Here is a 72,089-nt window from a genome sequence, read left to right on the forward strand (position 1 = left end):
AGTAGCAGACATAGACTAAGATCACAATTTTGTACTGATGAAGACTAGTCTGAAGTTTAAGAGATTAGTCAGGAAGAATCACTACACAAAGTTGTGGGATACGGAAATTCATAAGGAATGTTGAAATACGCTTCAAGTCCTCTGATGCTGTAGATACAGCAATAAAGAGTAGCTCAGTAGGTAGTAGAGTTGAAGAGGCGCTAGAAAGGGCAACCACAGAAGTTTGGAAGGAAAAACATAGATACAAAGAAGGTAAGTGCGAAGAAACTATGATTAACAGAAGAAATACATCATTTGATCGATGAAAGAAGGAAGCTCGAAAACGCTCAGGGAAATTCAACTATACAGAAATACAAATCGCCGAGGAATGAAATAAATAGGAAGTGCAGGGAGACTAAGACGAAGTGGCTGCATGAAAAATGTTAAGAAATCGGAAAAGAAATGATTGTTGGAAGAACTGACTCAGCATCTAGGGAAGTGTAACAACTTTCGGTGAAATTAAAAGCAAGGGTGGTAACATTAAAGCTTAACGGGAATTCCAATATTAAACACAGAGGAAAAGCGGATAGATGGAAAGTACACTGAAGGCTTCTATGAGATGGAATATTTGTCTAACGTGATAGAACAAGAAACAGTAATTGATTTAGGAGAGATAGGGATCTAGTACTAGAATCAAAGTTTAAGAATGGTGGGTGGGACCTACCGTTAAATAAGGCAGAAGAGATACATAACATTCCATCAGAATTGCTAAAATCATTGTGGGAAGTGCCAACAAAACGACTATTCACGTTGGTGTGTAGAACGTATGAGCCTGGCGATATACAATCTGACTTTCGAAAAAACATCATCCACATAAATACGAATACTTTAAGAGCTGACAAGTACGAGAATTATGCGACAATCAGCTTAACAGCTCATGCTACCAAATTGCTGGTAAGAATAATGTACAGAAGAACGGTAAAGGATATTGAGGATGTGTTAGATGACGATACGTTTAGCTTTAGGAAGAGTAAAGACAGCAGAGAGGCAATTCTGCTGTTCAGGTTGATAATGGAGCCAAGACAAAAGGAAAATCACAGCCATTCATAGGATTTGTCGACCAAGAAAAAGCATTCGAGAATGTAAAATATTTCAAGATGTTCGAAATTCAGAGAAAAATAGGGTTAAGCAATAGGGAGAGACGGGTCAAATACAATACGTACAAGATCCAAGACGGAATAATAAGAGTGCACGAGCAACAACGAAATGCTCGGATTAAAAAGGGTGTAAGAAAGGGATGTAGTCCCTCTTCCCTAGTGTTTAATCTGTACATCAAAGAAGCAATTATGGAAATAAATGACAGATTCAGTAGTGGAATTAAAATTCAAGGTGAAATGATATCAATGATACAATTCGCTGATAACATTGGTGTCCTGACAGTTTAATGCGTACAGAACCTGGTTTGAGAGTAAATCGATGAAAGACGAAAGTAATGAGAAGTAGCAGGAATGAGAACAGAGAGGAAGTTAACATCAGGATATATGGTCACGAAGTTAAAGATATACCTAGTAAGCAAGATAACCAATGACGGACGGGGCAAAGAGGACATCAAAAGCTGACTAGCATTGGCAAAAATTGTATTCCTGACCAAGAGAAGTCTATTAGTATCAACATAAACCTTCATTCGAGGAAGAAATTTCTGAGAATATACGTTTAGAGCACAGCATTGTATCGTAGTGAAACAGGGACTGTGGAAAACCGAAACAGAGGAGAACCGAAGCATTTGAGATGTGGTGTTACAGACGAATGTTGAAAATTAAGGTGGTCTGATAAGGTGAGGAGTGAGGCAATTCGGCGCAGCAATGGAGAGGAAAGGAATATGTGGAAAACACTGACAAGAAGGAAGGACAGGATGGTAGGACATCGGTTAAGACATCAGGGTACTAGATGGGGCTCTAAAGGGCAAAAGCTGTAGGGCAAGACAGAGATTGAAGTACATCATGCGTGCAATTGAGGACGTAGGTTGGAAGAGCTACGCTGAGATGAAGTTTGGCACAGGAGAGATATTGGCGCCCGACTGAATCAAACCAGTCAGAAGATTGCTGAAAAAATAAGAAGAAAAGATTAGAGCCTTGTGCCTGAGGTTGAAGTTTTATTGCAAGAGCAGCGAATATGTTGAAATAATGAGCAACCAGTCGAACAAATGAAACTTTATTTCTTTACAGGTTTGAGGCATCTAGTGCCGTTCTTCAGAAGGTTATACGCCTAACTATCGCATTATTTGCGAGCGTCAGAAGTACCAGCGTACAGCTGTTGTCAATTGCAGACATCATACCATAAATAGAGCTAATCAGGTGATGCCTGGAATCGTTATGCCACTTCAGTTAGTTATTATGAATTACATGACCACGGAAGTATGCTGCGTACATCTTACTTTTGACGCTCGTAAATAATATGATAGTTCGAGAATGAGATTTTCACTCTGCAGCGGAGTGTGCGCTGCTATGAAACTTCCTGGCAGATTAAAACTGAGTGCCGGACCGAGTCTCGAACTCGGGACATCCGCCTTGCGCGGGCAAGTTCTCTACCATCTGAGCTACCCAAGCACGACTCACGCCTCTTACTCACAGCTTTACTTCCGCCAGTACCTCGCCTCCTACTTTCCAAACTTCACAGAAGCTCTCCTGCGAACCTTGCTGAACTAGCACTCCTGGAAGGAAGGATATTGCGGAGACTTGTCAAAATCTGGCCCATCGGCATTAGACAAGGTAGATTTGGGGATAAGAGCAAGCCTCCTGTTCATTTCAGCTATGAATTAATTGAATATTCTCTGGACATTTTCTTAAAACAAACATCGTTGTTTTGCGTATTCCTATACTGTACGATTTATGGGATCTGCTTAACCAGGTCGAAGAAGACTTGACATCAGCTACGTTTATCTCAAATTGGTTTCATAGGGTCCAGTCTTATAAATATCCACCGGAAATCGTTCATTGCCTCTCAGGAACAGCTCTACACGGTTCATATCTCAAGAAAACTCCTCTAAATTACTGTTGTCCATGTTATTTATTGAAGTTTATGGGTTTACGTTGGTTATTAATTTGGGGCTTGCATGGGGAGGGGCAGGGGTAACGAGACTCCGTGGCCGTCCTGTACAGTAAATCTTTCGGATAGTTTTTCCTTCACAGTTTTGCAGGCTTCATTTTCTGCGTATTCATTACTTCGTGTAAGTCTTTCTTGCATTTATACAGTACACGGTCAGATTTTACGAAGAAATACCTGGTTTCCACACTGTCAACATTAAGTGTTAAATGCAATGAATATTAAGTCACTTTTACCTCCATTATTAACAGTTTTCTTACAGCAAAAACGACTTCTAATTCTTATGGATATTAAATGAATTGAAAATTTGAGTGAACAATAAATGCGGATAGCTGTTTCAGAGAAACTATCACCGAAAACTGGAAATCGCTTCACAAATTACGATCGCGCCGGTTGCGTTACCTGTTTACCTGCGTCGTCAAACGACGATATGAGCCTAGCATGTTGCGCATGCGCAATCCGCTACGGCTCTGGCAGCGGTGTACATATCTCCCGCGAGATACGAACTTCGTGATTTTCAATATCATTTGGTTCAAATGGCTCTGAGCACTATGCGACTTAACTTCTGAGGTCATCAGTCGCCTAGAACTTTGAACTAATTAAACCTAACTAACCTAAGGACATCACACACATCCACGCCCGAGGCAGGATTCGAACCTGCGACCGTAGCGGTCGCTCGGCTCCAGACTGTAGCGCCTAGAACCGCACGGCCACTCCGGCCAGCCAATATCATTTGCAAACATGATTGTAGTGAGTCTTAGCAGATAAAATATGACAGGGTGTTTCTTTCGGTGAATTGTTTCCATATAAAAAATTTCTGAACATGTTTCGACGTGTTGGCCTGGACCATTCCTTTGTCAGTTAGAAAAAGACGTTCTGTTGTGTTTAAATTCATACACTTTCTTGAATATAGCTTGCAAAAGTGCTTTTCTGGCCGTCACAGATTAGAATTTGACGTAAATGAAAGGAAATATTAGAGGGAGAGGTATTGTGATCTGTTTTTGTCCAAGCGCACAGCAAACACCGCTATCAAAGTTGAAAAGTGTGTTATTTTGTCATTTCCCTGGAGCACCTGTAATACATTTCCGCGCCAGCGGCTTTGTAACCTTTTCACCTGGTAGATTACGAATCTGCACCGCCAGAGGTCTCAATCCCGCATGTGATATTGCCACGATAATTACTTCACCTGGTGTGTTGTTACAGAATCACGGTACCGTTAAATGAAGGCATCACTCGTGTACGTACGTCAATTGGCATTAACAGTACATAAGCAGCAATACCTGGACATTTAGTTATTCAAACTGCCTACTACGTTATCCCAAAATTTAATTATTCCGTCTAGTCATTCATCTATCACCGATTATGAACTTCCTGACCAAAGGGAAATCCGAATAGCCATGTATGATAACTAAAGCAATCATGCTTGGGCTGCTTCGTATTTGCAGTGTTGCAGTGCATACCAATACGCCGCGTGCATGCCCATGAATTACGTGAACATGGCTCAGCGAGTAGAGGCCTGCAATCACGATCGGCTGTTTTTGTAGGAGAAAGTAGAATGCTTTGCCGGTTGACAGAAATACCTGCATTACTTGCAGAAAGTCAGTTTCGGCAAAATCATTAATGCTTAAAATGTACACGATGTTCCTTTCACATTTTCATGCCACCTGCGTCTGCTTCCTACAATGTTTGTAGTTAGTAGCGTGTTGCATTCTCTGTCTAGAAATTCGCTTAACAGACTCTGACCCGCCTACATATGCCACATGTAAACATACTCTTCCGTACACTTTGAAGCATATGACCCTTACTAACATTCAGTAACTCTAGAAATACTAGAAAGACTTAATGAACTCCATACATGGCATTTAGAACATTCTATGAAAAGGACGCTTGCTATGTTTTGTTTGAGCTATGTTTTCTAAATTCAGTCTCGTTTCCACGGAGAATATCATTTTGATAAGACATTGAGATTCAACTTAATATGTTTTCCAGAACCCTGTTAATATTCGAGGTAATGAAAGACTGGAATTGTGTGGATCGCAAGTGCTCTTATTTCTAGATGGCGTGCTTAGTACTAGTTTTTTCAGGGAGCTATGTTCGAGGCATTCGAAACAAAATATGAGTGTACAGCTATTTATTTTCACATTACTCATAGAACCTGATAGTGAATCAGCACAACCTGGTAGGATTTTGACGATTTTAGTAATTTTGAAATACGCTAGGGGTTGTAGGGGTAGCGTTTTTGACCAGTGATCTAGGTCCATTGTTTGAACTCATCTATCGCTTGAATTCTGAAAAATTATCGTCAGATATCGGGGCTGCAGAATTCCTGTATCAGGTTTCAAATTCGTTCAGAGATTCAGGGCAATCTCTTGCGTGTCGGAGCGTGTAGTATCATAAGCTTTAACTTCTCAACACAGCTAAAAAAATTTGAAAATAGCACGTAGAAAGATTAAATCTACATAGGCCCTCATTATGCGTCTGTAAAGTAAGACGGAAATCTTCCAATTCAGACAGAAACAGCACCAAAAAAGTGGTACAAAGGGGGTAAGATTCTTTATGAATGGGAAATTAGAGCAGAGAATAAGTTACTGTGAACCCTTCAGTGATAGTTTGTCCTCATAAGAATATACAGAGAAACAACATCAACAACAACAGTTCTTGTATGCATGGCTGTGTCACAAACGGAAGATGAAGAGAAATTATGTGAATGTACTCCATCATTTCAAGAGCGACGATAATTTAACAATGTTGGGGGTTGAAACGCTGTATTATGACACAGAACAGAAGACAGACGTAGTGAAAATATTGGGACTGGTAGTAGGAATGAAAGGGTATCAAGACTAATTGAGATCTGCAATAAATTTCATCCAGCAATAGCGAATATACAGTTCAGAAATCACATGAGGAATAGGTGTACTTGTAGACTGCGTGGAGACTGGGGACATTCCATCTAGGCTACATCATGTTCAGACAGAGATTCGAGGAAGTAAAGTATTGCATTTTAATGCATATCCAGGAGTATATAAGCACTGCGATCATAGTTAAATGATGATAAAAATGGACTTCAGTTTAAGAGTATCGTAAATGGTGATGACGAGATGCACTTAAATTTCTGAAGCTGTACATTTTGGGATAATAAATACCGCAGGAGACAGCTAAGTCAACTGGAACTCTAAAAAGGGCAACGATGAAACTATAAATGCAAGGAAAGAAGCAGCAGAGAAACCATGGGAAACAGTTGAAATAAAACAACTGATACAGGAAAGAAGAGGTAGAAAACTGTTCAGGGAAAGACAGAAATACAGAAACATTAACAAATTCGGAATGAAATAGATTGTCCCATGGGAGAGGAGAGAGAAGATACGAGGAAAGCATACAATTTCCGTGAGCTGGAGGACTTAGTTGATGTTATAAGAGAAGAACTGGTGGTTCAAATGTAAGACATCAACGATCCAGGGGTTTGGAAAGCTTACAATCGGATAAGGCAGAGGGGATAAATAACCGTCTTTTCGAATTTCTGCTTCTGTTGAAGTTGGCGTGTAGAATATGTGAGACTGGAGGCATGCATCAGACTTTTGGAAAAATCCTCACACTCCCGAAGATAGCAGGCGCGGATAAGTGAGTGTAATCATAGCGTTCCGGGTCGTCTCGGCACACGTATTAGGGTGGGAATCTCTTTTACGGGGGTAGAGGTGTTGTCAGTGATGAATCCCACTTCGAATTGATCCCCGATGACCAGTGAAGACGCCACAGACAGCGATTTTATACCAACTAGACTGTAGCCCGCCATGCTGCCGGACAACCGGAAATGAGGACCCGGAGTGCGATTTCATTTCATAGCCGCGTTCCTTTGTTTGTCACCGATGGCACCTTTACAACATAGTGACACTACGGCATTTTCCGCTTGATTCTCTAAATTTGTGGAGCTCTTTATCTTGAATAAATTATGCAGTTTTTCTGAAATTGTGATCATTTTATTGTCTGTACATGCACGTAACACCAACCGATTTTCGTCCCTTCGTCCCTTTCGTGGAGCGTCTCAGAGTATACCTGCAAAGAAACCTTTGGTAACAACAGAAATACAGAAATATGAATCATTCACGAATGACATAGATAGGAAGTGCATGGAAGCGAAAGGAAAATGTCTGCAGGGAAAATTTGAAGAACTCGAAAAAGAAATGATCGTTGGAAGGTCTGATTCAGCCTACAGAGAAGTCAAAACAAGCTTCGGTAAAATGAAAAGCATTAAGAGTGCAATGGGAATTCCACTCTCTAACGTACGGGAAAGAGTGAAGAAGTGGAAAATGTAGACTGAAGGCTTCTATAGCGAGGAAGAGTTGTCTGATTAAGAGACTGAGGAAGAAATGAGAAATGGAAGTCGATATCGAAGACAAAACGGCTGCAGTATTATAAGAATTTGACAGAGCTTTGAACACTTGGAATCACAAGTTGGTGTGCAGGCCTACATTTTATAAGTCTGGAGATATTCGGAAAAATGCCATCCTCACGATCCCAACGATTCGCTTGTCTATGTATGTATGTATGTATGTATTTATTAAACTTGGGACCTACAAACGACGGAGAGGCTTCGTCCCGCCGTAGCCCTCAGTGTTTTACTACCCCACAGCAGTCCACCCACCCCATCGCCCCCCCCCCCCCCCCTCCCCACATAGAACACAGGGGTATATCGCGGTTCAGCCCCAGCGTCCACTCCACCTGACCAATGTGGGTCAGATGGGTCCCGTGGCCGAGGTTACACATCCATCATGCGCGCATCAGAACGCTAAATGTGAGAGAATCTAACATTAAAATTATACCAAAGAGGGGCCAAATAAAATGGTTACGGCGTCGGAAAAGAACACTACCTCTAATTAAGCTACTGAAAGGGTTCTTCAAGTATAAAATCATTCAAGGTCCAGTTCACACATTTACTAACATAAAATTCATTGACAAGCGATCAAAGAAGATCTACAAGATGAGGAATGTATTATCAATAGTAACATTGAAAGTCACTCACAAAACACAAACAAGCAGTCGCGAAACTCTGTAGGGAAAGAAGTGCAACCTTTTGACAAATGAAGCGGTGCTAAGGTTCCAAGCAGCTAGCCTAGGATAACACGATAATAAAACGGAGATCTTGCTATTTTCAATGCTGTTAGTTCCATATTTCCTAGCCACTGTACATGTTAATGAATTTTCCAATACGACAGGTAAATATAATTTAAGCAATTACCTGCCTCCTGTTAATATCAGTCTACAATAATAGTGCAATGTCATATATACAGTTCACAGTAACTGAGTCGTAATCGATTAATCAAAAATCGTATAAGACGAGACATGAGGTGTAAATGGATATGTTTAACTTCAAGAGAGCCTGATTGTATCGGTATGCTGGGCGCGTACTTTCTTGTGCTTTGTGCTTATTGTAGATCATTTTACGAGATTATTTTGCAGTTTCGAACTCATTTTAGTACATTCAGAATTAGATAAGATTTTTACATTCATGGGGATTAGGTGCTACTTGTCCTTATAAACGCCCTCTTCGCCTTGTCTTTCCTTCTATGTCTAGCGTATACTTATCATGTTTATCTTTTCTACGTTCTGGATATCAGAATGTACACCTATGAGCCTTTCTTCATGTCTAAGTGCATACCTAAAATTACAGCTAGGTCATTTTCCATTACATTTGGCACAAAACTTAATTTCTGTTCACTTTCCGCTACCACTGTTGTATCATTATTTAACTCTGTTGTCTCAAGCTTCTGTCCTTGGTAAACAATGACAGTCCTTCATTTTCCTCGTAACAGTTTCAAACTACATAATATCAGCGGCGACAATGTACATCCTTGTGTTACACTTTTCATGGATTGGTTTTGACTTCTTATACTCATCGAGAGAGGTGGCGCGGTGTTAGCACACTGGACTCCCATACGGGAGAACGACGGTTCAAACCTGCGTCCGGCCATCCTGATTTATGTAGGTTTTCAGTGATTTCTCTGAATCGTTTCAGGCAAATTCTGCGTTGGTTCCTTTGAAAGGGCATTGCTGACTTCCTTCCCCATCTTTCCCTAATCCGATGGGGCTGATGACCTCGCTATTTGATCCCTTCCCCCAAATTGATCAGTCAACTTCCTACACAAATGTAATTAAATGTTAAAAAATCGCAATGAAACAACAGAGATAGTTACCCATCTGTCCTTGTTATCGACACCATATTGCCTAAAATGTGAAAAATATTGCGAAACAACTTTCAACATTTACGAAAATCATATATTTTTCTTTGATTTCCTTCTGTAACTTGACATTGTGCTAAAAGTATTCGTTTATGCCTATTGCAATCCAGAACATTTCCTTGCTTTCGCGAACTTCTTATGACAAACTAATTTTAACAATAAAATAGCATCAACACCTCAGAATTATTTTATGAGCGTAACATGATGTCGTAGGAGCAAAGTCTTATATGACATAATCTGCTACTAAAAAATCATCCATAACATACTTGAAATTGTATAATAGTAGAGTAAATAAAGAGTATGGCAGCTGAAGGTTTTTCCAAAATTTCTTGACTGTTTGTACACAACCATAGTAATTACTTGCAAACAAGCGTATCCATACTCAGTCTAACGCATAACCGCGAAATTATACATGTCTAGTTTTGTGAAATTGAAGTGTGAAAATAAAGACCCCTTTTTGACCCGGTTGTCGTCTGCTGTAACTTGGAAATGTCTAGACATTTTCATACAGCGGTGACATTATGCAATGGTAGTTATGATTTTTCGATGCTCATTAAGAGCCGAAGTTCTGTAGACACTAGAGTGAGTAGAACAATAAAATTTTTTCTCGCTTGACTGAAAGTATAACTTGCCATCCCTGATATAATCGTTTGTTGTTCGTAACATTGTTGACTCACTTGTCAGCATCCTTTGAAAATACGACAAGAAATATTTCCAGCTTTTAATTTCGATTTGTAGTTCGGTTTTCAGCCCTAGAGTATGCGCCGAAATGCGGTATGACACCAGCCTTTAACAGCTACTTGCACTCAAACGAGCACTTTTTTGTGATATGTTACAATACAGCATCACCGGTCTTTTGCTGTCTAACTGTGTTGGTGAGGCAGTAAATTTATCAACAGGGAAGTGAAACTGCGTCGCTGCAATACACTTCGGAGGTGTGGCGGTGGGACTTGGAGACCCGTACCACCATCCGACGGTGACAATACTACATCAGCCAGGCAGAAACATTTAGCCTAACGTCGGCAGGTAGGGTGGGGAAGTATTGGACGTAGAATGGGGGCTAGTCCCGCCAAAGGATGCATCCGTGGTGGGCGTGCCAGGCCTATCGTTAGCCTTGGTCGGAATTCGATTGCTCTAGGAAGGTTAGGAGAACTGGATGTCGATGCCAGCGGCGTGGAAGTGTAGTCCCAACGTGTCGTAACCCATGGACAATGTCCCGCAAGGCATCCAGTTTCTCATAGAGCCGCCGCGCGTTGTTGTTTATGGTCGTCTTCAGGGGGACGATATCCGCTTCCTCGTGGAGAGTGACAATTTCCGTGAGTGGCGGGGCGTGCAGGCTCCACTTCAGCACGTTGTTCTGCAGGCGCTGCAACGTCCGCATCCTGGTGACACTAATCGTGGCCCATGCAGCGGATCCATAAGTGAGGGCAGGCAGGATAACTGTTCGGTAAATGCGGAGCTTGGTGTGAAGGTTAAGTTCCCTACTGCGGAAGAGTGGATACAGAGCCCTGGTCAGCTTTTGACCCTTGTTGGCGACATACTCCGCATGACAGTGGAAGAGCAACTTGATCCATCTGGACCCCGAGATAGGTGGTTGTCGGGGACCAGGGCACCTGCAAGCCTGCAATCGAAATATTGCGGCGGAGGACGGGGCGCCGTTTCGTGAAATAGACTGTCGTCGTTTTGGCAGAATTGAAAGCTATTTTGTTTGTCCGGCACCAGATGATGGTGGCGTTCACCTGTCGCTGGAGGTGGGTGACGACGGCGTCCGTAATGCGGCCAGTGGTATATACTGCTGTGTCGTCAGCATATTGTGCTAAGTGGCAATCGGGGATGACTGGCATATCATTTACATAGATATTAAAAAGGATGGGAGATAACACCGATCCTTGCGGAGTGCCTGCCGACAATTGGCGGATGCCAGAACGCATTCCACGTTGAGCCACTAGGAAAGTCCTACTGCGGAGGAAGTCATCCGCGATCTTGACATAAATATCCGGTATAGGGGTCTGTGTCAGCATCTTGTGTACGAGGTTGTCTTGCCAGATCTTGTCGTAGGCGTTTTGCAAGTCCAGAAAAACGGCAGCCGTCGACTTGGCGGTTTTGAAGCCTTTGCTGATGTGTTCAGTGATCCGTAGGACCTGAAGTTCGACAGAGAGGTGCGAAGTGAACCCAAACTGGTCAGGACGGATCGTCCCAGCAGCCGCAAGAGGTTGGGAAAGTCGGTGAAGGACCGCAAATTCAAGGACCTTCGCCATTGTATTTGGGAGGCTAATGGGCCGTACCCGTTGTCTAGGGGTAGCGTCTTTGATTCGTAATGAAAACGTCTTCGGTCCCGGGTCCGATTCCCACCACTGCCTAAATTTTGATAAATAATCAGCATTAGTGGCTGAAGACTTCCGGCGCAAGAAGTCAGCCTCATTCTGCCAACGGCCTTGTCAAAGAGGGCGGAGGAGTGGATAGAGGTTCAGGGCACTCTCTTGTCCTAGGGGTGGGAAATTGCCCCTAAAGCATTAAAGACACGTAACGTGTATCCACATGACATGTTGCCTGTAATTGAAGAAGTGTCATGATGATCTCTCCATTGGCAAAAGATTCCGGAATAGTCCCCCATTCGGATCTCCGGGAGGGGACTGCCAACGGGTAGGTTACTATGAGAAAAAGATTGAATAATCAACGAAAGGATAACGTTCTACGGGTCGGGGCGTGGAATGTCAGAAGCTTGAACGTGGTAGGGAAAATAGAAAATCTCAGAAGGGAAATGCAAAGGCTCAATCTAGATATAGTAGGGGTCAGTAAAGTGAAGTGGAAGGAAGACAAGGATTGCTGGTCAGATGAGTATCGGGTAATATCAACAGCAGCAGAAAATGGTATAACAGGTGTAGGATTCGTTATGAATAGGAAGGTAGGGCAGAGGGTGTGTTACTGTGAACAGTTCAGTGACCGGGTTGTTCTAATCAGAATCGACAGCAGACCAACACCGACAACAATAGTTCAGGTATACATGCCGACGTCGCAAGCTGAAGGTGAACAGATAGAGAAAGGCTAATTGAGTTCTGTAACAAGTTTCAGCTAGTAATAGCGAATACCCTGTTTAAGAATCACAAGAGGAGGAGGTATACTTGGAAAAGGCCGGGAGATACGGGAAGATTTCAATTAGATTACATCATGGTCAGACAGAGATTCCGAAATCAGATACTGGATTGTAAGGCGTACTCAGGAGCAGATATAGACTCAGATGACAATATAGTAGTGATGAAGAGTAGGCTGAAGTTCAAGACATTAGTCAGGAAGAATCAATACGCAAAGAAGTGGGATACAGAAGTACTAAAGAATGACGAGATACGTTTGAAGTTCTCTAACGCTATAGATACAGCAATAAGGAATAGCGCAGTAGGCAGTACAGTTGAAGAGGAATGGACATCTCTAAAAAGGGCCATCACAGAAGTTGGGAAGGAAAACGTAGGTACAAGGAAGATAGCTGCGAAGAAACCATGGGTAACAGAAGAAATACTTCAGTTGATTGATGAAAGGAAGAAGTACAAACATGTTCCGGGAAAATGAGGAATGCAGAAATACAAGTCGCTGAGGAATGAAATAAATAGGAAGTGCCGGGAAGCTAAGACGAAATGGCTGCAGGAAAAACGTGAAGACATCGAAAAAGATCTGATTGTCGGAAGGACAGACTCAGCATACATGAAAGTCAAAACAACCTTTGGTGACATTAAAAGCAACGGTGGTAACATTAAGAGTGCAACGGGAATTCCTCTGTTAAATGCAGAGGAGAGAGCGGATAGGTGGGAAGAATACATCGAAAGCCTCTATGAGGGTGAAGAATTGTCTGATGTGATAGAAGAAGAAACAGGAGTCGATTTAGAAGAGATAGGGAATCCAGTATTAGAATCGGAATTTAAAAGAGCTTTGGAGGACTTACGGTCAAATAAGGCAGAAGGGATAGATAACATTCCATAAGAATTTCTAAAATCATTGGGGGAAGTGGCAACAAACCGACTATTCACGTTGGTTTGTAGAATATATGAGTCTGGCGACATACCATCTGACTTTCGGAAAAGCATCATCCACACAATTCCGAAGACGGCAAGAGCTGACAAGTGCAAGAATTATCGCACAGTCAGCTTAACAGCTCATGCACCGAAGCTGCTTACAAGACTATTGTACAGAAGAATGGAAAAGAAAATTGAGAATGCGCTAGGTGACGATCAGTTTGGCTTTATGAAAAGTAAAGGGACGAGAGAGGCAATTCTGACGTTACGGCTAATAATGGAAGCAAGGCTAAAGAAAAATCAAGACACTTTCATAGGATTTGTCGACCTGGATAAAGCGTTCGACAATATAAAATGGTGCAAGCTGTTCGAGATTCTGAAAAACGTAGGGGTAAGCTATAGGGAGAGACTGGTCATATACAATATGTACAACAACCAAGAGGGAATAATAAGAGTGCTAGTATTAAGAAGGGTGAAAGACAAGGCTCTAGCCTTTCGCCCCTACTCTTCAATCTGTACATCGAGGAAGCAGTGATGGAATTAAAAGAAAGGTTCAGGAGTGGAATTAAAATACACGGTGAAAGGATATCAATGATACGATTCGCTGATGACATTGCTATCTTGAGTGAAAGTAAAGAAGAATTGAAATGATCTGCTGAACGGAATGAACAGTCTAATGAGTACACAGTAGGGTTTGAGAGTAAATCGGAGAAAGACGAAGGTAATGAGAAGTAGTAGGAATGACAACAGCGAGAAATTTAACATCAGGATTGATGGTCACGAAGTCAATGAAGTTAAGGAATTCTGCTACCTAGGCAGTAAAATAACCAATGACGGACGGAGCAAGGAGGTCATCAAAAGCAGACTCGGTATGTCAAAAAAGGCATTTCTGGCCAAGAGAAGTCTACTAATATATAATACCGGCCTTAATTTGAGGAAGAAATTTCTGAGGACGTACGTCTGGATTACAGCATTGTATGGTAGTGAAACATGGACTGTGGGAAAACCGGAACAGAAGAGAATCGAAGCATTTGAGATGTGGTGCTATAGACGAATGTTGAAAATTAGGTGGACTGATAAGGTAAGGAATGAGGAGGTTCTATGCAGAATCGGAGAGGAAAGGAATATGTGGAAAACACTAATAAGGAGAAGGGACAGGATGATAGGACATCTGCTAAGACATGAGGGAATGACTTCCATGGTACTAGATGGAGCTGTAGAGGGCTAAAACTGTAGAGGAAGACAGAGACTGGAATACGTCAAGCAAATAATTGAGGACGTAGGTTGCAAGTGCTACTCTGAGATGAAGAGGTTAGCACAGGAAAGGAATTCGTGGCGGGCCGCATCAAACCAGTCAGTAGACTGATGACCAAAAAAAAAAAAAAAATGGAAAAATGGGCCTGATATTGGTGGGGACCACAGCGTCCTTGAACCTCTTGGTGATCGCAATCAACATGGCTTGTTTCCACTGAGGGGGAAAAGGCCAGACATGAGATAACAGTTTATGATGTTGGTGAACAAGATGAATGGTGTGCAGGGAGGGTGGCACACTTTTGAGGTGTGGCGGTGAGACTTATAGTCCCGTACCACCCTCTGACGGTGGAAGTAGTGCATCGGTGAGGCAGAAAAATTTAGCCTAATGTGGGCGGGTGGGGTTGGAAAGTTCTGCACATGGGACGGGTCCAAAAAGTCCAAATTCGCAGTCGAATTATGAAACACCGTTTTTTAATAAGCTGAAATGTGCAATTAATCTGTGAGTTTGAATTTTATAGATCCATCCCATGCACCATATCTTAGTGATAGAGGAGCATCATGACAGCTACGAGAGAAAGAAAGTTACATCTGGCTAATAACATTACATAACCTAACAGTGGCTTATTTAAACTGTAGTTTTGAGACCCCGCACTGCCGATAAACCTTACCATTTGTCTGCTGGTGATGCTACCGCATAGACTCCTCCAGTTATCCCTGCTGTAGCAAGCAGTCGTCCCACCTCTCCGTCCTATGTCTGAGTCGACAACACCGCGGCGCCGAAAATCTGAAACTCCCTCGCTGTCCCAAATTGTCCCAGATGGGGCTAATTCTGGTGCGTTCTCATTCTAAGAGAGCCTAAACCGAAATTCCCCTCTAAAGTTCTCTCGTGCTGCACCCAAGTTTTTTCCTCAATATACTACTTGCACCTTCCGCTAATAAGAGGGCAGGAAGGAAATCGTGCTTCCTCCCCCACCAGTCAGAGAGACTGGCACGCAAGAGCACCTGACCTACTTTGCTGTCGGATTTGCTGCTAAGGACCACCACTCCCGCCCCCAAGATATCCTTTGACCACCAATTTCTGGCGTTTCTAGGTACGGGAAGTACACGTAAATCGGTTTCCATGCTTGGAATCCACACTGATGCCTTCGTTGTCGTCGTCTGCACGACAGGAAAACAGTGTCACCCAGGCCGGCCGTAACAGTATGTGAAACCAGGCGGACATCCCTTGAAAGACATTTAACGGCCGCCGGGATACACCGTATTGTCCGGCTGTCCGTACTGAATGGAGGCACCAATAGTGCTTACCGGGAAGGTGTCTTTCGGAGCTCCTACTGGCCATCTATGCAGCACACCGCACACTGTTTACGAAATCTGTCCTTCAGACAAGTAAACACACGTTCCCATCTCTACAGCTAGCACTCTTCTTAATTCAATCCGAAAACATGGAACCAGCATGCGTTTAGATTTATGAAAACATGGACTACAATTACGCTAGAGTGTAAAGAAGTAGCGGATGTGTAATAAATTGAAGCTGCCACATGATCACGCAACCACTCCTCGTTCCTCCTGAATTAAATTTACAGTTACGAATATCACTTTATCACTTACTCCACTTATGATATTATGAAAAGAAAAAAAGGGTGTAAAACTGGAATGTAATCCTCTGCTTCTACTGTTCAACCTTTACATCGACGAAGCAATGACGGAAAAAAAGAAAATGATTAAGAGTAAAGAAGAATTACAGGAGTTGCTGAATACAATTAACACTCTAGTAAGATAAGTGCTAAAGTTAAACAGTGTGCAGCCGGCCGAAGTGGCCGTGCGGTTAAAGGCGCTGCAGTCTGGAACCGCAAGACCGCTACGGTCGCAGGTTCGAATCCTGCCTCGGGCATGGATGTTTGTGATGTCCTTAGGTTAGTTAGGTTTAACTAGTTCTAAGTTCTAGGGGACTAATGACCTCAGCAGTTGAGTCCCATAGTGCTCAGAGCCATTTGAACCATTTTTTTTTAAACAGTGTGCCAAGCTCCCATTCCGTTTCGAAGGAACCATCCTGCCATTGGTTTAAGCGGTTTAGGGAAATCTCGGAAAACCTAAATAACGATGCCCGGACGCTGGTTTGTACCGTCGTACTCCCGAATGAGAGAGCAGTGTGCTAACCACTGCGCTAGTGAAGTGAGCAAACGAAGGAAGCAAAAGTAAAACATGGCGAGCGAAGCAAGGAGGATGTAAAAAGCAAAAGCCAAAGAGGGCATTCCTGACCAAGCGAAGGCTGCTAGTAGGTCTTAATCTGAGAACACGCGTTTGGAGCACAGGACTGGAAATCTGGAAGAGGAGATGGTCTAAGCGTTTGGGAAGTGCTACACAAAGCTGCTGCAAATTGTGTGGGCTGGTAAGATAAGGGGTGAGGAGGTTCTCTGAAGAATCAGCGAAGCAAAGAACAAATGGAAATCACTGACTAGAATTTGTCATATGAAAACAGGATATGTATTAAGACATCAGGGAATAATGTCCATGGTACTTGAGACAACTGGAGAGGGTAAGACAAAAATTGGAAGAAGTTCAACAAATAATTAAGGAGAAACGGTCAACTGCTGTTCTGCTAAGGGAATGGTCCAAACCGACGTGTCGAAAACTTACCTACAATTTTTTGTACGGGAACTGTACAGGTCAAGAAACATAATGTCAAACTTTTTGTTGCTAAGACGCACTATAAGTGTTTTTGAGAAAAATATTGAAAATTGCCAAAATCTTAGCCCTTTAGGTGGCTGGAGAGATATATACTCTCATCGGAGCTGTGAAACAATGCATATGCGCAACACAGCAGGCGCATGTACTTGACTGATGCCGCATCGGTAAACAGATAACACAAAATAATTGAAAAGCGAATTTCGATAAGTACCAAAAATGGAGATAAGTCTAAATTAATATTCATGGTACATTCGTCACATAGGTTTGTTAGCAGAATCGGTCTGTTGGTTGGGCATTGATTCGAATGATGTCGGCCTTTCTATAGAATCCGTGGAAGCCTTAGAAGTGTGTCATAAATGACGATTCCATGAATTGTGTCTGAAACACTGATGGCTGTTTCAATAAGAGTCCCGAACATAAATATCCTCCTTACCAAAATAAAACATGTACAGTACTACATGTCAGTGACAGAGAATGAATTGTGAAATATTTCGCAAAATGAAGGAGGGAGAAAAAGCCAAAAATTAAGCAGTGTGCAAAGCAGGTTTCGTTTCGTAAAATCTGAACGGTAAAGCTGACACAAAATATGAAATATGTACCAAAAATTAAATTCGAGTGAAAGAAGAGCTATTGGAAAGGTTTAGAATTGCTCGTGAGATGTGCTGCACTATTACCAACGGAGATGCGGCAGACCGAACCCTTCCAGCCGCATGTGAGATGAAGGTAATTAGTTTCCAAGCTTCGTCGACGTCATCAAACCGATTGAAGAAATCATACTGAATAGGAATTCGCAATGGTACGAAGTTTACATCAGGTCAACGTATAGGCAGTACTGCAGCGAAATACGAGTATGTAGCTGAAGTAAAGACGACGCTTGTTTTTATCACTTCATTTACTGGACACAAAAACGATGAGTCAAAATTCGTGAAAGAACTGCATGCAAATGACACTGTACCCTTTCGAGGGAAATAAAAGACAGCGGTGGTTGTGCAGTCGATGAATGCTATGACACATTCGTACATAATAGTGTCACTGATACTCATAAATGGATTACTGTTTCTGCAGATTTATATCTGTTGTTACGAATCCCCACACAAATTATGACCACGGGTAAGAAGAAAGTACTCTTGTAATGGACACCCCAAAATCGGGAAAATGGGAAAGAATAATTTTAAGCATTCAATTCGAAACGTCATTTTACACAAATAATTCAACACTTTTGTTGGAAGTTTCACCTGAATATAACGACTCCTTTGCCTTTGAAGAGAACGACGAAAAAGCTTTTAATAGAAAAGGCTTTTGATAGAGATCCAACAGGAACAACTAACGTAACTGAACCTCTCGACAAATAAATAATTCACCAGTGGAAAGCATTTTTCAGGAAACTATCGGGCAGGAGCTGTTTGTTGTTTCATGTTTATAATCGGAACAGTATTCTTAAATTTCAGTCACTTGTGCGTTATATGTGTGTCACAACAGCTTAAGATATTGATCAGCTATGCCTGGAGCATAGTGCAATATGCAGAACAACGGCATCCATCCACAATCTGTCTAAATAAAATAGTAATTACTCTGAAGTGCCTGAATGCATTAATTTTTCTTTTATCACACGTGCCTGGTGTAATAAAAATGTTAGGTTCCATTGTTTAACAGACACTTCTCAGTTTTTGACAACTATCAGGAATTAAACTTATCATAAGCACTGCACTACAGGAATTATTTTAAAGTGATACATGTGTAAGAAATATTTCATGACCCTAAATTTAAGCCTCGATCGATTTTTTTCCATCAGCCAGCCATCTTTTTAAGCATTACATCTGAAACAGTTTAGTTGTCAATATGGCCTGCAAAATATTAAAAAAAATTATGATATGAGATAATTTTGGTACGGTTTAGGTGTTTAAATTCCACGAAAGTTCACCCAGGATTTTTGCGCTACAGTATGCTTTATTGTCAAGGCTACTTCGGCTCTTCGTCTAGTTGCGCGCTGGGCAATAAGGGCTGTACAAATCGCTCTTATGAATGGTTCTTCACGCCGCAAAAATGAGTATCTATAACATTATTTTAAGAAAAAGAAAAGATATTTCCAGTGCTTCTTAGCAGCTAGAGTTCTGTCATTTGATTTCTTCTGGTGTATTGTTCCTCTGTATATAATTCTAGGGTAGGTTCCGACATGCCAGTCTGCACCATTCCCTTGTGAGATGAAGAGTTTCGTGCAAGAAAGGATTTCGTAGCGGGCCACATCAAATCCGTCAGAAGACTGAAGGAAAAAAAGGAAAAAGAGTAAATACAAATGTAGCTAGCCACGAGGCACGTCAATTATATTATTAAACATATTTTTGTATATAGTTTATGACAGCGTTTGTCTTAAACTTTTCGTTAAAGGGATCCCTATTGGTAAAAGCCAAGCGTCACTTGAGAGTGATTTGATACCATTCACTATTTTGAAAGGCAACGAAATGTATATTGGCAATAGTGTATAAAAATGACCGATGTTAGTCATATGCGACTTCTACAATTGTTTACAAAATAAATACTGAGATTGGAAAGCGTGTTTTACAAAGCAATATTTACGAGGCAAAAAGCCATAAAACCTGTTATCAAAAGCAAATTTCGGAGTCAGAGGCGTGCAGCAGACTATAACCATCCAACTCATCACATTCCATTGATGAAATCGACAAAAAGGATATGTGGCGTACTGTATTGAATGGGGACTTCCTTTACATCGACTCTAAGCATTGTCAGTGCCACATACGGGGATTCTGGCATACTATGCTGAACACGGTTGTCTTTTTTATCGACCCCAAGCGTAAGGTAATGCCGCACTTCGCGGATGAGACACAATATACGATTAAATGGGCTGTGTTCGTGAGATAATTGCACGACATTTCATGTACGTCCTACGAGGACGTGATGAAAAGTAACGCCTCAGATACTTTTTTTTGTTCTGTTCTCAAGATCTGTTGAAGGGTTATATATCATGCTTTTAACGTGGTCAAGTTCCCTGTTTCGCTGATCAAGTTACAATACCTGGCCACTATGGCGATCAAAACTGTAGCGTATAACATGATCATGTGTAAAGTAACTACTTCAGTGCGTGATAAACAGTAGAAAACTTGCACCCAACTGAAATCCATCTCCTTCAGCATGGCAATGCGAGACCAACATGAGCACTGCGACATCTGCAACTATCCGACGCCTTGGCTTCATTGTCATCGATCATCTTCGAAACAGCACCGACTTGGTCCCTTCCAGAACATAAAAACTTTTCGATGACTTCACTTGCATACTGACGAAGCCTTGGAAGTTGAGGTAAGGTTGTGACTACGTCAACAAAGTCAAACACTATACAGCGACGGTATCAAAGAACAAGTCTCTCTTTGGGTGAGATGTGTTCGTCACCAGAGTGACTATGTTGAGTAATAAATATGTAGACATGAAGAATAAAGGTGTAAAATTTTATAAATAAGTTTTATATAATACGTTTTATGAGTTTTCACGCGAAAAATTCTGAGGCACGCCCTGTTACTGTTAGTGCGCCGATGTAGCTCAGATACCGTGTGGATTACATGTATGTAGTCCTTTAAATGGTTTTGAACGAATATCAAACCAAATCCTAAACTTAAGAAATTGAATAATGAACCGCCTCTGCTACAAATTCGATAACCTTTGAATGACTGATCGCAGCACACCAGCGTTGTTGAACGGTCTCTACAAGCACAGAATTAATATCTCGCGTGACCGAGTGAATACACCTATTTAGGTCCGTGTAGTACATAAAGTGCTTAGCTGAAACATTGGCTGCAGCGCTCGACATTTCAGCATCAACGCATTTGCGTCTGAGATAAATGAATTTAATAATCGTGGAAGTGACATTCATCTAAAATTTGACAAAACAGTGATTTGAGGCGTATACAGTAGCTATCAATTTGTTATCGTAAAGAAATTTTCACTGACGTGGATGTAAGAACTAACCCCAAAGATGTGCATAAAATCTTATTGGTGAACATACGCCATCAAATACGGCTTTAAATGGAGCTTTCAAAGATTATCACCACCTTCTTCGTCAGATGACTGCCGGGAGCAAAGCTTCCCTCCTTTGTAATGGGGTTCTAATTTGTCATTGGTCGAGTGATGTTACTTAGTCTCCCTTTGCAAATGCACAACTGGCCATTTTTCAGAGCTTATTCACAGTAACAGGACGGTACCTGCTATGTCCGCATCCGATGGCGCTGCAGAAAACCTAACGTGAAATACCGAATTTTCGGGTAGTTTATGCGTGTGGATTGCACTACTTGCTATTCCTTACCTGTAGATGTTAAGCCGGCCGCGGTGGCCGTGCGGTTCTGGCGCTTGAGTCCGGAACCGCGGGACTGCTACGGTCACAGGTTCGAATCCTGCCTCGGGCAGGGTGTGTGTGATGTCCTTAGGTTAGTTAGGTTTAAGTAGTTCTAAGTTCTAGGGGACTTATGACCTAAGATGTTGAGTCCCATAGTGCTCAGAGCCATTTGAACCATTTTTTTGTAGATGTTAAACCCCAAATAAGTTTGTTCAATTGTGGCGTGTACTTATTTCCACGTAATCGAACTGGGTACATTTGTGCTGTTTGGTGAGCACTGCTGTGTATGTTTTTACGGGTAGGAGTATGGACGTGCATGTCCACATTTGTCTGCATTTCCATCCTCGTCTACAATACGTGTGTGCATTTACGAGGTGCGTGAAATAAATAATGAGACTAACAACACCGCCGGCGGACTGGCAATGCTGTGTTGTTCTGCTGGTGTAGAGCGGTGTCTTCACCCCTTCCTGATGCTCAGTCCAAGTTTAAACTCCATACAGCCAACACGTGAATTTTGAGAGCACCATTAGTGAAGTTGTGTTTTTGTTGTGTGTAACGAAAATGGAATTGAGGAATTTAGAGAAATGTTAAACTTGGGGAATCCACGAGTGCGAATCTGGAAAATTCAAACAGGCGTATGGGAAAGAGCACAAGTTTTCTGCGAGAAAAAATCAGTTTTGGAATGCCGAGAACACGTTGAAGATGAATCTTGTTCAGGGAGACCTTAAAGAACCGACGAAAACATCGAACTTGTGCGTGCTTTTGTGATATCTGACCGACGTCTAACAATAAGGATGATGGATGATCCGTTAAACTTAAACACTTTCACCATGAATCAGATTTTGACAGAAGTTTTGTACTTCGCAGAGAAGTAGATCCTGTATTATCACAACACATATCACATGGCCCCCTCCATCACGGAATTTTTCACCTCATAAGACATTCCTGTTGTTTCCCAGCCCCCAGCAGCCTGATATGAGACCTTTTGACTTCTTTAGTTTCCTGAAATTGAAAAATCTCTTAAAAGGGCGTCATTTTGACACTGTGGAGAACATTCAGAAGCATGTGATCAATATATTAAGGACCCTACCAGCTTATGCCTCCTTTCAGGGCTACTACTAAGACTACAAACATTGTCTCCGACGTTGTATAGCTGGCGCAAGGAATTACTTTGTAGAGTACAATATTGTTGTTTGGTAAAAATACCAAATTCAGAAGATTTCTTACACACATATTACAAGTGTTCGTGCCTGAAGTTCAAGAGAATACGAATCCCTTCCTTTCTCAGACTATGTGCTACCAATTTTTCTACCAGAGCCTATCTTCACGAATAAACGTACTACATGTTAAGTCCTATTACTTACAAGCGAAATAGTATAACCCTATCTCAATGCTTGTACACAAGAATTATCATTTATATTTCGCGTTAAGCAGTTGTTACAGGCAAATTACTTAGCATTTCTTTAATTGTGAGCTGTTGCATGAGTGTGGCGACTTTCCGCTGTTCTCCTCTTTTCTTGTGACAGCTGCTATTCCTAACAATGGATCCATAATTTTTTACGAAATTTGTATTGTAATAACAAATGTGGTTACTTCTGAAGTGGACGTATATACAGTGCAGACGTGTGGTTCTGTCAGTAAACATGCGGAGTGTGTTTTTTTTTATAAAGAAAGGGGATGGGTGGGAGGCGTAGTCGGGGAAGGGGGGGGGGCTGTGGGACTAGGGTAGTGAAAGTACATATTAGTGTTTATTAGTTTCATTAAATGAATCTCTAGGTTTGCATTTTTAAAACTACTTTGCTGCTCTCTGGTAAACTCTGTAATAAGTTTAGAAGCTAACATGGAGGGTATTTAAAGACTGTAATCGCCTGAGCTCGGGTTTCACATGTGCAGGAAAACCACATTCAGGAGCGCCCGGCAGTGAAGCACCCCCGCAGCCACAGCCCCCTCGCCCAGTACCACAACCGCAAAAGTATGGAGGGCTGGCGCTTTCCAGGCCTCGCACCTCGCTTCATTAACTAGAAAACAGTCCCCCTCAGCTAATGAACCGGGAGCTCTTTATTTTTCCCCGCATCACTGACCCACTCCACTGTGTATGTTTCGGAGCCGTTGACGTATTACTTGAATATGAAGCCCACTATATGCAAGGGAAAGCTAATTACCCTTTCAGAACGATAAACTGCGCCCGGTTTGTGGGTAAACTCGTGGCTAGTTTTTATACGTGAGTGGTTTTTAAAATCTTTATAAACGTTAACTCGAAATGTACGACACCTTAATAATGCACCCTGTGTTCTCCATTACTACATTAACAGTGTTACTAGACGACATGAACACACGCACACACACACACACACACACACACACACACACACACAGTCCGAATCTCAGAGAAAACCTAGATGAACTATCGGACCATTTTCCAATAAGGGTTTCACAGGAGACGTCATCGTCTTTCCCCATACAACAGAACTTAATTTCTTGTGTACCGTATGCCATATTTTTCTTTGACAATTTCTTGTTTAGTAATTACAGTCTTTAGTAACGGGACATCAGGCTATAAATTTGTTTCGTTTCGTTTATCTGTGATTCATTTGCTGTTTTTTGTTATTTTGGGAATTTTTCTTTTCCTGAGTCCTTATTTTTTACTGTTACTTTTAGCAAGGGTATGTTAATGAAAACAATTCTTCCAATTGTTCCCATTTTTACGATATTGCAGTGCCTATGCTATGTGCTCGTATTGAAAAGGGTGTAAGACAACGATGTAGCCTTTCGCCCCTACTGTTCAATCTGTACATCGAGGAAGCACTGATGGAAGCAAAAGAAAAGTTCAGGAGTGTAATTAAAATTCAAAGTGAATGCATATCAGTGAACGATTCGCTGATGATGTTGCTATCTTGACTGAAAGTAAAGAAGAGTTACATGATCTGCTGAACGGAATGAACAGTTTAGCACACGAGAGGAATTCGTGGCGGGCCGCATCAAACCATGAACGATGGCAAAAAAAATATTCTGATTACTTTTCGAATTTCCTTTGGATATGCATGCACGTCTTTAGGCACTGATACTGCGGCGAATACAGCCGTATTGAAATACATTAAATGTATTCGCGATTGGGAATAAAGACAACCATCAGCTGTAGAATGAAATTACAACAGTGAAAACTTGTGTCCGACCTGTCCTAGAACCCAGATTTCCTGCTTATCGCGAGCAATCGCCCTCCCATTTTCTTTTTTTTTCTTTTTTTTCGATCTCATTTTGTTTATTATGTTGGTTGAATATTTTCAGAGCTGACGTCCGATGACACCCGGGCAGCTTCTTCGTTGATCCGTTCACTCTGTTTTTTTTTTTTTTTTTGTTATTACCCTCTGACTCAACACGCTGAGCTACCTTTCCGGCATTTAAACTGCTGAGGTCATCGGTCCCTAGACTAACACACTGCTTCAACTAACAACACCCAAGCTCGAGGGAGGACTCGAGCCTCCGGCGGGAGGGGCCGCGCAATCCATGATATGGTGCCTTTAACCCCGCGGTCCGTCCTCGCGATGCCATTTGGCTATCCGTGCGTGACTCACGGGCAGACCCAGACTTCCATAAGTTGTTAACCATGCGTTTGCAACATATGAGAGTTTGGGTGTCGCCTCGGGTCGTGTAAGGATAGCCCAATGGTAAAGCGACAGCTCGTGATAGAATCCTGGTTCGAGTCTAGGTCCGACACAAATTTTAACTGTCGTCACTCCACTCTACAGTTGATGGTTGTTCTTATTCACAATTGCAAATACGTTTAATGTGTTCGAGTCTCTGTCTACTTTTCCCCCTTACTAAATTTTAATCCGAGTGTATATTATTTCGTGAACTTCAAATTCTAAATCCAGTATGCTAATCTTATATTACCATGATCTAATCTAGTTCGTATCTTGCTTCGGCTCCAACACTCTTCCATATTTCCTTCCTCTCTTGATAAGCTTGAACAGCGTGTTTCCTAATACTAGCTCTAATTTATTACAAAACCCATATCTCTGCCGAGAGCCGGCCGGAGTGGCCGAGCGGTTCTAGGCGCTACAGTCGGGAACCGCGCGACCGTTACGGTCGCAGGTTCGAATCCTGACTCGGGCATGGATGTGTGAGATGTCGTTAGGTTGGTTAGGTTTAAGTAGGGGACTGATGACCTCAGAAGTTAAGTCCCATAGTGCTCAGAGCCATTTGAACCATTTTTTCTCTGCCGAAGGCGTATTCTCTCGCAACCTTTCTCTCTGTTCCTTTCCCTTAAAATATACCTATCATCGACTGTTTCATATCCTGACAGTATATTTCTCCTTTTTTGTGAATCACGATACTTATTTTGCTACATACTAAGATATTTTGCACTCACCAGTTTTAATATCTGTCGATAAAAGCTTTTTCGCAAACTCTTTGCTAGTCATTTTGCCGCAAGTAGTCTTTCACTAGTCCGTTTTGCTCTCGACTTATAGCAAGCGGCAGCAAGTTTCTAGTCATAAGGTTTCTTTGTGTGAAGTGAATTAATGTTTCGAGATAGTCCTGTTATGATTCCAGTCGTATGCGGGACAGCTACTTCTGAGGTCACGGTTCAAATGGTTCAAATGGCTCTGAGCACTATGGGACTTAACATCTATGGTCATCAGTCCCCTAGAACTTAGAACTACTTAAACCTAACTAACCTAAGAACAGCACACAACACCCAGTCATCACGAGGCAGAGAAAATCGCTGACCCCGCCGGGAATCGAACCCGGGAACTCGGGCGTGGGAAGCGAGAACGCTACCGCACGACCACGAGCTGCGGACTCTGAGGTCACGCATAGCTCGGATGCAAGCCACCTTTGTTTGACGGACAACCAGCTTATAGAGCTAACATTACAATGTACAAGAAATTTTGTACGAACTTTCCAATTTGTATGGTTTACCGTGAGAGGTTATCAGGACGTGTTTACTCGTATCATTCCACGTCAAGGTATACGACTGCGTATTTCTGCACAGTGGAGTAGGTGGAAATTAATCGCGATTTCATAATAACTTGGAATCTAGTTACTGCATCAGTTTTAATTCTTTAATGTTACCAAGTCATGCAGAGTAAAATTGCTTCCTGTGCCCCAATTTTTGGTTAGGTATTCCTATGAGCTTGGTATGTAGGGATGAGTGTAGGTTGGATTATCCCTACGAGGCAAAGTGTTTCAATTTGTCTTTTAAGGTCAATGTATTCTTTGCTAAAATCACTGTTTCTGAAATAATTTCCTGTAGATATATCATGCTTTATATTCGCTTTATTGAAATGTGCCACGCTGGTGTGCCGCCAACTGCTCAAGCTGCCGACGTCAGATACGCTGTTCAGGGTCACTTTAATAAATTTCCACTCAGTTGCTGGTCTATAAACATGCTGGTTAGGTTCCAAGGACTGAGTAAAGTAAGGCTACGTGTGACGTACTGTTGGATGATGATGCAGGACTTGTGGTTGCACTGCTTCACTGAACTATTAACATAACTTGTCCGACAGGGACTTAAGCTCTTATTTAATGATCTTTCAGGTAGTTAATTATCTTCTGCATTACTTATTTATATGCATACAACAGACTGCACCAGAGCACATCTGGACGCTAAAAGGAGGAAGCTAATACATACGTAAAGTAAAATGTTACCTTCATGAAATCTTCATCCTTGTAACACATACGATATCTCTATACGGAGTCCCATTCTTCTTCGCGAGCGGTTGATTTTATGCAAGCGTGTTGTATTTAACAATTTTCGACGTACGTTCTAAGATGAATGGGATGGAAATATCTATATGTCATTCACATGTAAAGGCGCAAAAACGTGGTTACTATTTTAGAAAAATTGGATGATTTATTCAGGAAAAATAGCTTCACAAATTGACCAAGTCAAATCGTACTGGTCCACCTCTGGTCCTTATGGAAGCTGTTATTCGGCATGGCACTAAGAGAGATTAGCTTGATGTCCTCCTGAGGGACAATCAACCAGATTCTGTCCATTTGGAGTGTTAGATGGTCAAAATCTAGAGCTTGTTGGAGGGCCCTGCCAACATCCTCCGAAATTTCTCGATAGGAGAGAGAAAATGAGGGCGTGGTGGCCAAGGTACGGGTCGGCCAGCACGAAGACAAACAGTGAAAACTCAGTCTTCTGACTGGTTTGAAGCGGCTCGCCATGAATTCCCCTAATGTGCTAAACTGTCCATCTCAGAGTAGCAATTGCAACCTACGTCCTCAGTTATTTTCTGGAAGTGCTCCAATCACTTTCCTCTACAGTTTTTGCCCTCTACAGCTCCCTCTAGAACCATGGACGTCATTCCATCATGTCTTAACAGATGTCCTATCATCCTGTCCCTTCTGCTTATCAGTGTTTTCAACATATTTCTTTCCTCTTCGATTCTGCGCAGAACCTCTTCATTCCTTACCTTATCAGTTCACCTAATGTTCAACATTCGTCTGTAGCATCACATCTCAAATGCTCGATTATCTTCTGTTCATGTTTTCCCACAGTCTTTGTTAAACTACTATACAATGCTATACTCCTGAGGTAGATTCTCAGAAATTTCTTCCTCAAATTAATGCCGATATTTGATATTAGTAGACTTCTCCTGACCGGGTATGTCGTTTTTGCCATTGCTAGTCTGCTTTTGATGTCCTTCTTGCTCCGTCCGTCACTGGTTATTTTACTGCCTAGGTAGCAGAATTCCTTAACTTCATCTACTTCGTGAGCATCAACCCTGATGTTAAGTTTCTCGTTGTTCTCATTTCTACTACTTCCCATGCTAGGAAACAAAAGGGCGCCACAGAAAATCAATCCTGGTTGTCGGGCGATACGGCGGGCGACAGTCGTTTGGTATCCCACCAGTGTCTGGAGTGTCTCTAGACAACTTAACTGGTCATAGGGGATCAGTTAGAAGCGGTACTCGTCGCAGAAGACAATTCTGTTCCAGTCAATGAGATTCCAGACCGAATGTGCCTGACACTACTCCAAACAGTGTTGTTGATGCACAGAGGTAGCTGGCGTAAGGGGGCTAGTGAGCTCAGCCCCTTTCGTTGGGCCACCTACCAATGGTCGTTTTGGTCGCTGAAGCATCAAATACACGTCGGATCGATGATAATGATCAATCCGAGGCTCCGAGTGCCTCTCTTACGATTCCTCAGTCCTCACGTTCTGTCGTCTCCCCAGCTCGACCGCTTCTGTCTTGATGCGCGTTCAGCCATGAACATCAATTGCAGCGGATGTCGTCGAATAGCGGCAACGTTCCTATTCAAAGGTCGAACGATTCCCCGGTTACTCAAACTATCTTGTTTGGGCCCAACTACACGTCTCCTCTCAAATCCGAGATCTGCGTATATTGCTCACTCTCCAGAGTGCGAGGCATAGTTACTGTCCAACAAACTGTCCGCCAAAGCTGACAGTTTTCATTCTGCGTCGATACCTGTATAAATTTGTTAGCAGTTTTGTATGACTCCTTTGTGGTGCATCGTTTTCTCGTGGGTGTTGGATATTTTCATTCTGCATATTATTAATGTTTTATGGCTTACTTTATCGCTACTTATTATAAAGGCCTTGCAAAGCCCAACGGTACCGACCGTAGTGTCATCCTCAGAACATACGCGTCACTGGATGCGGATATCACTATTTCGGTTTACGTTTCATCTCTCTCTCTCTCTTTCTCTCTCTCTCTCTCTCTCCCTCTCTCTCTCTCTCTCTATTTCACAATTTCACACACACACACACACACACACACACACACACACACACACACACACACACACATACTTAAACCTTATTATAGCATTCATGTAGTCTTTTATTTGATTTTTCATATCCTTTTACATAAGGGGTCACACACTTTTCCTCTTCGCCCTCTGTTTAATGTCGGAATATACACGAGCAAGACCAACTATATAGCCCATTGATTGCCGTCACGGGAGATCACCGTGTTCAGTCAGGGAACTGACCTACGTCCGTAATAAAAGACTCAATTTGAGAGATGTCACATGATATGTGCACTAAAATTGGTAGCAACACTACTTTAAGTATGGATGCACCTGGGATCCAGTTCCGCATACCTCCTGAGATCTGGTCTGGAAATGACTCCACTCAGCCTCGTGAGGCCAAATCAGGAGCTGCTTGAATAAAAAAACATCAGCACCATCTCGGATGCATCTACTGTGCGCTGTTGTTGTCGATGTTGCTTTTGACTGTGAGGTGAACGTTTTTAATGTTATCCTGTTAACAGTAACTAATGTAACTGCCACCTAATAAATCCCAATTTTGCATTAGAATTTCTCAGATTTTGTATTTTCCGTACCACATTCGGACAGCCGACATTCCACAGTCCAGGTTATAGAATTTTATCATTTCGTTCAATTTTCAGTTTTTCATTTTATTTTCCTTTTTTCCAGTATTTGCCTTTCCTTTAATATTTGTTTCCTTCATGTTAGAGGAGTAATCAGAACCATGGAACAATTTTTAATTACTGATAACATTTTTCGCAGATACACGCAATGTATCTTAAACAATTGGTGTCCACTGCGTATTGCGTCCTCATACCATTCATTATTGTTAATTCTTGTGCCTATAGGACCTGTTCTCTGAACGTACGGCAAGAGGATACGTTGGATCTCTTTCTGCTCCTCTGTCTTCTTTCGACAGCGCTACGGAAAGAATGGAGATGATTCCATACACACGAAACCTCCGGCAGCCGCAACTGACGATTTTCATTCCAGCTGTAAGTAGTATCAGGCACAGAACCTGCAACCCACAACTTTTGGCGTGCTAGTCGAAGACACTACCTCGAAACCAGGTTTCTTAACGTAGGTGCACTTTCACTGTTGAGACGTCTCATCTCTTCTGTGCTTGTCGCGCGCGCGCGCGCGCGCGCGCACACACACACACACACACACACACACACACACACACACACAATTATATATATATATATATATATATATATATATATGTATATATTAGAACGTAACTGAATGTATTTCTATGTGGAGTCTCTGAGCCATCGCATCGACTGCATGGTAATAGTGCCATTCCTATTTATTGCTAAATCTTTGCCTTATAGAAAACATCATATAACCAGACGTTTATGACACAATATCATTCCAGAATAAAGTCTTTGTAGTACTCTTTACCATTATTTATCTAAAAGAACTGTATTTGATTCTCGTTGCATGGGGCTCGTAATGTAACACAGTGACTTTGTCAGCCACAAGGCGCAGGTGGCAGGGCCACAGCATCTGTTCAGACCAGTTCGCATCACAGTAGTACTGAGAGAAACAAAATTAATCCTTTAATCCTAATCACATAAAATTCGGAGTAAACTGATACCTGACTCAGACCAGTCCATTAATTAGTTAACAATTCATCAAACTTGATCACTGAATTGATACTGCTAAAGTATTTTTCCCAAGCCCACAGACAGTTCGAGGTATTTTGTCTGCATAGAGAACCATCGTTTGTGTGTGTGTGTGTGGGGGGGGGGGGGGGGGGGGGCAGAGGCAGGACAAATGTAACATTCCCCGTTTAATTCATACCGTAAACGCCCATGGTGGGAAGTCTAGGTACGTTTTCTGGCCGCTATTTCAAATTGTTCTTGAAGCCAGGCGATGGTGGAGGCCCACACAGTTCTCCCGTGTTCTGAGAATTCGCTCCATTTCAGGTCACCCGACTTAACACCCGAAACTCTGCCGCTCCAGACGGCTTGGACAGCAAGAACGGTACCGCCTCCTAGTATTAGGTTAGCTACAAGGACCTTTCCGTGTACCACGAAGGTGTACCATAGTTCATCGATTGAGTCTGCAAAAACCTGGGGAGTAACTCGCCGGCCAATTCCATTGCGGCCGGCCGGAGTGGCCGTGCGGTTCTGGGCGCTACAGTCTGGAGCCGAGCGACCGCTACGGTAGCAGGTTCGAATTCTGCCTCGGGCATGGATGTGTGTGATGTCCTTAGGTTAGTTAGGTTTAATTAGTTCTAAGTTCTAGGCGACTGATGACCTCAGAAGTTAAGTCGCGTAGTGCTCAGAGCCATTTGAGCCATTCCATTGCGGTTTCTAAACGTGTCAACATCGCGAGTTTCAGTGTACGGCAGTTACCTCTTTTCATTGGCTGGTACTTGCCATTACCCTTCTAACACCCTTGGTTAGTCATCCTTGAATCAATGTTTAGAATTACTATGTGTATGGCATTTACAATGGCTGTGTCGGCACTAGCGCTACGTCTGCGTCGCAGATGGACGTGTAGCGTCGTAAGCTGTTATGGTCGACCCCTGTTACTGGTGTCGTAAGCGTGACCCGTGGTTAATGTCTTATAGTGATAGCAGTTATTTCATTTCTGTTTTCTCTTTGGGCCAGGTCTCTATTCCGAAGACAGTTTTGTTGTGTCAGCTTCTGTACATTCAACTTGTTCTACAGCAAGTCTGTTACCCGCCAGCGGCTACATTATGTGACTGATAATTTATGGAAACTAGTGACACGGTTACCTCTCGTTTATTTGTTCATTTTCGAATATACATTTCTCCAGATTATCTCAACTGTCATTGTCTGTAGCTTCCGTGCTGCGTCTTTTCCAACCACCTCCTTAGTAGGCGACGAAATACTTGCTGTAAGGAACGAAGTACTCAGGTGAATGACCTGCTAGTGAACAATTTTTGTGCTTCTTTGCTAATCTGTTGCAATTACAATCACCAACACCCAAACTCTAAAATAACTACCATTTATCGGCAAGTATCTACTCACTATATTTTCAGAATTTATTTCTTTTTCAGAGCGAAGATATCGCTAATATGATAAATTGCTAGTCCTGTAGTAAGTAAACAACGTACCAACATCAATTTTAAAAAGTTAACGTCCTTCAGGTAATTACGGTTAGATGCATGACTGTCAAACTATTTGTGTCTTAATATCACATAGAATTTAATGATGAAAGTGATATCTGCTATGCAAGGAGACGAAAGCAATTAACGAACGTTATTACTTGTCATGTTTAGTATCATGTTCTAATGTAGAATATTGTGTACAATGAAATGATTGTACCGACGAAATACGTTGAGAATATCGAATAGGTTTGTAATATTCATGTATTACTGTTAGTCCATTGTCCAAGCTGCCAATCCGTCAGCATATAAATGCATGCTCTGTATAGGCCTCCCGCATGGAGACAATGGCTTGATTTACACGTCCGACACAGCCGTGTCAAACCATTACCGACGAGTGTAGCTCACGACACCTATGATCCCCTACAACAGTGTATAATCTGCTATTTTCTTACGTAATATACATTAGATGTACCTATAAAAGGGCATTTTCATAAACATTCCCTAAAGGCACTATTATTTCGATAATGACACAAAAAAACATCGATTGGGCGTGGTGAGTCTCGCAACATGTCGATTACGAATGGCGAGGGCAAGCCGAATTTTTTTATGAGAAAACTGTTGAACCTTTTTAAATACGAGTAAAACACACTCATCTGTAGCTCTCTGCCACTAGAAGAATCCGAATTGTAGCTTGCAAGATGGCGTTGTGTAACTTCACTATGTCGCGGCGTGAGAAACAGCATGCTGTGATCGAGTTCCGAATTCAGAGTTCCTCCACACGTGGAGAACCTCTGACTCGGCGTGAAAACGCCGGACCACACATGAACGTGACGTCAGCAGCAATCCGACACCTTGGGTTGGCTGTCATCGAAAATCCTGCATAAAGTCCTGACTTGCTCCCACTCGATTTTGATCTGTTTGCAGAACTGAAAGAGTACCTTCGAGGACTGCACTTTGCTAGAGGGTAGGTTGTGGTTTCGTCAACAACGTCAAACATTTTGCTGTGAGGGATTCAACAATCCGGTCTCTCTTTGGCAGAAATGCGTTCGTCGCCAGGTTAATCGCGTTGAGAAATAAACATGTACATATGAGAAATATAAATGTCGAATGTTGATAGCATGCGTTTTATATGAAAAGCTGTCAGACGTTTCACATAAGAAAATTTAGAGGCACTATTTTTCAACACGTCCTCGTATTTCTTATTTTACTTTTGTTTGTGATTCGCTATTTAACACTCCACTGAAACAGGTCCAGTTCTTCGTAATCACGTGTTATCAACATTTTAACCTTGTAAGTCATTTTTCACAGTTTGGAGAATGGATAATTTCCTAACCACGTATACAGCTGCTTTTGGGAGCGAGGATAGGTTACGGAATTGATAAATGTGCGACCCACAATTTTTTTCTGGTGTTTCATAGGAATCTTCCTCAGGCTGTGTTTTTGGTCGACGACTCGGTAACATGTTGGTCAACAAGTGATATGATATAACTAAACAAGCCTCCTACCTATGCCTCTTCTACCTATACGTACGCAGTAGACATGGAGAATAACGAACGAAGGAGACTTTTCCGACGTCCTCCTGAAGAAATGAAAGAAATAAGCAACGGTGCTTTCACACTCCCTCCTGCTGCTAAACGCAACAAGCACACGTCATGTCTCGCGTTCACCAAAGCAGCATTCACGTAGAGGACATGTATTATGGGGTACACCCTGTAGGGCAACACATACCCCAGTGGCAATTAAGATTTACTTCCGTTTCTCTTTGTCCTTGCTGATGGATGCACTAAATGATATCCATGATAGGCAAAATCGTTAGTCATTGTGAAGCGTGTTACTCTATACTTCAAAGTAGCATATGTTCATCATTAATAGTTCAATTTCATAAAAGCTATGTCTTTCTCTAAGGGGCACTTCACATAAAACTGCAGGATACAAGTGCACCCTTGAATACTTTCAGTGGACATGATCGACTACAAAATAGCTGATTTCCACTTGTGTGATAAATGCTTAACTGTTAACTGTGGTGTTAAATATCTAACATGTTCCAACAACACATTCTCCAGTTATGTCTTCCCCTCAGTCCCTATTCTTGTCACTCCTGCTTTTTCTGTAAGTGCTTAATAAAATACCTGATTTGGCTGTTGAATGTCGAATTCCGCAGAGCTGTACTACTTAAGTGATGATCTGGCCCAGTTGAAGCGGCCTGCTGATGAGAAACGTCTCATTCAGCTGCACATACGTTGCTCCGACTACTGGCTCTCAGTAGATTTGAATACTCACAAATTTCTCCTACAGTTTGTGCTCCCTTAAACAAATACATAAAATACAGTATTGTGTGATATAAGAACTACTTTCATTGAGTGTCACTACTTTTATTTCAAGCAGTCGTTTGTAACGAGCAGTATCCTAACATAAACGACATCGCTAAACGCTAGTAGTAAAACCATCAACAAATAATCAACACATCTGAATGTAGGCTAAGTGATGTCTGGAACTGTCGAAATATGATAGTGTTTGTTGCTTCACGGTGAACTCTTGTTTTGCTACTGTAATATTCCAGAGACTAGAGTGTGAACAATGTCTGCGATAAGTTTTCAGGTCGATGTTAGGCTAGAAGAATCACAACACATCACCGAAGAAAACGAGAAGTTCCATGGTGCCAGCGGCAGTGACAGCGATTGCCGGGGGTATCAGCCTGGCTCATTATATTCTCTGAAACCGGTTACATAACACCTCGTCCATTAGCGTCTAAGATATACTAGGTGGTCAGATTTGTGCGCCTCCAAATTCACAGTTGTTGCTCTAAATGGTATCGCTCACATTTTCTGCTGTGTTAAGTAAGGATTTTTGTCCGCAACGGAAGTGTGAGGAATTGTGTAGACACCACCATAAAACAGGAACGAGACTCATTACAAAGGAAACTCTGGCACAATCCTCTTAATGAAAAAATCACGTCTGGCATTCTTTACTGGCTAACGCCGCTGCCGTGTTTCGGGGTTGGACGAGTATAAATCGCATTGACAGTGTGTGCATGTTAGTGTATTGTAGCCTGCAACATATAATTAAAAACAGCAATAACGTCCACAAACAAGTACAGAAACTGTTTTCTTGTATTGTCCGTTCTGCATAAACTGGTAATAATTAATTTTTTGTATTTTTGTAGACTACCTGCTGGAAACGTGAACAGCTATTTTGTCTCTTACAGTCCGTCATTGCTCGCCAGATAGCTCTGCGAACATGAATTTCTGAAGGACTGGTAAATGTTAAATGACGAAGAAAGAATTTCGTACCCTGTTCTTAAATTATTTTTGGAAACTGCAGATGTTTACTTCCAAAATGCTCTCTGCCCATTCTAGTGTGATTGCGGTTAATACTTCATATACCGCTGTAACATTTCATTAAAATATGCTTTCCAAAAACCGCGATTAAATGCGTTCATTGGAGTTTTCCGAAGAAACTTCTAACTTATTTGACTAACGAACCAAAACTAATCTCTGATGTTACCTGCGTCTTCGCAGAGAGGAAGACAACTGCCAGTCCAGAGAGTAATAATGCAAACAGCTGTCTTGCTAAAAATTACAGTGGACAACGTACTTAAAATATTTCTTAAGGTAAATGTGCTTTCTACGCTGGAAATATTGTAATGAATCTGACGCTTCCACATCCATCATACGCGACTGATCTGTAATTGTCATCGTGCAGTGTCATTAACACTCTTTGTACGTAGTTGTCTTACCAGTGCCTAAGAAATGAATGCAGAATATTTTCCCATTGCGTTCTGCATGTAGACCTGTCATTTAGTAACTGAGTAATATCAAGCAAAATTGTACGTAATACAATCACAAATAAAAAAATACGAGTAGGAACAGAAATAACAGGGCGTACTGAAAAGTAATGCCACCGAATTACATAAGAAAACTCTGAATAAAACAAACGTTATCAACGTTCTACATCTATATCCCTCATGTCTACATACTTGTTTCCCAATATTATCGTTCTAGCGACGAACACATTTCTTCCAAAGAGAATCTATTTCGTTGGTATCATCGCTTGCACTGCTTCGTCACTATCAGAGTGAAGTCGTCGAAGGTGTTCGTTAGGTTTCGGAAACAAACGAAAATCGAATGGGGCCAAGTCGAGATCGTATGGAAGGTGATGGATGGAAGTGAAGCCAAGGCGTCGGGTTGCTGCCGATGTCGCAGCTCTCGTGTGTGGACTGGCAATGTTGTGTTGAATGAAAGTGTGCCCCGAGTGTGGGCGAACTCTTCTGGTTCCAAACTCGATCGCAGCATGCAGTTTCTCATGCACCGACATAGTTACGTTTCCCAGTGTCACATTACACGCCACATTTCGGAGCCCTCTAGCAGCAGAGACACGAAGAATAAAGTTGTAGAATGCTACCAATATTTGTTTTATTTGAAAAACTTTAAGAGTTTTCCATAAATAGTTCTGAGGCTTTACTTTTCCGCACGCTCTCGTACTTAAATTGTATCGTAAGGAGAATGTACTGTCAGACGGAAATAAACGCCTGTAAGTAAAGAGAAGTTCAGTGCGCAAGAAGACAGTACTATGGCGTTCTTACGTGTCTCCTTTATGATACAGTTCCTCTCTCTAATGAATCATTAATGATTATTGATACACATCAGTTTAATTGTTGTGCGTTACGAGCCTTTGAATACACTTGTATATAGCTATAGCTTCGGTGTTGCACAGCGTAAGTGAACAAGGAAATTTTCAGAATGACACATACAATAATATACACGTTACGTAAGTGTACACGAAGTTAAATACACTATACACTTTCAGTTGCCCTAGAGTGCTGATGTGCTTCTGGAACATAAATATGATCTGGAGGTTTGTCTACCGCCACCAACGCAGACAGTTCAAAGCATCTCAGTGTTATATTTAACCACACCACGGGACGAGAGTCAACAGTTTGCCTCTCGAAGTCAATTCCTGCCCAATATTAAACAGTAAACACATCGCAGCCAATTCGTAGAAGCAGATGAAACAAAGCACTTTTAAACGCTTTGTTAGCAGTTAATCGCCTGTGCTGCATGCGGAATCGCACGTATTAGTTACATGGGTAGTAACTATATACTTCGCATTTGAAAGTGTTCACAGGTTTACACTCAGATGTGAACTTCCAGAGAATCTTCAATCCACGAACTTCACATGGCGAACCATGTCTTCCAAATAAGTGTGACGGTCACCCCTTAGGTCATGATTTTTTTAGTGATCATGGAAGTCGAGCAGGCGATATGGTTCTGACAAAACACGCTGACACCCACTATCCTGCTCTATATGCACTCCTGTTTCATGCCTTAAGGTCCATACAAAATTTTCCATAACTTTCATTTTCATAATTCCGATATTAAAATTCCTACATTAAGCAAATAGTATGCATATTATCAAAATGGTAGAAACAAATCCCTCCTCCATCCCTACCCACACGCACACAAACAAAAGTTTATTATTCAGGTCATTCAGTTTGTTTTCCTGGTTGCAAGGAACTAACGCGTTTCGTGAGAAATAATGGCAATCAAAAGTAACGGTAATTACAAAATTTCGTATATCCAGCTACAGGAAGAATCTTTTGAGCTAAAATATAAATTCCGAAGGGAGGACCATTCCAAATTACAGAACTATTTATTCTTTTCAGTAAAGCACTTATATTAACCCAAACTTAGTTTGTTTACAGGACATTGTTAATGGAAGACGTCACCTGGTCCAAATTACAGTGATTATTATTGCTGAACTACTATAAATTTCCCGGGTTTGTTGCTGTAGTTATGATTGTCTGACTTTTATGTATCCATTGGCAGACATATTAATTAGCAATGGTCCTTAATTAAGCACTGCAAAATTTTAAAATAACTAAATTTCAAAATAAAAGATCGATCCCATGGTCACATACCTGGGATTCACCTTGTGCAGGCATAAATCGGTTCTGCGTTCTTGAATAAACTGGTGAACTTCCAGTTCTTAACTTAAAGAAAAACGTATGGTTATCCATTTTAAGTATAAGTCCTACAACAGCACTTTCAGATGGTGATCCAGTGAAACTATGAAGCTTTTTTTTTTGGGTCATCAGTCTTCTGAATGGTTTGATGCAGCCCGCCACGAATTCCTCTCCTGTGCCAATCTCTTCATGCCACCTACGTCCTGACTTATTTGCTGGATGTATTCCAATCTCTGTTTTGCCCTCAGCAGCTCCCTCTAGCACCATGGAAGTATTCCCTATGTCTTAACACATGTCCTTTCAACCTGTCCCTTCTCCTTATCAGTGTTTTCCATATATTCCTTTACTATCCAATTCTGCTCAGAACCTCCTTATTCCTTACGTTTTAAGTCCAGGTAATTTTCAACATTCGTCTGCAGCACCACATATCAAATGCTTCTATTCTCTTCTCTTCCGGTTTTCTCACAGTTCATGTAACATTACCTTACAACGCTGTACTCCAGAATTACATTCTCAGAAATTTCTTCCTTAAATTGAGGCCTATGTTAGATAATAGTAGACATCTCTTGGCCAGGAATGTCTTTTTACAAGTGCTAGTGTACTTTTGATGTTCTCCCTGTTCCATCTGTCATTGTTTATATCACTGCCTAGGTAGCAAAATTCCTTAACTTCATCTAGTTCGTGACCACAAATCCTGATTTTAAGTTTCTTACTGTCCTCATTTGTACTACTTCTCATTACTTTCGTCTTTCTCCAATTTACTCTCAGTCCATTTTCTGAACTCATTAGATTGTTCATTCGATTCAGCATATCATGTAATTCTTCTTCATTTTCACTCATGATAATAATGTAATCAGCGAATAGCATCACTGCTATTCTTTCACTTTAAATATTAATTCCACTCCTGAACCTTACTTTTATCATCATCTTTGCTTCTTCCATGTACAGACTGAGTAGTATAGGTGAAAGACTACATCCCGTCTTACGTCGTTTTTTAATCCGAGAACAGCGGTCTTGGTCGTCCACTCTTATTATTCCCTGTTGGCTCTTTCACATATTGTATGTTACCCGTCTCTCCCTATAGAGTACCCCTATTTTTATAATAATTTCGAACATCTACCACCATTTTACATTGTCGAACTTTTTTCCAGTCGACAAATCCTTATGAACGTGTCTTGATTTTTCTTTAGTCTTGCTTCCATTATCAACCGCAAAGTCAGAATTGCCTCTCTGGTTCCTGTACCTTTTCTAAAGCAAACTGATCGTTATTTAACACCTCCACCATTTTCTTCTCCATCCTTCAATATATTATTAGTGGGAGCACACAGGATGCAGGAGTTGTCATAGTGATTGTGCGACAATTCTCGCACTTATCGGATTTTCCTGTCTTGTTTGGACGATATTTTTCTGAAAATCAGATGGAATGTCGCCAGACTCATACATTCTACACACCAACGAGGCTATTCATTTTGTTGCCACTTGCCCCCAAAAATTTTAGAAATTCTGCCTTATTTGATCTTAACTCTTCCAAAGCTCTTTTACATTCTGATTCTAACACTGGGTCCCCTATCTGTTCCAAATCAAATCCTCTTTCTTCTTCTACCACGTCAGACAAATCTTCAACCTTACAGAGTCTTTAAATGTGTTCTTTCCACCTATCCGGTCTCTTGTCTGGATTTAATAGTGGAATTCCCGTTGCGCTCTTAAGGTTGCCAACCTTGCTTTTAAGGACAAAGAAGGCTGTTTTGACTTTCCTGTATCCTGAGTCTGTCCTTCCAACAATCTCTTTTTTTTCGATTTCTTCACATTTTTCATTCAACCATCCCCTCTTAGCTTCCATGCACTTCCTATTTATTGCATTCCTCAGCGAATTTCATTTCTTTGCTCCTGAGTTTCCCGGAACATTTTTATACTTACTCCTTTTTCGATCAACTGGTGTGTTTCTTCTGTTACCCATGATTACTTCTAAGTTCCCTTCTTTGTACCTTTGTTTTTCTTTCCAACTTCTGTGATCGCCCTTTTTAGAGGTGTTCATTCCACTTCAGCTTTACTGCCTACTGAGCTATTCCGTATTTGATGTATCTGGAACCTTAGAGAACTTCAAGTGTGACTTGTCATTGCTCAGTACTTTCGTATCGCAGCTCTTTGCGTAATGATTTTTCCTGTCTAATGCCTTAAACTTCAGCCTGCTTTTGTTCGCTACTATATTGAGATCTAAGTCTATATTTGCTCCTGGCCACGCCTTAAAATGCAATATCTGGTTTCGGAATTCCTGTCTGACCTTTATACACTCCTGGAAATGGAAAAAGGAACACATTGACACCGGTGTGTCAGACCCACCATACTTGCTCCGGACACTGCGAGAGGGCTGTACAAGCAATGATCACACGCACGGCACAGCGGACACACCAGGAACCGCGGTGTTGGCCGTCGAATGGCGCTAGCTGCGCAGCATTTGTGCACCGCCGCCGTCAGTGTCAGCCAGTTTGCCGTGACATACGGAGCTCCATCGCAGTCTTTAACACTGGTAGCATGCCGCGACAGCGTGGACGTGAACCGTATGTGCAGTTGACGGACTTTGAGCGAGGGCGTATAGTGGGCATGCGGGAGGCCGGGCGGACGTACCGCCGAATTGCTCAACACGAGGGGCGTGAGGTCTCCACAGTACATCGATGTTGTCGCCAGTGGTCGGCGGAAGGTGCACGTGCCCGTGACCTGGGACCGGACCGCAGCGACGCACGGATGCACGCCAAGACCGTAGGATCCTACGCAGTGCCGTAGGGGACCGCACCGCCACTTCCCAGCAAATTAGGGACACTGTTGCTCCTGGGGTATCGGCGAGGACCATTCGCAACCGTCTCCATGAAGCTGGGCTACGGTCCCGCACACCGTTAGGTCGTCTTCCGCTCACGCCCCAACATCGTGCAGCCCGCCTCCAGTGGTGTCGCGAGAGGCGTGAATGGAGGGACGAATGGAGACGTGTCGTCTTCAGCGATCAGAGTCGCTTCTGCCTTGGTGCCAATGATGGTCGTATGCGTGTTTGGCGCCGTGCAGGTGAGCGCCACAATCAGGACTGCATACGACCGAGGCACACAGGGCCAACACCCGGCATCATGGTGTGGGGAGCGATCTCCTACACTGGCCGTACACCACTGGTGATCGTCGAGGGGACACTGAATAGTGCACGGTACATCCAAACCGTCATCGAACCCATCGTTCTACCATTCCTAGACCGGCAAGAGAACTTGCTGTTCCAACAGGACAATGCACGTCCGCATGTATCCCGTGCCACCCAACGTGCTCTAGAAGGTGTAAGTCAACTACCCTGGCCAGCAAGATCTCCGGATCTGTCCCCCATTGAGCATGTTTGGGACTGGATGAAGCGTCGTCTCACGCGGTCTGCACGTCCAGCACGAACACTGGTCCAACTGAGGCGCCAGGTGGAAATGGCATGGCAAGCCGTTCCACAGGACTACATCCAGCATCTCTACGATCGTCTCCATGGGAGAATAGCAGCCTGCATTGCTGCGAAAGGTGGATATACACTGTACTAGTGCCGACATTGTGCATGCTCTGTTGCCTGTGTCTATGTGCCTGTGGTTCTGTCAGTGTGATCATGTGATGTATCTGACCCCAGGAATGTGTCAATAAAGTTTCCCCTTCGTGGGACAATGAATTCACGGTGTTCTTATTTCCATTTCCAGGAGTGTATAATGTAACTAAAATCTTCGCGTATTACCAGGACATTTCCAAGTACTGGGGGTTTGTAAAGGAATATCGGGGTTTTAACATTTTCTAATATTTATTACATTGAACTTACAGTTGTGAATGCTATGTCAAATGAAAGAGCAACTGAAACAGTTGTATTTGGCACCTTCGCGCATGCACAGGGCGCAATATTTCCGACGCAGTCCACTAGACAGCGGCAGTAGCGAAGATGGCGACTAGTGAACAGAAATCGTTTTGTGTTTTGCAGTTTGCAAAGACCGGTATTGTAGTTAGTGGGCAACGTGTGTTCGGGCTGAAGTTCGGTTGTGATCTTCCAAGTGAAAATAACGTTCGTAGATGGTATCATCAGTTTGAAGATACCGGCTGCCTTTATAAAGGGAAGAGCACAGGACGACCAAGAGTTAGTGAAGAGACTGTTGAACGAGTGAGAGAGTTGTTTACTCGCAGCCCAAAGAAATCAGTCCAGAAGGCTAGTAGTGAATTACAAGTTCCTGTGGCGACTGTTTGGAAAGATTTAAGCAAACGCGTACAACTACGTCCTTACCGTTTACGGTTATTGCAGGCTCCAAAGCTGGCAGAGCATGGATTACTTGCCAACATCGCAAACGAAATGTGGTTTCATGACGATGAATATTTTCTGGATCATGTTGTCTTCAGTGTTGAATCGACCTTTCACTTTAGTGGACATGTCAACACTCACAATGTGCACATCTGGGGCACAGAAAATCCTCACGAGGTGGTACAAAGGGAACGAGATTCCCCTAAAGTGATTGTTTCTTGTGCCGTATCCTGGCGGAATGTTTACGGGCCGTTCTGTTTTGGTGAACCTACTGTAGCTGGCACTTCTTACCTTGATACACTAGAGCAATGGTTCATCCCTCAATTCGAAGAAGATGAGCCAGAAACTTCATTTTCCAGAAAGATGGTGTGCCTCCTCACTGGCATAGCGAAGTGCACGATTGGTAGAACTTCACTGTACCCAAGCGATGGATAGACCGCAAGGGGCCCAATCACAGGGCATGACCTCCACGTTCACCCAACCGAACATCATGCAATTTTTTCCTTTCGGGCTTCATCAAGAATCATGTGTATGTGCCTGCGCTACCAGCAAACCTCCCTGAATTAAGAAGGTGGATTGAAGCACCTGTTGCTACCATCATTGAAGACACACTTATCAACGTTTGGGAAGAACTCGGCTATAGGCTTGATATGTGCGGTGTCACAAATGGTGCAGACATTGAACATTTATAAGGTTCATGGTAAAACTTTTAGAGTTTGACATATCATTTATAAGTGTAACTTTAATATAATAAATATTATAAAGCATTAATTCATATATAAATACCCTGTATGTCTCCTCCTCTTGTGATTATGAACAGAGTATCTGTTATTAGTAGCTGAAATTTATTACAGAACTCAATTAGACTTTCTCCTCTCTCAATACTTGTCCCAAGCCCATATTCTCCATTACCCTTCTCTGCTGCCCCCTCCTCTACAACTGCATTCCAGTCCCCGTAACTATTAGATTTTCATTTCCCTTTGTGTACTATGTTACCCTTTCTAAATCCTCATATACTTTCTCTCTCTCTCTTCATCTTCACCTTGTGATGTCAGCATGTTTGCCTGAACTTGTCGATGTTGTCTTGCTTTCGATTCTGATTCGAACAAACCTATCACTGAACTGTTCACAATAATACACTCTCTGCTCTACCTTCCTCTTCATAACGAATACTGCTCCCATTATATCATTTTGTGCTGCTGTTGATATTACCCTCTACTCATCTGACCAGAAATCCTTGTCTTCTTTCCATTTCGTTTCACTCACTCCTACTGTATCTAGATTGAGCGTTTGCTTTTACCTTTGTGGGTTACACGCCCCAAGTCGTATAACATTATCCTTTCGTTGATTATTCAGTCTTCTTCTCGTGGTAACCTCCACCTTGGCAGTCCCCTCCTGGAGATCGTAATGGGGGACTATTCCAGAATCTTTGCCAATCGAGAGATCATCTTGATACTTTGTCAGTAACAGGCCACATGTCCCGTTGATACAAGCTACGTGTATTTAATGCAGATGTTCCCATTGCCTTCTGCATCCTCATGCTGTTGATTATTGCCGATTCTTCCGCCTTTAGGGGCAGTTTCCCACCTCTAGGACAACAGTGTGCCCTGAACATATGTCCGCTCCTCGTTCCTCATCGACAAAGCCGTTGACAGAATGAGAGTAACTTCTTATGATGGAAGTCTTCGGCTGCCAAAGCTGATTATTAATCAATATTTAAGTAGTGGCGAGATTCGAACCCGGAACCGAAAACATTTTTATTACTTATCTAAGACGCTACCCCTAGACCAAGGGCTATGCAGTTACAAAGTTTTATTGCATAACAGATAGGAGGAACTAAAAGAGGAGTAGCCGTGCGGTTCTAGGCGCTACAGTCTGGAACCGAGCGACTGCTACAGTCGCAGGTTCAAATCCTGCCTCGGGCATGGATGTGTGTGATGTCCTTCGGTTAGTTAGGTTTAATTAGTTCTAAGTTCTAGGCGCCTGATGATCTCACAAGTTAAGTCGCGTAGTGCTCAGAGCCGTAGCCATTAAAAACACGTTCAGTCGGCTGTATTTCAAATTTTACTTTACTTATGCTTCCAGTTTTGGCGTTTCACTTTCCTATCCTCAGTCCCCCTGACAGATGTGTAGGAATCCAATCTCACATGCAATCGAAATAGGTCCCAATATTCATAAACTGGTATCCATAGACAGCCTGTTTAACTAGTAGACTACTCGTTTAACTACACTATCCCAACGTTCACCAATTGCAGGCATCAACTGCAGACTTTGATGGCCCTTGGGAATTGATTCTCCTGCCTGTTGGTCAGGGAGTCTAAACAAGGTGTTGTAAAGCGCCGAAACCAGTCGCAAAGTAAAATAAAATTTGAAATATAGACGGCTTGTAATGTTTTCGTTTTGACATTTTATGTTGGCTGCCGAAGTCACTCAACCAATCTGTTTAAGTATGAACTTGCAGAACTTTCCTGTTTTGGCGCGGTGCGCGAGCTCACATATGGAATAGTGCCAAATGACATATAATATTCGCAAATGTGTGGACACATGTTAACGTTTTAACGTATGAAGAATTCCCGAAGGTGGGTTTTGGGACAGTGATAGAACTGTGGACGGCACTAAAGTGTTACTCGGAGCAGATCGTAATCTGTAGAATGTGCTGTGAAGTGAATTATGCGAACAATATCTAGAACAGATGAACTTCGTGGCTGTATTTGGTTATCTGACCATCATGCAACAGGAAATGAGCAGGACAGAGGAATACCGTAGTGACACCTTGGGTCCCAAACCGGCATGCAACACGAGAGGTGCGGACGAAGACTTTTGTTGTTAAGACAAATTATTTTTGAATAGTTTGAAGCCTTGATTGCTGTTCACTGTGTTAACTGTTAACATTCGTATGGTACTATCATTTGCCTGGGGCCAAGATTCGTTCATTCAGCTTTCACTAGCAGTTGAGTTCTTTTGATTTTAATGTTGTTGTTGTTGTGGTCCTCAGTCCAGAGACTGGTTTGATGCAGCTCTCCATGCTACTTTATCTTGTGCAAGCATCGTCATCTCCCAGTACCTACTGCAACCTACATCCTCCTGAATCTGCTTAGTGTCCTCTTGGTCTCCCCCTACGATTTTTACCCTCAGCGCTGCCCCCCAATGCTAAATTGGTGATCCCTTGATGCCTCAGAATATGTCCTACCAACCTATCCCTTATTCTAGTCAAGATGTGCTACAAATTTATCTTCTCCCCAATTCTGTTCTTATGTGACCTACCCATCTAATCTTCAGCATTATTCTGTAGCACCACGTTTCGAAACCTTCTATTCTCTCCTCGTCCAAACTATTTATCGTACACATTTCACTTCCATACATGGCCACACTCCGTAGAAATACTTTCAGAAACGACTTCTTGACACCTAAATCTATACTCGATGTTAACAAATTTCTCTTCTTCAGAAATGCTTTCCTGCCCATTGCCAGTCTACATTTTAAATCCTCTCTACTTCGACCATCATCAGTTATTTGGCTCCCGAAATAGAAAAACACGTTTACTACTTTAAGCCTCTCATTTCCTAATCTAATTTCCGCAGCATCACCCGATTTAATTCGACTACATTCCATTATCCTCGTTTTGCTTTTTTTGATGTTCATCTTATACCCTCCTTTCAAGACACAGTCCATTCCGTTCAGCTGCTCTTCCAGGTCCTTTGCTGTCTCTGATAGAATTACAATGTCATCGGCGAACCTCAAAGTTTTTATTTCTTTTCCATGGATTTTAATACCTACTCCGAATTTTTCTTTTGTTTCCTGTACTGTTTGCTGAATACACAGGTTGCATAACATAGGAGAGAGGCTGCAGCCCCGTCTCACTCCCTTCCCAGCCACTGCTTCCCTTTCATGTCCCTCGACTCTTATAACTGCCATGTGGTTTCTGTACAAATTGTAAATAGCCTTCCGCTCCCTTTATTTTATTCTATCGCCTTCACAATTTGGAAGACAGTATTCCAGTCAACATCGTCAAACGCTTTCTGTAAGTCTAATAAATGCTAGAAACGTAGGTTTGCCTTTCCTTAATCTATTTTCTAAGATAAATCGCAGAACAGTATTGCCTCACGTGTTCCAACATTTTTACGAAATCCAAACTGATCTTCCCCGAGGTCGGCTTCTATCAGTTTTCCATTCGTCTGTAAAGAATTCGTGTTAGAATTTTGCAGCCGTGGCTTATTAACCTGATAGTTCGGTAATTTTCACATCTGTCAACACCTGCTTCCTTTGGGATTGAAATTATTATATTCTTGTTTGAGGGTATTTTGCGTGTCTCATACGTCATGCTCACCAGATGGTAGAGTTTTGTCGGGGCTGGCTCTCCCAAGGCTATGAGTAGTTTTAATGGAATGTTGTCTATTCCTGGGGTCTCGTTTCGGCTTAGGTCTTTCAGTGCTCTGTCATACTCTTCACGCAGTATCATGTCTCCCATTTCATCTACATCCTTTTCCATTTTCATAATATTGTCCTCAAGTACATCACACTTGTACAGTCCCCCTATATACTACTTCCACCTTTCTGGTTTCTCCTCTTTGCTTAGAACTGTGCTTCCATCTGAGCTCTTGATATTCATACAAGTGGTTCCATTTTCTCCAAAAGTCTCTTTAATGTTCCTGTAGGCAGTATCTATCTTACCCCTACATCCTTACATTTGTCCTCTAGCCATCCCTGCGTAGCCATGCTGCACCTACTGTCGATCTCTTTTTTGAGACGTTTGTATTCCTTTTTGCCTGCTTGATTTACGGCATTTTTATGTATTCTTCTTTCATCAGTTAAATTCAATATTTATTCTGTTACCCAATGATGTCTAGTAGCTCTCGTCTCTTTACCTACTTAATCCTCTGCTGCCTTCACTATTTCATCCTTCAAAGCTACCCATTTTTCTTCTACTGTATTTCTGTCCCCCATTCCTCTCAATCGTTCCGTAATGTTCTCCCCGAAACTCTCTGCTATCTCTGGTTCTGTCAGTTTATCCAGATCCCATCTCCTTAAAGTCCCACCTTTTTGCAGTTACTTCAGTTTTAATCTACAGTTCATGACCAACAGCATGTGGTCAGAATCCACATCTGCCCCTGGAAATGTCGTACAGTTTAAAACCTGTCTTACCATTATATAATCTATTTGGAACCTTCGAGTATCTCCAGGACTCTTCCATGTATACAACCTTCTTTCATGATTCTTGAACCAAGTGTTACCTATGATTAAGTTATGCTCTGTGCAAAATTCTACCAGGCGGTGTCCTCTTTCATTTCTTACCCCCATTTCATATTTACCTTCTACGTTTCCTTATTTTCCTTTTCCTACTATCGAATTCCAGTCACCCATTACTATTAAATTTTCGTCTCTCTTCACTATCTGAATAACTTCTTTCATCTCATCATTCATTTCATCAATCTCTTCGTCATCTGCGGTGCTAGTTGGCATATAAACTTGTACTACTGTGGTAGGCGTAGGCTTCGTGTCTATTTTGGCCACAATAATGCGTTCATTATACTGTTTGTAGTAGCTTACACGCACTCCAATTTTTTAATTCATTATTATACCTACTCCTGCATTACCTCTATTTGAATTTGTATTTATAACCCTGTATTCACCTGACCAGAAGTCTTGTTCCTCCTACCACCGAACTTCACAAATTCCCACTATATCTAACTTTAAACTATCGATTTCTCTTTTTAAATTTTCTAACCTACCTGCCCCATTAAGGGATCTGACATTCCACGCTCCAATCCGTAGAACGCCAGTTTTCTTTCTCCTGATAACAACGTCCTCCTGAGTAGTCCCCGCCCGGAGATCCACATGGGGGACTATTATACCTCCGGAATATTTTACCCAAGAGGGCGCAATCATCATTTAACCATACGGTAAAGCTGCATGCCCTCGGAAAAAATTACGACAGTGGTTTCTCCTTGCTTTCAGCCGTTCGCAGTACCAGCACAGAAAGGCCGTTTTGGTTAGTGTTACAAGGGCAGATCAGTCAATCATCGAGCCTGTTGCCCCTGCAACTACTGAAAGGCTGCTGCCCCTCTTCAGGAGACACACGTTTGTCTGACCTCTCAACAGACACCCCGTCGTTGTGGTCGCACCTACGGTATGGCTATCTATATCGCTGAGGCACGCAAGCCTCCCCACCTACATCAAAGTCCATGGTTCACGGGGGTGGGGTTGATCTTAATAGTGAAGCTAATTCTACGTAAGATTAATACTCTTCTACGTGAAAGTAATACTGTTTTTAATAAAGTCTCGGGTCGTAAGGCTGTTTATCTTGCACACCTTCACGAATTGCTCCCTTAAATTGGCGGTAATTTTAACTTTTCTTTTCATTTCGTAGCCATCACTGTACCATCGGCTGCTTATGATAGTATTATTCTATAACCATGTTGTTGCCAATGTTTCGTCAGTTTTTTTTTTTTTTACTATATGCTCAAACTGGGCCTCAGAATACCACTCCAGCAGCCTTCAGACCTGCTCCCTACCCGTGCAGTAATCACCTAGTTAGCCTTCCGCGCATAACTGGATCATAAACCCACCGAATGTTATCTTATTTGGACTAAAATACGATTTATCCCCAGACTTAACCCTCACAAATTTAAATGCATGTATCTATTCAAAATCTTTCCACAAAATCGACTATTAGAGAAATTACCCACGAAATATACCCCCCCCCCCCCAAAAAAAAAAAAACTTTGCCTTTACTTTGCACCTGCCTTATCTAATCCTCAAGCAATTCCAAAATACTAGAATAATGCATTCAAATAACGCCTTGAAATTCCCCCCACCCCTCCGCCCCCAAATTGTACTGGTTGAATTTATTCGTCTCTTTTCCAAATAACAAAATGAAGTATCATCCACCTACCTCCAAGCACCAAGAGGCGTGCGGCCAATGTCGGCACAATTTTTGCACTGAACTGTCTTCATATATCTTACATACATTTACATTAAGATTTTTACACAAAACAGAAATAAGCCCCGAAAATCTATGAAATTACACATGTAATTACACTTACATACATATTTATATTTGTGCACACCTACTACAGTCTTCTTTCTGTGTATAATAGCAGCTCTGACACGTTTCTTAGCCCCAGTAATTTTCCCGATACAGGATATTTTAGCCTATATACACTGGGGTGTGGACATTCAGCCACAACGAATGGTCTACGGTAAAATTCGAGGAGCCTCATTTACCCATCTGCTTCACGAGAGTTTTCTTTGGTTTGCACTAAGACGCGGCCCCCAAACTTGTACTTAATAGTTTCACGACACCAATCATGTAGGTTTTTCTTTCTTTTGCGTCTTATGAGCGTTCACTGCCTCCTCTATCGGTTGCCTTTACTGACCGACTTGGTGAAAAATCCACCTCAGAAAGAACTTCGGCTTTTTTCCTGTCATTATTTCTAGTAACACGTACCCAGACCCATTACTCTTAACGCTTTTTAATAAGCTGTCAAATGATTTGATAAATTCTGTCCACATAGAATGTTTGTAGCTTGGATACGTTCTTCACAGGCGGCCAATTTGTCTAAAATAGCGTTCACATGGGTTCTTTGCCGGATGGTATACCGATATCTTTGTGTTTGATGCATTGATTATCCATGAAACTGTTTCACATTTTAGACCTAAATTGTGATCCATTGGCAGACAACAGCCTCTCTGGTTTTATTACTTTAGTAAACAACTCTTCTTTCAGTTTGGCGATCAGAGTTTTGCTGTTAGCCTTTTGTATCGGATAACATTTGTTGAACTTTGAAAATATGTAAACAACAAAATATGTATACTTCATCCACTACGAGGAGCTGGTAGTGGCCCGAAATTGTCCAACATCAGTATCTCGGCTACTTTTCTGGGATAATACTGTGCATTCCCCTCCGCCCTCCCATACAATATCGTCTTCATTGCTTTCACGTTCATTACTACGAGTATAATTGTTACCACAGACTAGTGCCTCGTTGTAATTTGTCATACATTTCACCTCCACCAATTTCAGATCCACCTCCATCGCTCTTCTGGTCACAGAATCTTTCAGCTAACATAAATTCATTATATCACTCACTTCTCTTTCTCCAAGTAAATACTCCAGCCACATATCACCATTATCGAATCTCTCTACACATATTACAATATTTCTTGGTCCCTCTTTATGGTTGCGCTGCGTTTTATTTTTATTTCTTCAAAATTGTTCAAATGTGTGTGAAATCTTATGGGAGTTAACTACTAAGGTCATCAGTCCCTAAGCTTACACACTACTTAAACTAAATTATCCTAAGGACAAACACACACTCCCATGCCCGAGGGAGGACTCGAACCTCCGCCGGGACCAGCCGCACAGTCCATGACTGCAGCGCCGTAGACCGCTCGGCTAATCCCGCGCTGCTTTTATTTCTTATAATTTCCATCTCCAACACTTGTGGCTTATTTGCCGACTTTTCGAGAGCCACAGAATTTAGAAAATGACGTGTTCCTTTCAACGCTGACCTCTTTCACCATCTTCGGACCTGAGATATGGTGGTCTCTGGTTTCCCGATCTCGTATTCTGGTGTTGCATTTCATGAGGTTCCTGCCCTTCAAATATTCGTTCCCGACTTTTTACGAAGTTTCCCCTTTGAGCTTTATTATTACGTTGATAATCATTTCTAATGTAACTATTATGATTATTGTCTTGGGGCTTTTGTCCCGCGTCAAGCGGGGTCGGCCATGTTACTTTTGAATGCAGTGTTAGTTGCAGAGGGTGGCCGGATGCCCTTCCTGCCGCCATTCTGAACACCCCGACACGGAATTAGTGTACCCCAGCTGTCTGCGTCTAGTGAGCCATGGAATAATGCGAACTGTTACAAATGTCTGCGATTCGTGTAACTGAAAAAGAACGTGGGGACCACCCTGGTATTCACCTAGCGGGATGTGGAAAACAGCCTAAAATCCACATGCAGTCTGGCCGGCATACCAGTCCTCGTCGTTAATCTCGCGGGTGGATCGTTACAAATATTGTTATTATTATGGATCTTAATACCATACCCGTAGTGTAAACATTTGTCTTTCCGCTGCCACCATTATGAGGCTTGAGTTTCAACGACTGATCATGTTTCTTAATGAAATCTAAAAAATTCAACGATGGAATTTGTAAGACTATGGACAAAATCCCATTGTAAATGTTTCTGTAAGCGACCATTGGGCGTCGTAATCTCCGAAAACACGCTCAGCGAACGATTAATACGAATCAACATGTAGTTCGTGCACACAAAAATCCCCCGTCGACCCATTCATTCTGAATTCTCATTTGCTTCCCTTCACTCCAGAATTATTTTCAGGAAACAACTCTCAAACACCTCATACGTAGTAAATGTCTGCCAATGACTGTGCAATTCCCTCAAGATGTCTTTTACCGAATTTAATTTTTGCCTCTTCCGCCATACAGCAATGAAATCAATTGAGTGGTACTTCCCATCGTCTCCAAAACACTTTGTCGTATCCGAAATACCCCATGTAACACCCATCACATCAGTAGCCTGATTCGCTGCTAAAGCATTTAATTCCGCACGTACATCTTTAATCTTCTGTTCCCACTGCTAAATTATGTTATTAATCTCCGCTTAATACTGTAGTCTATTTTGCGCGATATATTTTTCACACTCTATAATTATAAAATACAAACTGTTAATAGACTTAGTGATCACTTCCAAAAGCACTTCTCGCATCAGCACACAATTATTAACATCACCATCAAGCTTGTGATGCACCTTTTCCAACTTGCCACCGAAATGAGCAATTCAAAAATGTAATGAGCGCAATGGAAGTATAACAGGTCAGTACTGAACAGTTTTTATAGATTTGTATGCTGCCATTTACTCGACTTGTACTGCCAGATTCCGAGAGGTCTAAGGCGCTGCAGTCTTGGACTGTGCGGCCTGTCCCGGCGGAAGTTCGAGTCCTTCCTGGGACATGCGTGTGTGTGTTTGTCCTTAGGATAATTTAGGTTAAGTAGAGTGTAAGCTAAGGGACTGACGATCTTAGCAGTTAAGTCCCATAAGATTTCACACACATTTCAACATTTTTGAACTGCCTGAGTGATTGAGTGAGCGAGGTAATAAGGCCCTGTACTGCTTGCTGTCGTATCACAGCAAAGCGCCTCCTAAACAACCATGATTTCATATTCTCTAGAAGCTGGTGGGATCATAAGGACTCCCAGCAATTGTTCCAGGACTTGAAATAATACTAATACTGTCAATCGACCTGCCTTTCCAACGCCTTCGAGCGTTTGGAGGTCATTTTTACCCTCGCCTGTTTCTTACAGCCGCCTGTGCTTACACCATTAATGTTTTATTAACAGTATAATTATGAAATTTAATTATATATTGCAATATTAGGATGAAAGTTTTAAAATAGAGTTTTTTTAAAAACCAGAATCCCTATTAATTAATCTTTATACAATAATAATGATAACAGGAAAACAGGTAAAAGAATTCTTACAACTGAAATTTGCAACTTCAAAGGACTATGAGGGTCGGCTAGTAATACTCTGACTGAGCTAAAGGTTTGCACATGCCGTGTGTTTATTGATTGGAACAAAACAAAGGAGTGGGAGGTAGAGAGTAGCGTTATAATGGTCACCCAACTGTGTTTTCACGGCTCTAAGTTAGGTAGAGTCGAAACAAGGCCCCAGGAGTAGACAATATTCCATTAGAACTACTGACAGCCTTGGGAGAGCCAGTCCTGACAAAACTCCACCATCTGGTGAGCATGATGTATGAGACAGGCGAAATACCCTCACTCTTCAAGAAGAATATAATAATTCCAATCCCAAAGAAAGCAGTTGTTGACAGATGTGAAAATTACCGAACTATCTTTACAGACAAAAGGAAAAACTGGCAGAAGCCGACCTCGGGGAAGATCAGTTTGGATTCTGTAGAAATGTTGGAACACTTGAGGCAATACTGACCTTACGACTTATCTTAGAAGAAAGATGAAGGAAAGGCAAACCTACGTTCTAGCATTTGTAGACTTAGTGAAAGCTTTTCAAAATGTTGACTAGTATACTCTGTTTAAAATTCTGAAGGTGGAAGGGGTAAAATACAGGGAGCGAAAGGCTATTTACAATTTGTACAGAAACCAGATGGCAGTTATAAGAGTCGAGGGGCGTGATAGGAAAGCAGTGGTTTGGAAGGGAGTGAGACAGGATTGTAGCCTATCCCCGATGTTATTCAATCTGTATACTGAGCAAGCAGTAAAGGAAACAGAAGAAAAGTTCAGAGTAGGCATTAAAATCTGTGGAGAAGAAATTAAAATTTTGAGGTTCGCCGACGACATTGTAATTCTGTGAGAGATAGCAAAGAACTTGGAAGAGCAGTTGAACGGAATGGACAGTGCCTTGAAAGGAGGATATAAGATAAACATCAACAAAAGTAAAACGAGGCTAATGGAATGTAGTCGAATTAAGTCGAGTGATGCTGAGGGAATGAGATTAGGAAATGAGACACTTAAAGTACTAAGTGAGTTTTGCTATTTGGGGAGCCAAGTAACTGAAGATGGTCGAAGTAGAGACGATGTAAAATGTAGACTGACAATGGCACGGAAAGAGTTTCTGAAGGTGAGAAATTTGTTGACATCGAGTACAGATTTAACTGTCAGGAAATCGTTTCTGAAAGTATGTGTATGGAGTGTAGCCATGTATGGAAGTGAAACGTGGACGATAAATAGTTTGGACAGGAAAAGAATAGAAGCTTTCGAAATGTGGTGCTACAGAAGAATGCTCAAGATTAGAAGGGTAGATCAAATAACTAACGAGTAGGTATTGAATAGAATTGGGGAGGAGAGAAATTTGTGGCACATCTTGACTAGAAGAAGGGACCGGTTGGTGGGACATGTTCTGAATCACAAATTTAGCATTGGAGGGCAGCATGGGGGGTAAAAATCGTAGAGGGAGACCAAGAGATGAATACACTAAGCAGATTCAGAAGGATGTAGGTTGCAGTAAGTACTGGGAGATGAAGATGCTTGCACAGGATAGAGTAGAATGGAGAGCTGCATCAAACCAGTCTCAGGACTGAAGACCACAACAAGAACAACAACAATAACAACAACAACAACGTTAGGTTGTGGCCGTGAGCACCATCTGAAGCTTGCAGACTCTCGACACTTCAATACCTAGCGTCCACGTCCAAGACTACAGCGTAACTGAGTATATCTCTATCAACTGGTCGACTGCTACTCTAGAAACCCAGGATATGAAAAAATCTTCTCTGCTGCCAATTCTTAATGGCAAAGCCACCGAAACATACTCGACTACCATTCCAAAAGTTTTCTTGTTGTTCGCCAAACAGGACACCTGATAATAAAACGTTCGCAGAAAAGAGCCATCCTTATTTTTCTAAGGTGGCAAAACGTTAACAGAACCAGTACCCAATGAAAGTAGCCCAAACGGTTGACTCTTTTCGGAAAATGGCATCGGTTACCCTTCTTGCCTTTTTTCGGAATACGGCGTCCGTCCCCCACTGAAACAACTTGTTCAAGCACCAGCAGCCGTCGTTCTTCCGATTGCTTTCTGCAGTTCTCGGGTCTACAAACTCTGTGGCCTAGCGACTGGATGTCTCATACCAGCCTTTCAGCCTTTTACAAATTGTGACTGACGTTCCACAAGTTTTGCACTCTCACGAGCCAAACAAAATCTTACCTTCCTCTCTCTCTCCCCCTCACTCTCTTTCTCTCTCTCTCTCTCTCTCTCTCTCTCATTCTCTCTCTCTCTCATTTTCTCTCTCTCTCTCATTCTCTCTCCCTCTTATTCTCTCTCCCTCTCTTTCTCTCTCCCTCTCTTTCTCTCTCCCTCTCTTTCTCTCTCCCTCTCTTTCTCTCTCCCTCTCTCCAAATACCTTCACACCGTTTTTTATTACCAGCGTCTGGCTTGTGGCCAGCAAGCACGACACGATGCCGAATATCTGAATAGGATTACACGCAAAGATATGCACAGGTCGTGCGCAGTCGCAGCTTTCTCTAAGGGGTATTCGGCGACGCTTGCCCGCCAGCTACCTCTGCGGTTTCTCCGTAAAGACAGTGCGTCGCGCCACGTTGCCGCCGACGTACAGCAGCAGCGGCCTGGCGACCTTCTGACGTCTTGGCCGGCAGCTTGAGGGTGTATCTTTGCACCGTGGCGACGTTATTTAGATCTCATGTTAAGATGTCCCAGGTAACACATCCTCAGCCCTGGCTACCAAATGGTCATCAGACGGATGGCTCACTATGCCAAGACTTGGCCAGATTCTCCTGCCAAGTACTGAATACAAACTTACTACGGTAAGTTAATCAGATTTATTTTTTAGATGATTCGTTTGATCTCTTCAACCATCAGTATCGCACATTTTGACGTCCAAGAGTGAAATTCATCTATCAAATGAAGAGACAAAACTAAGTGTTCTTGTTGACCAATGAATAATTAATAATAATTAGAAAGAAACAACAGTGCTGCACCAGCGTAACTAATTTCAGAGTGAAAACGTGAGAATATTTTCAGAATGTTTCCGAATCGTGTATCTGATGCGATTCGTTGTTACCAGCCTGGTGTTCACATAGTCGTCTCAGAACTATACCTAGACAGGCGTTCGTCGTGAATTACCTCGGCGAGTTTCAATCCAGCGCCTGCGAGCCTACATGAATTCCTAAAGCAACGTACTGTCGAGCGCGGGTATTTGGGCAGGTCACACAGACATTTGTAGGTACAAACGAATGGAGCACATACAGGACAATTAAACACACTTACAATTGTAATTAACGTACGATTGGAAATCGTTTCTCTGGAACGACGTATTAACACTGGGTACACGAATAGGTGAACACCTTGTAACAGTCCCCGAGGATCCAAGTTGCTGATATACACATGAGGATAAATACATTCAGGTGTTACACATGGCCACCGCTCATGTGAAGGCAGACCTCAACACCTCTCCTCATCGACACCCATAACCTTAATAATCTCAGGCGTTTTCTAAGTACTATGATAAACACCCCCGATACATTTCCCGAGTTAATCGACACTATTAATAGGGCTGGAATACACTAAAGACTGTAGTACTCTTATACAAAAAAGGAAAAAATCCAACGTGGTACTTGGGAGGCCACAGTATTGGCAACGTGCGGCCGATATACGCTGTTTATCAATAATCAGGTATCCGAAACTAGAGAAATTTATTTCTTTGCAAATTAGGTCTTACTTGTGGTGTTTCGAAATAAGCGTGGCTACAGACGGTAACAGTGTTGTAACATCAGCATGACTACACTTGTGCATGCATCGTACTGGGAAAACCACTGGTTTCTGGACCTACGATAATTAGAGTTATTTGCTTATTTCTTGCCCTTTAGTCTGTAGCTGTGATAGTCAAACAGCCTGTGTACGTTCATCAACAAAGAGTTAACACTACATTGGATTTGTCAGATTTTTGCAACGGCTGCTTCTTAGTATCAGAGTCATAACCATGAAACCAACTTTCATCATAATGGACAACGTTCCATGGAGAAATTGAATCGTATAAAAGCAGTTTATTCATGTTCTGCGCGCGCAGAATCCTCACGTCGTTGCTTTTTATCGCCTTAGTCCTGGTACAATACTTTGACATGTATTATAACTTATTCCCAATGTATTTCACAGTTGTTCAAAGATCTGCCAACGAAAGTGGGAAACATAGCTCTCTCACTTTGCGCACATTTTCTGGTGTGGCTAGTTGACGACCGAACGAAGCAGCCATCAACATCAACTGATGTTAACCCGTTTTATTCGTTTATACTAGTCATGAATCTCTGTCCCACCTAAGGCGTTACCTTCAAAAGCTTGTTTCAAATAAATTGCGGTGTGGTACAGCAGCAGTTTTCTTATATTTTTCGTGTTTACTTATTTTCTTAATTCCGGGAAGGAACTTTTCAGTAATATGAATCGAAATGATTTCAAACAATTACTGGCTTTGCTTGAATGTCTCACATACATTAGTTTCGCAAAAGACAAGTACACAGTGGAGGTAAAGAAAAATGCCTGTACAATTAGATTTAACGGAAATACGTGTTGGGGATGTCACGTTCTAACTTCAACGTGTCTGAGGGTCGCCTAGAATTAGTAGGACTGATATGAATTTTTTCATTTAATTTTTTTCGTCTTTTGGTACAAAAGAGGAGGGGGACAAATTTCTGTCTTTCAGAAAGTTCACCAAGTTACATACACCTAAGGGACACTGTAGTGGCCAGGCGGCGAATGCTGTCCACGTTGTAGTCGGGAAAAAGCATGGTAAGAACTTCCTGCAATGACGAAGGGGAGATGTGGGCAGTCAAGAATAGATAGGCACGATTTTGTAAGTTAATAGGATTGTTCGGTGGTTCATAATATATCCGCCGTCCGCGGATAGGAAAATCTCAGAGTGTGAGTTATAGTGTTTTTATTTAAACTAAAGTCTTCCTTCAAAATTTACATAACAATATTCGTGAGGTAGGACTGATCCTCCAAGCCTACCTATAACTAAATCAGAGATTCTTCCATACATAAACTGTCTGTAGTAACCACCCAACTTCACCAAACCAGGCCCCGGACGTCTCGTGAAGAGCGGTGCGGAGTCCACGTTGCCGTCACCTGAGTCAGAGGACGAGTAGAGGCCCTGAGAGGATGGCTCCGGTACGCTGGCGGCGGTGGACGATGACGCGGCGGCTATGATGACATCCAGTGGGCTCGCTCGACGTAAACTGCCTTTCCAGGCTCCTGCGCCAGCCTAAATACTGTTTGGCGCATGGATGTGGCTGGCTCTGTTTGCAGTCACGTGTCGAGCGGAAGGAAAGAGGTCCGCGGCTGTAGCGACCTCTTGCGGCGCCGTGGACGCCTCCTGGTGGTCTCTGGGAAGCGTCTGTATTTCCGGGGCGACCGGCCAGGCTGACCCCTACTCGGTCCGGGGCCAGCTGTACCGGTCTGCTTCGCGGGAAGCGAGAGTTGCAGGCGCTAAGTCTGGACACAGTAGTTCATTAATGAGACTCTCTAGGCTTTTGCAAAAGACATTCTTTCACCCGACGACAGAACGAGGGCAGGGCTCTAGGAAAGACCTAATAACTTTAATTCATACACGTCGAGAAGTTTTCCATACTACTCCATGTATGGCTTGAGCTGAAACCCCCAGCATTTTTACGCATTTACAGTGTGATTTTGCTAAATGGTGAAAACAGCGGGAAATGTTCTGTGAGAGAATAGGGAGTGCTATAGGTCACAAGGGACTGTGACCGGAAATACATGGTCTCTGTCCTACAAGCTATTCATTAATTCATCACACTTGTACAGTAAAATGTAGTGCACGACGTACTTTGAAGAGACCACCGTTAGAAAACGTAATTGCGGTGGCTCCCATGGGCCTCGAAGCACGCCAGTGCACGACGCAGCAGAGACTCCCACAAATGTTCCTGCTACAGAATGGCGTCATAGGCACAATGAATGCATTGTTCCAGCGTCTGCGCGTCTGGCAAAGGTCTGCATACACGATATCCATCAGGTGACCCCACAGGTAGAAATCTTAAGGCTGCAGCTCAGGCGACCAGATAGGCGATGTGCCTACACCATCATGTTCGCTCCATCGAATAGGGTGTTGGTTATCGACATACCTTCACACGGAAGTATGGAAGTGAGCTGGACGACTATAATGAAGTAGCCACATTTCCACTGGTTCCATGAAACGCACTTCTTCAAACAAGGGAGGAAGGGTCACCTGCAGCAAGCATGTGAGGCGTTGTAGAGGGATGATTGGTTCCACGACACGGTCAACAATAACGGCTGCCCTCTCACTGAGGCTGAATCGTTGCTGAAGGTTCGGTGCCGCAATACCACTGCAACCCTTCGTAATCCATAGGTGGGTGTTGTGATGTGGTGACACTACCCTAGTAAAAGTAGCCTCATCTGTGAACCGAATGTGTAGCAGAAATCCCGGGACCATGGTGGCATCTGCGAGGCACCAACGATAAAACTGTCGCCGCGAGAAATTTTATAGTTAATACGGCCTGAAAATATCGTAAACAATACGGATAGTGGCAGTTGTGTCTTGGAGAATTTTTCAGACAGTGGTCCGGAAAGCTACATGCTGGCACCATTCTCTCCGTTGCCTGTGTAGCCACCAGAGTCAGTCATCTTTCACGTTTACCAATTCCTGTAAACGAGTCTGTCTCACACAAGCAATGAGAACAGTGAAAGGTGTCTGTATGTTTGGAAAAGCTTCAACCACTAGAATAATTAGTGTTGGGCAAACCCTGATATTCTTGGAATATCCAAAATGAAGTATGTGATGGTCATGGGAAACATTCTATCGCCGTCAGAGTCGAATAATTTGTGGGGCGCTAGACAGCGCGATCATCAGTGCCCGCACAAAGATTTACCTTGTTCAGTTACAGAAAAAACAGCTAGCATGCCAAGAGATTAAGTACAATCTTGTCGTTAGCCAACTACGACTCAGTGTGCATTAACTTTAGCCATCGCATTCTCTACAAACACAACGGCACGTTGGTGGAGCCATATATGGGGCACATTAAGGTAAAGTAGGGATAAAGGTAACAGCTTTCTGGTATATTACTTGCTGCTAGATGTATAATTTCTCACAAGCATGGACACAAATTAAAATTTCATGATTAGAAAGCGGCCAACGTTATTCTTTACGAAAAGACACTTCTACCTCAGCAAAAGTAATCCGATATCAAAAATAAAAAATAGACCTTACACTGCTTGCATTTCTAACGTGGAAGAATTGAAGATAAAATAGAATTAAAGAAAATGACGCAGTACCGATTTTCCAAATAATAGTTCACAGCCTTCTCCATTGCATCTGAGGATGCGGATGTACCCGTACATCGGTGTACGGGCTGATAAAAATGGAGATCTGACTTATCTCCAAGTGTAGAACGTGTTTCTGCACTGAGTATAGATTGGAACGAGTATATCGGCCATTTTGCATGTGAGGCAGACTGTCCAAAACGATGTCTCTCAATAACGAAAAGGTATTTAATGAGAACAGTATGTGCCCTCAGATATAGCTCCAGAACCAGACACGTCTTAACATTTCAACAAATGTAACTGACTGACTTCCTTCGAATACGGAAGCTCGTGACATACTAAAGCACCCAAAGCATGCTATTGGGTAATAGCAACCCGCTTACTGAAGACTAAATTATGATGCAGTGGTTGAGCAAAGAGTTTGTAGAGGAATCTGAACTGGTATACAAGGTGTCGCTCCTAAGAGTCGTCGGGCGCCTTTTCTTTGATATTTCGGTAGGTATGTGGTATGTCGCTATCGTCGACGCTGGGTGTCGCATGAAAGGCGTGATGAGCAGTGTTTGTTTGGACTGACTCCACCGCACGCTGCAAGAAACGATATACCACATATCTGCCGAAACATCAGACAAAATGCGCCGACGTCTCTTAGGAGGTATACCGGAAGTTCGAAGATGGTTCAGTCTCCAGAAAGCTGTAAAATAAATATTGCCAGTATTGAAAGTAGGTAAAACAGGTGGTGAGAAAAAGGAGCCAACAGACACACCTTCGTCTGCTGCAGTTTATGGTTCCGTTGCTTTCAGATACTTTTACTTTATAAACTTGTAGCCGCCCGCCCACCAATTGCTATTTACCAGTACGTATATGAAGAATATGGATTCAGAGTAAATCGAAAAAAAACGAAAATAATGGCAAGTAGCAGAAATCAGAACAGGTGGAAACTTATCATCGGAACTGGGGATCACAAAGTGGATGAAGTTAAGGAATTCTGCTACCTAGTTGCCAAAATAGACCATGACGGACGAACTAGGGGACATAAAAAGCAGAGTAGCATTGGGAAAATTGGCATTCCTTCATTAGAAGTATCAGGTTTTAATGTGAGTTTGTTTGTTTTGTTTTCTGGCGCAAAAACAACTAAGGTCATACGCTCCCATATAAGAACCTTAGGGCACTAAGATGAAATAGGAGCTAAAAGCGACTACACTTTAAGCCCAATCAACGGAAGAAAAAAAAGAGAGCTGAAAACGAGGATTACATCTTGGAGAAGAGTCCATAACATACGCCATAGAGACAGCAGAGGTCCTGAACTAAAAATTAAATGTCCTTCGCCATACTGCTGCGACGGATAAAAAGTAAAACGCAGTCGACAGCCAGCGCGTTGTTCGCCAAAGCGGCAGAAAACTCAGACGGCGAACATAAGTTAGAACGTAAGTTCTACAAACGAGCATTCGGTCAGGAAATGACGAACCTGCAAAGGTTGCTGACAATGAGAAGAAAGTGGAGCGGATCATCATTTAAAAAATGGCGATGGCTAAAACGACAGTGCCTAACACGCAACGTAGCTAAAATTATCTCGGTACAAAAGAGCAAAGATGAAATCGAGCAAGCACTTTGGAGAGGTTCATTTCACCGGAGCTCGTTCCCATGAAGGGAAGAGCAGTGGTGATGCTAAAGGAACAGCATCTGCTGACAGAGAACATAGCGACCATCGGAAGGACCGTAAGAACTACCGAGCCCAGATAGGAGGACTGCAGCCTTGGCAGCAGCGTCAGCTACCTCGTTTCCCGTTAGACCGACGTGACCAGGGACCGACATAAACATTACAGACGTTGCATCAAGAGTGAGCAAGTGATAGCATTCCCGGACTCGTTGCACTAAGGGATGGTCTTTGTACAGAACACAGAGGCTCTGAAGGGCATTAAGAGAGAGACGGAGCAAATGACGCAATTGAAAAGCGGTAGCCGGATGCGTGGCATAATACAGGGTGAAGATCTCCGCAGTAAATAACGAACAGTGTTCCGCAAGACAATACCGAAAATGGTCGGTGACAGTGACAAAGGCACACCTGATACCACGGTCGGTCCAAGAGCCATCTGCGTATGCAAAGGTATTATGTCCACGTTCCGTGCAAAGATGGAGGAAACTTACGGTGTTAGAGCGAATCTGGAGTAGTGTCCTTAGGAAGCGAATGACGCCCAGGGGGAGCACGGCCAGCCACATGAAGACAAGCTGGTGAACGGTTCACATTCAATGGGAAAGTGGCAAGTAGAGTGAAGTTAAGCTGCCGAAGCAATAGCCGAAAGCGACCTCCAGGAGGTAACAAGACAGACGCGCCCCATACTGGTGGTCAAAGGCGTCATCGAAGAAGGAGATACAGGATGGGCGGCGAGGCATGACAGACAAATGGCATGCGTATCGGCTAAGAAGAACATCACATCGGTATGACATCTACAGTTTGGCAGCTTCGGCATATAGACTCTAAACCGGCCTAGTGTTAATGAGGCCATTGGCAAAACGGATGCCACGAAGATGGGTTGTATTTAGACGCCGTAACATGGACGTACGTGCAGATGCAAAAACGAAACACCCATAGTCAAGTGTCGAACGGTACAAGCGGAGGGTGGTCCGATCCGCTCCCCAGAAAGTACCGCTGAGAACGCTTAGAACATTGAAAGACTGGGTACAGCGAGCGGCGAAGTAAGACACATGGGAGGACCAAGAAAGTTTCCTATCGAGCATGAGTCCTAGGAATTTCCTAGTTTCAGCGAACGTAAGAGCAACATGCCCTAGATGTAGGGACGGTGGAAGAAATCAATGCAAATTGTTTGGTCAGTGGCCGGCCGGAGTGGCCGAGCGGTTCTAGGCGCTACAGTTTGGAACCGCGCGACCGCTACGGTCGCCGGTTCGAATCCTGCCTCGGGCATGGATGTTTGTGATGCCCTTAGGTTAGTTAGGTTTAAGTAGTTCTAAGTTCTAGGGGACTGATGACCTCAGCAGTTAAGTCCCATAGTGCTCAGAGACATTTTGTTTGGTCAGTGTAAAAGCGAAAGCCATTGTCGATGCTGCACGAGTAAAACTGACCGAGATATCGCTGAAGATGCCTCTCAAAGCGACAAGTCCGTGGAGAACTGCAGGAAGTCGAAAAACCATCAATCAAAATGGAGCCAGAAGCGCCCGGAGTGAGACAGGACGTAACAGGACGGCGCTCAGGACGGAATTCTGATGCACACAAGGGTCCTACAAGCAGAACTATGTCTTTTAATAATTTCTGAAGGCAAAGGGGCAGGCGGCCTCGGATACTACACATATAGAGAGTAAAGAGGATACTAGTCATCCAGAGAGTGTCGTAAGCTTTCTACAAATCAAAAAACACTGCCACAGTCTGGAATTTCCGCAGGAAACCGTTCATGACATGGATTTACAGAGAGAAGAGATGGTCAACCGCAGAACGGCGCACTTCTAATCTACATTGCGCCGTGGTAAGTAAATTGCGAGACTCGAGCTACTATACCAGCCAGGCATGAATCATACGTTCCATCACCCAGCAAACACAGACGGTGAGAGAAATGGGGCTGTAGGTAGAAGATACATTGGAGCACAGCATTGTATGGTAGTGAAGAATCGACTGTAGGAAAACCGGAACGGAAAAGAACCTAAGCACTTGGTAAGTGGTGCCACAGAAGAATGTTGAAATTAGGTGGACTGACTTAGGAAGGATTGAGGGGAGTCTCCGCAGAATCTGCGAGAGAAGCTATATATGGAAAACACTGACAAGAAGAAGAGACAGAATGATAGAACATCTGGTGGTACATTAGGGAGTAACTCCCATAGTACCAAAGGGAACTGCAGAGGGAAAAAAACTGTATCGGAAGACAGAGATTGCAGTCATCCATAAAATAATTGAGGATGTACGTTACCAATGCTACTCTGAGATGAAGAGTCATATCAAAGCGAGTCGGTAACAGCAATGGAGCATATGGTCCGTTGTACCTGCGTGTGAGCTCGCCGATCGCCGCAGTGGTGGACAACATTGCATCCCTCTTGAGTATAGTGATGGACATCATTAGAGCCCTCTTGAGTGTGGAGGTAAAACACTAGAACATTCTCAATGCCTGATGTGAGGATTCAATAGTTGGGACCTCCAGTATCAAACATCTTCCATCTCCTGTTGCAAATGGGTGTGCTTCAGCTGGGATGCATTTCTGGCCATAACTCAACAGGACCTTTTTGCTTCTTATCCCATCAGGGATAGGTTCTAGCAGTTCCTCCGAATGTAGCAAAATAACTTTCTATGAATTACAGATAAAGTACTGCACTCTACTGTAAGAAAATACCACGCAACACTGAAAAATTTAATTATTTGGAGGAATTTGAGGGAGAAAAGGTCCGATTTCACCACTCAGCGTGACCGAGGCTTCCTCCCAGCAGATACGGATGCGCTGGTCATCGCTTAAATGGAACTTCAATATTTACGGTCAAACTGTACAGTTAACTGTGTTTTCTTGCATTTTGGTAACGACTGTCTTGGATGCAATGGCGGATACAGAAAAATTCTCAAGGAGGGGGCGCTAAAGATATCTTGAGCCACCGTTTCTTTTACCGTAATGAAAGATAATCAAGTCACATGCAAATTTTAAGAAATTTTCATTTAAACGGATTAAACACATATACAAATGCAACACTAGTACACTCAGCATTAAAACACACACGGTCACACTCCGCGTATTTCTAATATCACTAAGCATAACACTGACTAATGTCTTTGGTAATAGCCAATATTCGCAGCTGTTCACTTTTTATCACATCCAAGTTAGCGCGACGATTGTAGCTTTCAAACTGACTACCTGGCAACGACTTTTTTCCCTTATATGTGTGGATCGGTTGTTTCGAGAACATTCGCTGCTAGAATGTTCACTTCCACTCTTTTATGGAGTGTGAACAAATACCCACTGTGAAAGCAACAAGCCAATACATACCTTACGACATGTAATACTTTCCCAATGATGACGACATCCGGCAATTTACCTGTGTTTTACGTGTGTGAAATTTTTACGGTCGATTTCGTTCCTATTTAGTGCGTCCGATAGAGGGCCTATAAAGTAACAAAGCGTTCTTGCGAATCTCCTCTAAAGTCACTATTACCAGATGTTTACGCATCAATAGTTTCCCATACCTAACTCGTATTACGAAACTATTATTACGTTATGTGTAAAAATACGGTTGCGAATCTAGTTAGAATATTTTTACTGGAAAATTATGTTGAATTAGTATTGGTAATAATGCACAATCAATAGATCAGTCTCACTCTAGACTTACCTTCACACTTGCACTTGCTACAACTAAGGCGTTTTACTTATTTATTTTTCAGTTATAATATTTCTGCCTCTGAATGTAAACTAGCTTCCTTTTCGGTGAGTCGTCCGTATTTATAAAGCTACGTATCGAAGGTTTTCTGTACAAGAAAACAGTTGGATATACTCAACTTTCTCGAACAAATGCTGGACGGAATAACGTATCGAGATCACTAGAACGTCCACGACTTTTCTCGTAGGTATGTGTTAGCTATGTACCAGACAGAAAGGTACAAAATACGATGACGCGGAAGCGAGTGCTACGTAGCAGAGTACTACTACTCGATAACTCGATTCAGAACGAAAGAATAGCGTGTGGGCTGACTGGAGGGGCGGCGCGGGTTGCAATGCGGTCGGCCACGCAAGGGAGGGGGGAGGGGCGGAGGGACTACTGCTTGGACGTCTACATGAAAGTGTCATCTGATCTGTTTCAATATCATGGTATGCTTTCCTTCACCAAAAAGTGTTTTGTTCTTCAATATTGTTCTTTTAGAACTTACTTTCGTAAGAGATTTGCGTTTCTGTAAAACATTCTAACATAATGTCTGTTACTTTGTTCATAATATTTTACCAGAGTGAATAAATTAGAAATACGTCTTAAAAATGGGTTAACAACTTCAGGGAAAATCACTGACCGTTTGTAACCAACAACGCAACTTTCTAAAACGCATTAAAAAAATTATACCCTTAATGGTGGCATCCCTCTATAAAAACTTGTAGTCTGATTTAGAATGGCCTGCAGGTCATATTCAGGTACACATGCTGGTTCCATGAAGATGGGTAAATGTTTCAGTTTGAGGTAAGGGACCCTGGCCGAGCCTAAAGTTATAAGCGAAAATCGTTCTGATACCTCTGCCGACTGACTTCCTCTGCTGCAGGAACCAAGTAAAAGAAGAATTTGGTAGTAAACATGTACACCTTGAGATCGGAACACTTTCAGTTGAAGAGTTGTGTTTCACAGTAACAAAGATGAACAAATGCTCCCAAGAACTAAGTTCTTCATTTTAGAGTCCATGATTATCTCTGAGCACTATGGGACTTCACTTCTGAGGTCATCAGTCCCTTAGAACTTAGAACTACTTAAACATAACAAACCTAAGGACATCACACACAACCATGCCTGAGGCAGGATTCGAACCTGCGACCGTAGCGGTTGCGCGGCTCCAGAATGTAGCGCCTAGAACCGCTCGGCCTACCCGGCCGGCTTTACCTTTTTATTTTTGTCGTAGTCTGGATTACAAGAGGTCCACAGTCTGAGGTATTGGGATTATTTTCACTTATAACCTTCGATTCAATCGTTTCCACACAAGGGTAACTTACCTCAAATTGATACATTTACCCTTCTCCATCATCCACTAAAATTCGTAACATCATCACTGAATCACCCTGCATATGTTACATAATACAGCTTTACTATATCCCCAAATATGGGAAAGATAATGACTTTCAAAGGAAAGTATCCAAGTCCGATTGAAAATTATAATAATGAGAGAATGTTACAACTATCCCACTTCAGTAATGTAGGATGTGATAATTAGTTATAACTATGACAAAGACATGGGGAAGACGGTTGATAAATATCAGACTAGCTGTCGAACAATTGGAAGAACGTTACGAAGGAAAACAAGAAGAGAAACACAAATGAAATTCTATTAAGTTATGGCTGTAAATACTCTTGGGTGTGGTTCAGATTTATTGGCAGTAATAAAAGCACAACGATCACGTATACAACAAGCAGAGGTGAAGTTCATGAAGATATGTAAAAATCTGTATGAAATGGATAAAAAAGATCAGATTTAAAAATCCTTTTAGTTAATGAGAAGCTGGAAGAGAACATACTGAAAAGGAAGGTTGATGTTCATAGAGTGAGAAAAGACCGATTGCAAAAAAAAGTGATTACATCATTTAATCGACGGAGATGAACATGTTATTTTGCACGACATGGAGAACAAATGTGGAAATAATAGGAGTGCCCAGCGATACATGTATCATTGTGGCTCGGATGCAGCGGAGCGCCTGGGGTGTTCTGCGGCACTCTGTGGTGTTCTGTGAAGCTCTGCGCTGCACAGCCAGCCGGGCCTTTGTTGGCCGCCGCCGACACCAGCTGCCATTGTCTGCGCCAGCTCAGCTGAAACGGGAACGCAGGGGGAAGCGGACCGCGGCGCGTCTTATCGAGCGCTCCCTGCTATCTGCCGGCGTCTTTCAAAGAGTTGACCTCTGCGCTTATAGGACGCCGTCTCTCTCTTCCTTCTTTTCAGCTCTGCTGCTACACTTGAAAAGATTCTTATCCGAATCCGTGTCCCCGTTTGTCCTGTGAGTAGGGACGGGCAAACGATAACACGCAATCTGCTGTTTTGAGCTACCTACCTGTACATCAGTAGACTTTTCATAATGTGGAGCAAGCAGGCATTTTCCAGTTCCAACGTAAACATGTCGTGAATGTAATTACGGCAATTTCGTGCGTCACTGATTGTTATTAAACGTTCAGACTCGACTTCGAATTTTGTCGTAGGACTGAATTTACCGTAGGATCTAAAAGCAACAGTTCATTTCCTGCAGAAAGAACCAAGGGTACGGATGTGACGTCAAACTAGTGTACGCTACTTCCTATAAATTTCATCGTGCTACAGTTTCTTTCACTGGATAAAAGCCTTGACTCTATTCCAAGTTAAATAACTTCCAAGGCTGTTTCAATACTTAGAGAAAAACCTGTACAACTGATAAAACCGGCAAGCTTGTAAGAAGTATAGAAAAGCAAGTACCTTAGGCAGATATAAAGTAAACACAGAAATCACTGGGGTTGCACCTACAGACTAGATGAACCATTCATATGATAGCAAATCCATGTACGTCTCTGTTTGAGGTTCTTCATTCAAGCATAGGATATTGATCAGTATGGATTTGAAAAGTTGATAAATGTGTGTATGTTCCCCGTCTCCTACTATACCACTGTATTGATATCAACCAAATTTGGTCACTGGATCGATTTCAACCAAATTTCGTACACATAATACCCATTGCCAGGAATGAAACACGGTGTGGACAAGTAGCACCTTATTCCCATAAGGGCGGGGATGAGGGTGAAAAGTTTGGTAATATCTGACATCTAGGGTACCCTCATTACTGGAGTGTTGTGTAGGTAATATCAGTAGGCGTTGCAGAGAATATATGTGCGTACTGGCACGGCTAAGCAGAGGTGGGGGGATGGATAGCCAGAAGGTAGAGGATGCGATGGACGGGGAAAGGGGAGGAGGAGACTGAAATGGGAGTAGAAGAGAAGGGATGTGTGGCCAGAAGGGAAAAGGAGGAGGCGAGACGGGTTGATAGAAAAATTCTGAAATCGCAACCCACTGATGTCATTTCTCAACACTGACTCTCCTCTCTTACAAGAGTGCTACGTAGCACAAGACTGGAGGAAGCAGAAACTATTACCATAATGGCCGGCTCTACGGTTTTCTGGTACATAGAATATGTCATAAAGACAACCAAAAATGATTCTTAGAACCACATAACGTATGGAAGCAAAATGAACGTTAAGACAGCTGTAATTAGTGATTTCTTTATTGTCACAACTGGTTTCGTTGCACTAAAATAGTATCCTCAGGCGAAAACGATGTCACGTCAGCGCACCAAGATGCCCCCAAGGTTCCTAGTCAAAAATCGAACCTCTGGCGACGGCAAGTCGTCGAAATAAATAAAACAGGACATCGGGGCGAATATCCGGTAGCGCACCTGTTGTAACTGCAAGGATGCAGCAAGGAAGGCAGTCGGTTGACAAAAATATTGTTTCTAGTCGACGACGAGTGTGACAGTGAAGTTACGTGGTAGCGTGTAACAGGTGTAGGTGAAACTAAGGTTGGATGTTTCTGTCGCCGACCCGATTCCCAGGTGACAGCTCTAGTGTCATTCAATGAAAACTTACAGTCAGCAGCGCGTGAATATCGCTAACTTCTAGTTGGAGGTGACTTGGAATTACCGAGTATAGAATTATGTCTACGAATTCATTTCGGAGGCCTACAGACAGTCGACAGTCCGAAACAATTCTGAATACGTGTTTTCTGAAAACTGAGCAGGTAGTTCAGCAGCCCATATGCACTGAAAATATCTTACACCTTGTAGCTACAAACATGCTGCGCTTTATCACAACGTCAGTATAAAAACGGAGTTAAGCAATAATTATATCATTGTAGTAACTATGTTTGAGAAAGTTCATCACTCTAGACGGTTAGGAGAGTGGTTCTGCTAGAAAGAGGAGATAGCTGATCGTGGTCTGGAGACCTCTGTGCCTAGTAAGTGTTTTAAGGATGGAAAAACCACCGTGGTTTAATAATGAAATCAGGAAAACGCTGAGGAAGCTGAGGTTATTGCACTCTCTGTTCAAGAGAGACTCCACAAATAACGACAGGCAAAGTTCAGAAGGGATCCGTGCCCCTGTGAAAAGACGTATGCATGAAGCCCACAACTACCACAGTCATGTCTTAACAAAAGATTTGGTAGAGAACCCTAGAAAATCCTGATCCTATGTAAAATCGCTAAACGAGTCTAAGGCTTGCATCCAGTTCCTTGTTGACAGTCTGATGCGGCAGCTGAAGATATCTAAACGCAAGCTGAACTTCTAAATTTCGCATTCAAGAAATCGTTCAAGCAGGACAACTGTGCAAAATCACTATAATTTGACCATCGGATAGACTCCCGTACGGGTGAATAATAATAAGCATCACTGGGATAGAGAAACAACTGAAAGAGTAGAGAAAAAGAAGATTGCTAGGTCCGGATAGAATCCCAATTCTCTTTTACAAGGCATTGGCCCCTTACCCAGATTTAATTTATTGCGAATATTTTAGTCAACACGAAGTTCAAAGTGACTGGAAGAAGGCCAGGCGACTCATGTATATAAGAAGGGTAAATGAACAGTCGCGTGAAATTACGGACAAATATCCCTAACTTGAACATATTCTCAGTTCGATTATAACAAATTTTCTTGCGACTCAATATCTAATGACCACTAATCAGCTTGATCTTGAAAAGCATCGCTTGTGCATAACTCAGCACTTTTCTCACTTCATATACTACCGACAATTGTTGAGAAGCAACAGACAGATTCCAAATTTCTAGATCCGGAAAGCATTTGACACGCAGGATTTTAACGAAGCTACGAGAACATGGAGTAGATTCACTAATATGTGAGTGGCTCGATGACATTTTAAGTTATGGTACGTTGTCCTCGACAGCGAGTCTTCATCAAAGACAATGGTATCGTCAAGAATGCCCCATGGAAATGAGATAGGACCACTGTTGTTCTCTATATACATAAATGATTTGGCAGACAGGGTGGGCAGCAATCGGCGGTTGTTTGCTGATGATGCTGTGGTGTACGGTAAGATTTCGAGTTGACTGACTGTAGGAGAATACACCATGTCTTAGACAAAATTTGTAGTTGATGTGATGAACAGCAGGTAGCTCTAAAAGTGGAAAAACGTAAGTTAGTGCGGATGAGTAGGAAAAACAAACCCGTAATGTTCGGATACTGCATTAGTAGTGTCCTGCTTGACAGAGTCAAGTCGTTTAAATTTCTTGGTCTAACGCTGCAAAGCGATATGAAATGGAGCGAGTATGAGAGGACTGTGGTATGGAAGGTGAATGGTCGACTTCGGTTTATTGGGATTATTTTAGGAAAGTGTGGTACATCTGTAAAAAGAGACCGCATGTAAGACGCTGGCGCGAGTAATACTTGAGTACTGCTCGAGTGTTTGGGATCCGTACTTAGGTTCGAACCAACACGTAAGTCTCACGGAGATGCTACTGGAACTCAAATGGTAATCCCTGGAGGGAAGGCGCCTTTGTTTTTCGAGGAACACTGCTGAGAATATTTAGAGAACCGGCATTTGAAGCTGACTGCTTAGCGATTGTACTGCAGCCAACATACTCGTACATTGTGCGTATGGACCACGAACGTAAGATGCAAGAAATTAGGGCTCATACGGAGGTATATAATAGTCGTTTTTCGCTCACTCTATTTGCGAGCGGAACAGGAAAGGAAATTACTACTAGTGGTACATGGTACCCTCCGTCACGCACTGTACGGTGGTTTGCTGAGTGTCGATGTAGAAGTAGATGAACTTTGTATTCTGCCCGATTTCTCCTCTTCATGGGCTTGATTTTTGGCAACGAAAGTGGGGGGCAATTTGGTGGCCTAATGTGACACGGTTTTCACGTGTGGATGCTGTTTTAATGAAAGAAACCGGTTGTGACAATAAAGAAATCGGC

Source organism: Schistocerca serialis, chromosome 1 (assembly GCF_023864345.2).
Source record: "Schistocerca serialis cubense isolate TAMUIC-IGC-003099 chromosome 1, iqSchSeri2.2, whole genome shotgun sequence".
Classification (NCBI taxonomy): domain Eukaryota; kingdom Metazoa; phylum Arthropoda; class Insecta; order Orthoptera; family Acrididae; genus Schistocerca; species Schistocerca serialis.